The 65394-nt window shown below is 43.0% G+C and overlaps 1 protein-coding gene across 1 annotated transcript; it reads right to left on the reverse strand.

The window, feature by feature from the left end:
* Positions 1-5289: 5289 nt before the first annotated feature.
* On the reverse strand, positions 5290-49377 carry BMP7 (bone morphogenetic protein 7). The gene is made up of 7 exons (XM_017815354.1): positions 48870-49377; positions 24360-24552; positions 13771-13919; positions 9457-9654; positions 7842-7918; positions 7108-7218; positions 5290-5888 (listed from the first exon to the last, which is right to left on the reverse strand). Exons 1-7 carry the CDS (start codon positions 49375-49377, stop codon positions 5739-5741), a joined length of 1386 nt encoding a protein of 461 aa, XP_017670843.1. The 3' UTR covers positions 5290-5738.
* Between the last annotated feature and the right edge of the window lie 16017 nt (positions 49378-65394).

The raw sequence follows: 65394 nt of genomic DNA on the forward strand, positions 1-65394 counted from the left end.
AACATGGGAATAAATCCAGCTGCCTGCGACAGTTCGCCTTCATTAGCCAAGCCAAAGGTCACCTTGCTGGTGTCACCAGCAGTGTCTGGCCACTACCGGGGCCATTGCCCACTCTGGATCTTAGTGAAGAGATCATGTAAAGAAAGGGAAGGTGGGGAGCCAGGCTGAAGGGCTCCCAGGGCCTCTGTGGGGCTTTTTGCACCCCACAGTCACAGTGATATTTTAAACCTGCATGTGCTGCTTTGGAAATTTAGCACAACCCTGAAGCCCTGGGCTTGAGCCCCAGGTGCTGACATGCTAAAGCACAACAGATCCACTGAAGTCCTGGCATCTCCTCCTTTTTCTTAAGAGCTGCTTAAAATAAGCCCATTAGCCCAAAGTTATCAGCAGCACAGAGCTGCTAACTCAGGAGTCACTTCAGCTCCCAGGGAAGGGTAAGAGCATGTTTTTAATTACGGGCAAGCCCATGGACGTTGCAGTGGATAGAGGCACTCGACCCCTCCCAATTCCAGGCACAAATGCTCCATTCCCCAAATTACTGCTGACTGGCCTGGATTGGGTTTTATTGCAGACAAGCAAGCCAATTCTTTGAGGGTGAGGTTAATTCAAGCAGCCCCATGTAGAGCTTTATCCTGCAAATGGTTAAATGCTTAACCATGCCTGCAAAAAGTAGTCAAGTGCAAAGCTGCCTTCCTAAGGGTTTGTGAGCCCCCTTTTCTTCCTAGTTTCTCCAGTATTTTTCCATGGTGGAAAAAAATGTAAAGGTGATGAACCTGACAGTGGCTCGTCCTGTTTTCCTTTTAAATATAAAGCTAAACTCAAGCTGTTTAAGATTGTGCTGTCTTCATTTACAGAATTAATTCATACATCAAGATTCTATTAATTGGAGAAAACAGCAGATTTTTCCTAAAGTGGCAAACTTTACAATAAATAGATTTCAAAATATTAAAATTTAAAAGTGTGCTCCTGTTGCCTGGACAGGAGCAACAAACCCTTGGAAAACCCATGTGCACACTAGGAAAAAAATCAGTGCATTAAACATGTTATCCAAAACTCCTGGGCTTTCTTAGATGCTGGTTAAGGAATACAAATTCCACAGCATTAAGCAGGAAAAAGGAATAGATATTTTATTTAAAACAGAGTAACTAAAAGTGGCCATAATAAACCATTTGTGTTGCTTTTGTACTTGGGTAATGAATGACTGTAGTATAAAGTGCTCCTAGTTTTTGCCTCGAGGTCTTGTCAATCATTACCTGATAAATAAAAACTTCAAACAGGCTCCTTTTAACTTAATTGGGCAAAATTTCTCTCTGAAGGAAAGGCTGAATACAGAGAATAATGTGTTTGTGGCAGCAATGGAAGTCAGCAAGCAGGGTATTTGGATGGAAGCATAGAGAAGATGCAAATTCTAAACTCAAAAGAGGAGTCTTTGGGGGTTTTTATCTGTTCCCATTGCAGGCAGAGCTGCAAGGACTGAATCCAGCAGCAAAGGAAATCCCCCAGCCCTTGGCCTTGCTGCTGAGCTGCGCTTGCCGGAGTTCTGCTCTCCCTCTCTGGTTTTAGGCGTTACAGCTGACACTTCCATAACAATCAGAAATCTTAAAATTACACTAAGGCTTATTTAAATCATCATTTTTTATTATATGAACATTGGCAGCAATGGAGGCAGTTTCCTGCGTTGGGACAAAAGGGTCCTATTGTCAGTACTGGAACAGATCTGAAACAGCTCAATTAAGCAAACATAACATCCTCAAAGTCTGGCCTGAAAGGAAGTTAAAATAACTGATCTATAAAATGTTTTAAATGTGCTTTAAAATGTCATTACTCAGATAAATTTAGCTGTTTTGAAGCTCGTTCACTAGAGTTTTATGGCCCTGCCAGTTTATGGCAGCGCACGTATTGATGTCAAGAATTCCTCTTCCAGAACAGTAGATGAGGAGACAAAGCCACGGGAGTGCTGCAGACCAAGGGGAGGCTGCAACCGGCTTGGGAACAGAGTTTTGGCTCCCAGGCTGGGAAAGCTGCTCCAAAGCACATCCAGCAAGTTGTGTGTATTTGTGGCAGAGCTGGAAACCAACTGATATTTCATGATATAAGGCTGGACGTGTTGAAGTTAGTGGTAAAGCTGCTGTTGGCTGCAAGACTGGCCCTGCAAAGCAGCATGATTGATTTCTTTTATTTTTCCTCCCCTTTCTGGCACTACCCTTGACTTACACTGGATCTAAATGCAGAGAATTGAGACCATAATGAGAAATACCGGAGGATCCTTCTTCTAAAATTAGTCCAGGCCTACAGAAGCCGAGGAGGTATTGGTTTAGCTCAGTAAAGGTCTTTCCACTGATGCTTTGCTGGACTTCCAAGCAGTGCACAAAGCAAATTTATTTATGAATTTGTAATTGCTTGTGGAAGACGGCAAATTAACTCCAAAATGCTGATGATTTAATCTTCTGGCTCAGCAAATACATCTACATGAACTGGCACTACTCTGCTCGCAGCTCAAAGTAAACAAGAACCCCAAAATTGCTGTTATGCCCCGAAGATATAAAGTTTAGTTAATAAGAGGGATTTAGCCCGTTATTTTTTTCAGCTGCCTCCATAGCAATGCAGTGTGGTATCCACAGTAGGAAACCTCATGCCAGCAGCATCTCTGAAATATGCTAAAACAATCTAAATTAGAAAATGTCAGCTTCTTGGCTGATGTTTCTTTGGAGTTTCTTTCTTCCTTTCTTGTGCCTCTATAATTTTATTGGGATGACTAAATCTCTGAACTATGTTAGCAGTAAACAGAACTAATTTACCCCCTGCTTCTTTGAAACAGCTGCTGACAGCTGCACTATAATTCAATCATGGATCTTTGCAGTGCAGACTGCAAAACACATTCATATTTTTTGTATTCTTCCCTCCCTGTTGTATTTGGACCAAAGGAGTTGCACCAAATAGCAACATGTGCTGGGTTTGCCCGTACATAGAGATTGAGCTACATGAAAACAGAGGCTCAAGATGAAATATTGTCCAGCCAAAAAGGTTCTTTGAATATCAGGAGAATAACCACACAGATACACAATGTCGTTGGGATATCTTTTGTAAAGTTGCAATGATTTATTTTACTAGTTTGTACAAAAAGGCTTCTGACAACTGCTCTAAGAAAAGAACCAGAAATGTGTATGCATTTTTGCCAACTGTTAATAAATATCTTCTTAAATAAGGAAACAAATGTGTTTAGAAACTGAGAATCATCTTTCCTGGATGTGATTGAAAAGGAATTCAGAGATGGAAATAAATAATTCTTCTTCCGCCTGTGACAACTATTTACATAAAAATGTACAAACAGTGAAGCTGATGTTGAGCCTAGCAACAGAAATCTTGTTATTATGTGTAAAAACAACAACAAAAAAACCAAAACAGAAACAATCCCCACATAATATTTAATATATGAATCCTATACAGCAAGATACTGTGGTCCAAGTTAAAAATGCAATACACCAACACAGTGACCACCAACACTGAAACACCCAAAAGAAACAACTACTCCTTGACTACTAAATAGTGGAAGTTTAGGCATGATCAGCTTTTAACTTTCTAGGCAGCACCTTCACTTCCTTTAGGAGGTTTACAGAAGCACTGGTGTATATACGTATGCAATGTCAAAAGATGCTTCCCATCAATGTGATTTCAATTCCCCAGCCTAAATAAGTGATGCACTGAGGGCAGTTTTGGTTGTTTATCAGGATATGGTCATGTCTGCAGGCTCCAGGAGAGATGGTCTTTTGGCTTCAGCTGTTGTCCTGCCGTGGGGCTGCCTGTAACTCTTTGGCCAAGGTCTCACCTTGGGTAGTTTACAGGAATCCTGGCAGTGGAATGTGCCTGATGCAGCCAGGCTGGTCCTGCAGAGGTTAGAGTTGCCCGGGTTGGATGCCAGGCACATCTGCCAACTGCTCACCAAGGCCCCGCTCCAAAACCTACCGACGTCGTGGGTGGACTTCCACTTTCCCATCAGCCTAACCCTGCTACTGAGAAAACTGCTGGGAAAACACCAATTGACTTAGATGAGATTAGAATTAGACCATCATAAACAAGTTTCCAATTTATTTCATAGACAGTAGGAGTTTTTTTAGTTCCTTTGCTTATTCTTTTTAAAGTGAGGCATCTGGTCTGGATTTGATCTGTGACTTAAAGGGAGAAGAGCAGTGAGTGATGTCCCGAATGGGGTGGTTGTGCTCATTTATCTTCTTTCTCTAACTCTCCTCTAAGGCAAAATACGGAGCCAAGTTCCCACTGCAGCTACATTGCTGAGCAGAGACCCATCTCCAGGGATTTATTATGTCTTGGACCCATCTGTTGGAGGTTTAGGTTTTTGAAGTTTGGAGATTTAGAGCTGGGTGTGCTGTGGACCTGTTGTTTTATTGGGCATAATTTTCTTTTTATCCTCATGGCGAAATTTATGCCAGTCCTCCTTTGGTAACCAGCACATGCCAAAGTGGGGAATTGGTTTGTGATTGGTTGCTGCAACTTTGTATTCTTCTTTGCAATAACTTTAATAGAGTTTTAATTACTTAAGTGTGATGTTTGTGTAACCTGTGACTTTTAAAGAAGGAAAAACAAGAGCCTTGAGGGGACATTTTCTTGCTTCTGGTTTCAGATTTTTGGGGGCTCTTGAAAGGGATTTTTTTGGTGTTTTTTTTTGAGGAGAAGCCAACAGAGCAGAGGGTTTATCAGAAGCACTGCCTCTGGGAAGGAAGGTTTCCCAGCTTGTTTCTAGTCTGTGTGGTACTGGGTGTATGCCCCAGCTTACAGCACCTCCTGCATTTGAGCCTTCATGTTCTCCAAAAAGTGCTGGAACTTGTTCCCTCAGTGAAGTAAGTGGACATTTTCCAAACAGCAGTGGGATCTTTAGCTGGAGTACACAGCTCCATAACTGCTTAGGATACCCCAGCTAAAAGTTAGGTTTAATCCCTGTTTCTCAGCATTTTGCTGTTTCGTGTTTCAAATTCACAGCAAATTCAAATACTTTCTGGTTGCAAGAGGAAATTTCCTTCCCTGTCGATAATAAAAATACGCCCCAGAAGTCTTGCTCTTTGGAATTATTTCCTTCAGTTCTTTTGCTTGCCAATTAATTATTATTTTCTTAGCCTGGTCTGTGCTTTGAATTTGTGTAAATCCACATCCAGCTTTTGCTACTGTACTTTAAAACTGGAAGTTGCACGTAATTATCTTTGGTTTTGCTCATGAAATTGAAGCAGAGGGATGGAAGGAATAATTCTCTAACAAAATACCTGTTCACTCCAGGTATATTTTGTTTAGTTATTTTATTGCAAACTGTGTTACAGGAACTACACACACTTATTAGTCACAGCACAGTCTCACCTCAGATAGATTATTACTGTTTAACTCACAATCAACACTGGTGAGTTTGCAATCTTCAGAAAGACTCATCTGCAAAAGTATGTATTGTAGGAGCCAATTTTGTAGGCAGATTAGGTTTTAAACAGTTTCTCTGGCTTGTTTCAGTTTACAAGCTCATTGTCTGCAATAAACTAAAACAAAATGTGTTCAAATGCCACTTTAGATCCAGAAACTGTTCCATTGTCTGATCTTTCAGAGGCCTGGTCCTAAAAACTGTTTGGGATTTTTTTTAAACCCATGGCTGGAGCGCTAAAATTTTCCCCTCCCCCACATAGCCATACAAACCCACTCTTTACAAATAACTTTTTTCTTCCTTCTTTTTCTTTCCTACAAGTCTAATGACAGCCACATGCCCGTACCACCATGTTCCTGTATTTTTTTAAGATAACATTGGAGCTGTCATCAAAGTAGAGCACTGAGATGGCATTGAGTTGTGTAGGAGCACAGCAGGGTTTCGGCACAGTCTCTGGGTTTATAAAGTGAACCTGGGGAATGAAAGTAGAGGCATGTTAGGATTTACTTCTCCCCTCTCCTCCCCCAAGTTTTTCTTTCCCAGAAAACCTTCTGTCTGTCCCACCCCCTCACTCGGACATGTTTGGAACACCTGGCTTTGTGTACAAACATCTTGAGATGTCCCCTGCGTGTGCAGAGGCTGACACGCGCGCCCAAGGCTGATTTAGCTGGAAATCTTTCAGTGAGGCAGGTTTTCATTAGAAAACTCCCATTTGTCAGAGCAGTCAGTGTGTTCTGCAGTGGGTACCAGTTACAATAAACTCTGTGGGATGTGTGGGCGAGGTTTTGTTAAAAATCCTTTCAGCCCTGGACAGGGGACCCTGTCCCCGTGCCCAGCAGCACCAAGACCCAGTGGGGGCCAAGGGATCCAGGTCCCCTGTGCTCCAAGCTGTGGGACCTCCAAGGTGAAGGGGGAAAAAGGCAAATAAAGGCAGTCTACCAGGAGAAAAACATGTAGATATTTCATCCCTTGGAAACAGTTGCTTCTAGTTTCCCTAACGTTTTTTGCAATGTTGTCTTTAGATATGCACAGGACATGGGATATCGATGAGAAAGTACGGTGAGCCTCTTTGTGCCCTGCAGATGTGTGCAGGAGTCCTGGAGCCCAGCTGGGTAGGGGAAGGTGTCCAGGCAGGCAAGTCAGCTGGGGGTGCAGTGGCTTTGGTGACACAGCTGGGCTGGGTAGCCCCAGCCAACAGTCCCCTCAAACACAGGTGCTGTGTCACGAGCTAGGGCTCCCATCTGGACAACTTTGCACAACTTCATAAAGTAAATACACAGCCCAGCTGCTCTGTGCATGTAACTTTGGGATTCACTGACTCCTTCCTCAATATGCCCCCAAATCCACATTCAGTGGATCCTTACAGAGCTCTTCCAAGGGATGCCGATAGTGGGTCTCACATCTTGCTCTTTCATTTCCATGCAGTGGGACTAAACCCCCATCATGATGTCTATCATAGGGCCCTTTCAAAGTAGAGAGAGCATGTCAATGCTTGCAGCAAAGACAGGGTAATTTCTAGCCAACTATTAATTCAGGCCACTTGGCCAGACATGTTGAGCAGATTCTGCAGGCATCGTATGAGCTAACGCAGACCTTCCTTCTTAGGTCTCGGAGTCTCTTTTGTGTACAAACTTCTTTCTGAACAGCACCTGTCAGATATAACCCTGTACCAGGAGCTACAGTGCACCTACCAGTGTCTGTACAATGGCATGGTTTGTAGCATTCATGTATGAGTTCAACGGGAAAGCACATTCTCCTTCACAGTAATAGGCAGCGTAGCCCTCCGGAGCGATGATCCAGTCCTTGAGTAAATTGAAGCCATTAGATTGTGGAGAAAGACAGAAATACTGTGCAGTGAAACAAAAAGCCAACCAGCACATAAACCTATCCATTCATACATCTATGTACAGTTGCAGTGGCCTGCAAAATAAATATCTGGCACACTGGCTTTTTTAATGCTGTCTTATAGCCCTCTAAAGCAGCTGCTTTTCCTGGAGGGACACATTCTACTTTTCAGATGTGCCCATATTGCAGCTGAACATCTGGGTTTAGTTGTTTATCCATTCAGCAGTGTCCTCCTGGCTGTCCACAAGGATCACTTCACCCAGCACCACAACACAGATACAAGCTTTCAGAAAGGAATATGTGTTTAACCAGGTCTAAAAGAACAGGTAGCTGACAAAGGAGAGCCTTCAGCAATGCCAGGGCCACAGTTCCTCAAAAAGACCTAAGGCTGTTGAGTTTCCAGCCAACCTCTTGCTAAATATTTGTATACCCAACTTAGCAGAAGCACTTAAGCGTGCTAAAGGCAATATACAATTTTTTCGCCCTGAGAATTATAAAGAAAATCCAGTTATTGGCTCAATCTCACTACTCAGCTGGATAAGTGATGTGCAAAGGCACCCCAGTGACACACAGCCCTTACCTGCCACCCCAGGTCCCTGAAGCTGACGTAGAGCTCGTGCTTCTTGCAGGCCTGTCTCTGGTCACTGCTGCTGTTCTCTGCATGGGGAGAATGGGTGGCCATGAGCTTGGGCTGCCCCAGCACCCACAGCCCCCAGCAGGGAGTGAGGCATTGCTGCTCATCTCTTGCACGTGGGGCGCCTTTTTAACCATTTCAATTTTAGTCAGAAAATAATGGCAGCATTTTAACACACATGAAATGCCCTTCTGGCTTCTTGTGCAAAGCCAGAAAAGGTCTGGGAAAATAGCTATTTTCTTTTTCCTTTTTATTTTTTTCCCCTGACCTCCTAGTAGCAACACACAGATCTCTCTGATTATAGTCTACGACATAGAAGGACAACCTATGAAAAGAGTGATAGGGAAAGGCACCCTTTACCTATTTTCTAAATTCCTGTCTTTGAATCACTGCTGATAGTTGCACCTTCAGGTCTAAAAAAGCAACATGGGACGTTAAAGTAGTGTAGAATCTGCTTTTCTGTCAGTGCAGCTGGATCCAGACTACAGACTCCTTCCAATGGCAGATAATGATGAACCAATGAATAAGATCTGAATCATGGAACTGAACAACCATAACTCTTCATGCAGTTTTGAAACCGTATGCCCATCCCGGACATGTAGCCTGAGCTGGAGATCCAAGCAGAAGTACCACAAAGAATGGCTTGAGCAGAGTTTTTCCATGGAAAGGCTTGTCAGGCGTTGGAACAGGATGCCCAGGAATGTGGTGGAGTCACCATCCCTGGAGGAATTTGGCACTTAGTGCCATGGTCTAGTTGTGAGGTGGTGATTCCTCAAAGGTTGGACTCGATGATCTTGGAGGTCTTTTCCAGCCTTAATGATTCTGTGATTCTATAAAAATATGACTTCAACTCTTGTTGTTGGAAGCTGTGTTTTCCTTTTTCTCCTGCCTCCCACAAGCTCTCCTTCCATTCAGTGAGGCTCTCACAGAAACAGAGCTGGAATTTGCTGCTGCCTCTGCAGAGTGAGCCCTGTGCTGTGGCTCCTGCTGGGACCGTCACCAAGGGCCTGTTACTCTGAGGTATCACATAATGAAGCCACATTTCTATTTCAAATGCCTGATGGAGTTTTCTTCCATATTAGGAAGCAGAGCTCCCCCCAGAATAGCTGTGGTTATCCTAAGAAAGAATAGGTTTTCCTCTTCCATGCAAGACTTTTGGGACTACTACACTCTTTGGGGGCTAAACTTAAAATCATAAACTCTGAATATGGACAGCCTTTGGATTCAGACCCTCTGAAATATTGTTTTCATGACTTACTCATTTCTTTAACGTAATTATCTTCTATTTCAAAATGAGAATTTATTTCATGTGGGAGCAACAGAGTTCTTCTGGTTAGGTGGGGTTTTTTTCATTTGGATTAAGAAATCCCACAATTTAACGTTGCACCAACGAAACATTCTTTTTCTGACTTTTTTGAAATAATCCCTAATCCCACGTAGTTTCAAACCAACAACTGAACACTAGCAGTGGACCAAAGGGACAACAAGCAGATGTCATGGGAGAAACTGTTCCCACGTTATCCCACACCCAGAAACACAGACCCAGCAACCCACAGCGTACCTGCAATGTTTGACACCCGGAAGGCTTCCTGGTTCTTTGGCGTTTTGGATCGATTCTGGCTCCTCTGCTTCCCTCCCGTGGAGCGAATACTGCGGAGATGGACCTCGGTGGCTTTGAAGAAGGCGACAGTGAAGGGCTGCTTGTTCTGAGGGCCGTGCCTTCCGATGAGACCCGCCAGCTTGGGGTTGATGCTTTGCCCTTGAAGCAGAACAGACTGATAAGAGGGGCTGCAGCAGCTTTTCCAGCACGGTCAGGATAACAAGGTGGAGAGCTGCTGGCTGCTAAGGGTGATTCCTGTAGGCATTGATTCACCAAGGACCTGGACTTAAACGGCAAAGCTGCTTCTGACAAGAGCAGCTCAGCACAGCTAAACTTCATTTTATATCTGTGTGTAAAAGTTACATAAAATAGCCCTATATATAATTATTTTACCCTAAATCCGCTTAGCATTAACTTTTCCTGCATTCTTTAGAGGGGTTTCTTTAAGTTCACCAACCTATAATTTGAAGTGATCCTATAAAAGGAACCATAAAACTCAGCCCATAGGAACACTAAATTCCCACTGGAAGGTTATTAACTTAAAATAAAAATGCCTTGTATGGAATGCTGACAGAGTTCCAGATATACCTTAGTTGAAAAAAATCAAATGTTTAGAGACATTTTGCTTATTGCTGCATCTTGGCACTACCATATCTGATTGCTTTGTTGCAAAACTGCTGTTTACCATCCACGTGTCCTTCATCTTGGGCTTTAAAATAATTTGATTTTTGGTAAAAGACAATTAGGTGGTTTCTCTGTAGAATTAATTATTTACAAAAAAGGCAAGGAGAGGGTGGCAGTGGGAAATTTAATATTTCCCCCTGTTGCCTCCAAAGGATGTCTGGGTGCTGCTGTGAAATGCAGGAATGATATCTAGGATTATTCTGTTCCAAGCTACTGAGTGCTGCTGCTAAATCCAAGTTATGTTAATGGCTTTTGTGATCCTTTGCTAAGGACAGAGCTGGGCCTTGTCAGCCACAAATCAAATGTGCCAAAGGACAGCTGACACTTTCCTGGAGAAGCCCTGCAAGGCAGCCTGGCTGGGGAGAGCAGGAAATGGGCTCTCAGTCCACTGACAGAAATATCCTTACTCTACTAGTTTCTGACTAATGTGTGAAAAGAAGCTGGTAACCTAAAATATTTCTTGGTGATATTCTATAGCTGCTCTTTTTAAGATGAGTAAAGTAAATGTCAAGGCTTATAAATTATTGTCTTTATGGCACTGTTTTTGTTTTTCCTCTTGGATCTGCCCAAAAGATTGGTAAATATGACAGACCCAGAAAAGGGGGCTCTAGTCAAAGCTCAAGGCCAAGAATGGACCAACCTTGACTGCACCCTATTTTATGTTTTTCTAAAACCATGAGGAAGTTCCAAGATCAGTAGATGGGATTTGTGAAGAGGGCTGGATCAAGAGGTGTTTAACAGGACCCTGGCAGCAGGAAAACTGCCTGGCATGGCCAGGCCTCACAAGCAAGATACGGCAAAACTAATCTGAGGATAGGGCAGCAGGAGAGCTTGGGTGAAAGGAGCAAATACAGAAACTCATGGCCGTAGAATTATATGTGGACGCTCATCAGCAACTCCTTCACCTTCTGCTTAAGCTTCTTTCTGGAAACTTGTCCAAATAGTTTTCATTTTAAACATTTGTGGCTGAGCCCACAAAGTGCTTAAGCAAGCAGCCAATGTTAAATATATAAGTAGTTCCACTTGTGCTCAGGCTTTGCCAGATCTGAGCCTTATTTCCTGAAAACAAGCTCACCTGCAGGCATTAGAGCTCACTGAATGCTGCCCCTTCAAATGAGCCTTTCTGCTTTCCCAAAGCTGTTTAAACTAGCCCACAGCTGTGGCTTTTCCAGTGTAAATTATTTTACCTTTCCCATGTCTCTGAATAGAGCAGCAGTATGCATGAGGGGACCCAGCTTCATCCTGATGTTTAATGGATTTGCACTAGAGCAGCAATAAGTGTCATTTGACCAGTAAAATACCAGTGCAACACCAACACATCACATTCAAGGCCAGTATGGTGGCAGTGTTGCCTTAGGGGGGAAAAAAGGTAATGCTCTGTTTGTGAAGTAGTATATTTCTTTTTAATTGAGTTGGGGAAAATGCTCTTTCTACCTTTCCTACCCACCCAGAAAGCAACGTTAAACACAAGGACATGTGTGTAATCACCATTAGACAATGAAAAACTTGTCCCACAAAAGCAGTAGCTGTGCTCATGAACCAGAGGGCACAGCTTCATCTGCTCTTCTGAAGGTGATTTTTTAATACTGTCAAAAATGGGATCCTAAGTACCAAACCAAGTAAACCCAATCCATGTGCTGCTGCTGAGAGGGGCCCTGTGGGTGCTGGGATGAGGGCTACTGAGTCACTCAAGCATTTCTTCTGCTGTAGCTGTTCCCTGGTCTCAGGAATAAACAAAACCTCTTTGATTCTACCCTTATTATACATGTTGATAGACTTATTTGGCAAGATTATAAAGAAATACAAAGATCAGTTAAATTTGCTTGTTTTGTATCAGTTCATCTGGACAGTGCTTGTGATGTCAGATTTTTTTTAAAATAACTGTATTTGCTTCATGATTACAGAACTCTATCTGTAACAACAGATACAAAGAAAAGTTGGGTTTGGTTGTGGTTTGTTTTTCTAATTCACTTAAAGCCTTGGGGATTGCCCAAGCATATAGTGTTGCATCAAAATCCTGCTGTGTTTGCAGCACATGATTTTCGTATGAAGTCCAGGTGTTAAAAGCAGCTTTTTTGTTAGTGCACACAATTGGTCTAAATCCAAAATGAAACTTGGGGAGCAAGGAAGGACATGTCCTTGCCATTCAAAATAGAAAGAAAAATTCATGTGTATGGAGGAGAAATGTGAGTGCAAAGGTGCGCTGCCAAGGAAATTAGTTACAGAAGACAAGCAGACAATTGGGTCCTGTATCTCTGTATTTACTTACTAAACACTGCAGTTGGATTTTCTAATTTTTAATGACAGACTGATTAAAGTATTTTGTTAATCTGTTTGGAGAAAGCAGCAAGTTACTTTGCAAAGTGTTTGAAAAGGGGTTAAACTTGGCTGTCATTTTGCTTTACTGTTCTAACTTTAAGAGTTAAGATTAACTCGTATATCAGGTTGAATTTGACTCTTTATACAAAGATGTCTTTAGGGTGGGGACCACTAACTTCCACGGTGAGGCTCCTTCTTTGTGTTTGGGTTTCTGCGTTCACCGATCACTCAGAAAGGGCAGGTTAAAACAAACCCTGTGCACTTCTCTGTGCTGGTCTCACATGAGTTAAATCACCCTGTCATGTAAATGACTCTCTGTAGGTTGCCTGTTTCAAAACTACTTTGCACAGTCTTTATGCAAAATGCTACTTACTGGAAACATGCAGAGTGTTGCATAAAAGCCAAGAGCAAGTGATATCACAGACACAGTTAGCAGAGAATGAAATTATGTCCTTAGATAACTACATCCGGAGTATTTATAATTTTGAGCTGGTTTTTGCTCAACCATTCCTGTGGGGCAGCCAGGCAGTTCCAGGTGGTCTCAGGTCCTGGGAACCTCAAAGAAGATCCAGGATACTTTGGTTTCCTTGCACAAGTCTCCAAGTGAGCATGAGGGATCTTAATGTTAAGACAAAGTAGCGTGACTTTTTAGTTAAGACCTGATTAGGAAAACTCCCCAGCTGATTCTAAACACATCCTTTCTGGAGATGTTTCAGAGCCAGGTCTTCCCACTCGTTCCCAAACCTCACAGATTTGTACCATACACTGCAGACCTTGGAATCCAGACCATGCATGACTTTACCAGTAAGTTCTGCTGCCACAAAGGAAATTAAAATGGTTCCTAGCTGTCTTCTGAATTTGAAAGACCTTCTGTGCCAACTGAAAGCAGCTTTCTACATCACTCAGTTGTGTCTTCTTGCACATAGCAAAATTTATTCCTCTCTCCTTGACTGGATTGCACTATCTGCAAATTAGCCAAGCAGCATATTCTTACCTTGATGGGGATGTGTACACAGCTAATACTGGAATTACTGCAGGCAGGTCACCAATCTGTTACAGCATCAGAGTACATCCTTAACCTCAAATATGTCTAGGGGCTATTTTTTTAATACTACTATTATTTCCACCTTAGGCAAATTCAGGAAAAACATGCTTAAGAAATCCTGTTCAGAGGAAAGAGTGATGAATGCTTAGGGCTTCCCCTGGCTGGGACTCAGGTCTCTGAGACAGAGGCTCACTGATTGCAGTTGGTGTCTGATGTCTGACACTCACCATCAGTGCCTTCCACGGAGAGCTGTAGGCCAAGGTTGTGTTGGGGATTCACCACCCAGTGATTGCTGGTTGCAGTAATGTCAAACACCAGCCACCCTTCCTCTGCAGCCCAGATCGTTCGAGAGTCGAGCAGGAACAAATCTGAATCCCTGAAAAAAAAGAAGCATAATTCCCATTTGCCCAGGCTTTCCACTGGAGTCTCTTTAGGCAGTGTCCTGGGTCAGCCTTTCAGTGATATCCTCCCCTCAGATGAAGCTTCTCTTCTCTTCAAAAAAGGGAGAATGGCTTGAAGCAGATTTGAGGTGGTTTTGCGTTACTTTGGTGTTACAGTTACCCTTAGAGCTCCTGATGCAGCATCAGAAAAAAGGTTTGCCAGGCACAGATCTGCAAAATTACTGTTTGCATATGTAAACCTGGTAATTGGGCAGACAATGCTGCTCATTAGCCTTTCCACACATAATTTCCTGACTTTTATGCATAATTGTAGCACTGGTGCAAGCCAGCTGGAACACTGGTGTGCATATATTAACGTAGGTAATGGTTTTTTAAATTTGTTTGTCTGAGGTTACAGATAACTGATTGAGACTCTGCTGCACTGCTGTGGGTCACAACTTTCTTCACGGCTTGTTTTTTTTAAAGATCACTGTTCAGTTACTCCAGGTAAAGAATTAATACCAGAAAATAAGAAAGATCTGCAATAGAGAGGATTCTGTGCATTTGAAGGGTGAAATCAATCTGGATTTACAAAATGTTTCCTGGCAAATTTTTGAAAAATGAAAACTAGAAAAAGACAGGTTCTGTAAGGGAAAGAATGTGTTACCAGAAATCAAGAAAGAGATAAAACTTGGATGAAAAAAATGGATAGTGGTGCAGTTCCTTCATAAAAAAGACTTTACAAGAAGAACAAAGGCACACGGTGGAAGTGTCTAGACAAGCCCTGTAAGAGCTGCTTTTGTACCTACAGTGCACAAACATGGTAACTTGTTAAAGTGTAATTATATCCTTTTGAATGAAGAACTATCTTTGGAAAACTCTTTAATCATGTCCTCAAAGCTTAAAGAAAGCCTTATGAATTTTGTCACTATGGATTTGTCAGTGCAAATATATATATTTAGCTTAGTTTACACAGTACCTCTTCTTTACATGGAATATCAAGTGATCAGAAATGAATCTGAGAAGTATTTGAGGCATAGGTTTTAGTGATTCTTTTCCCTGTGAGATACCAAGAAATTAGAGGCTTTTGTCCCACACAAAACAGAAATGGAGGGATTTTTGTAATGCTTTTACTGTCTAGCTTTGCTTTCAACCTTTGTGAGCCAGAGAATATAAGAGATGATGCATTTCATCCGTGAGCTAATGGGTGTCACTGCCTCTGACTCCGTGATGGCTTAAATGAAGTTAAATTTCTGAAATTGGTTCCTGCAGAGCACCTGAGCATATGGCCTGGGGTGTGTAAAAGGAGGACTCTGAGTTTCCTCCCTAAAGCAGGATCCCTTTGGATACCACACGGCTGAATGTGCAGATCCAGCCAGTGCTGCTCAGGGTGCAATTGCAATTCTTTTGCAATTAGGTGCAAAAGAACTTTGCTTTCTTTTAAGCAAAGTTTTGGGTTGTGGGAGAAGCCCTTCATCAGAATTGAACTTGCTACCGAAAGGGGATCCTGTGGGGAGTGTTCGGGCAGCCCAGGTGGATGGCTCAGGAAGGGACTGTGGTGCAGTGATGGAGAGGCTCAATGCAGGTGGTGGGAGCTGCTCTTCAGAGCTCAATCAGCTTTGCTGGGTGCCCTTAGGAAAACTGAAGTTAAATAATACGGATAACCCCCTCTCTCCATAGACACATTAGTTACAGGAGTGCAAGATGCTTGAACTCCAACGGGGTGACAAACTTCCTGGGGTTTCATCCCCACCCAGGAGCAATGGCCCTGTTCCCACAGCGCATGACACAGCAGTGTGGACATCTCCCACCCTTCCCTGTTTACAACACACTGAACAACACACATCCCAGAGGAGCCAGGGATGAGGGAGTAGTATGGATTGGCCCGTTCCAATGGCTGAGGCCAAGTTTCCAGAAGTAAAGAGTTTTTATATTCACGTACTGCACTATTTAAGCATGGCCCCCAACTGGAAGTCATGATTCACACAAGGTTTGGTTCACAGGGACTTGGCTTGCTTGGTTTTCCCCCTTGTAGTCTGCAGGTTGATGATACTAGCAATAATGATAGTTTTTTTGTTTTTAGCTACTGCTCAACTGCAGTATTATTACTCAGAAAACCCAGCCTTTAAGCTTCCCATGCTGACATGATGCAATCAGGGTAACCAGACAACATGAGGCATCAAGTACCAGGGTGAGTCAGTCTGGGAAATTGTATAATGCATTTGTTTTCCTGTAGTTACAGCAATGTGCAAACAATAGGCCTGGAGGGGAAGCCTGAAGTGAGAGAGATCAAAGGGACCCACTAAAGGGAAATGTCCTTCCCACACACACACTTGGAACATTTGGACCCCAAAAAAGCCCCAGGTCAGATGCTCTTTGGAGAAGTTCAAGCACTCCTGGATTAGCACTTTCCACTCTGGCCCACCAGCAATGGCCAGGGATGGGATGCAAAACCTAACTGGTGTTGCAAGCAGAGGCTCCTGAGATTGACTCCTGTTTCAATGAAAAGAAACCTCTTGTTCTTTTAAAAAGAACAGCCTCCCTTTAAGTGGAAAGCCCTGCTCTCCAAAGACAGGGCAAACAGTGTTAAATCACCAGCTCATAGACAGCAAGCCCTTGAGATATCATTGTTGGACAAGACATGGTAAACAAAGCAAAGAAATGTTATTCTGCTTAGACTTAAACAATATGTGCTCTGAGGGCTCACATCTAATGACTTGTCATAGGAGATAGTGCTAGTTAAGTCTAACTGATGTGGCTGGTTTGGGTTTTAGCTTTGAGATAAAGATCTAAGCACAAAGAGAAAAAGTTTCTGGTGCACTCTGGTACCCTACCTACCAACTGTACCCATAGAGTGTTCTTGGAGCAATGTGAATAATGGCTCTGCAACAAGGAGGCAGAAAAGCCCCTTGGCCCTGCATTCAGTCCTTTCGTTTAAGAACTTCAGTGCACGTAAGAAACTGTACCGAGCCTTTTACCAGAGCGAGGGATAGGAAAGGTACGAGATACTCCTTTTACAGAAAATTAAGCTGGGACATGGAAATGTTAATGCCTAGATTAGAGTTACACAAATTATGAAGTCTGGATCCAGACCACAAGTATGTTTTGTTGAGACCACATCAAAATGGCTCAGCGTTCAAAGTAGTGACATCAGCGGGAGTGTCAGAACTTTTAGCAATGATAAAACACGGGGCTTTCAGCTCAGTTTTCTCAAGCATCAGGCTGCCAGTGGAGTCTGAGATGAGGACAGGAGGTTGGCACTTGTCTACTGATGGTTTTGGTAGTGTCTGGCAGCAGATGCCAGAAAAGAGAGTCATCTCCCGTTGGAAAGCACCCCCAAAAATTTGTCTACAGGTCATATAACTGCTGTGTGGTCTGTGAAACTTCCTTAGTGAACTTGTTTTCTGGACTCAAGGGTGAGTAACAAGCATTGCAAAGTGAGGGTGGCTGGGCAGGATGCATGTGAGATCGTGTCTGGAAAGCAGCTGGAGTTATAGAGGTGGAAGGGCTGGAGCTGCCAAAGGGCTGTAGAGGGCTGGTGGCAGGAATGCAGTTAAGAAAAGAGATCACAGGTGTTTAGTGGAAGGGAAAAGGACTGGAAGAAGTGGGGATGAGGGGAGAAATAAGGGAAGACAAAATACAGAAAAGATGAGTAGAGTATCCTGGAAGGAAATAGTAAGGAAGAGTTACCATGTTGCAACATGGTAAAATAAGAGATTAACAACCATGAAGCTTCATGAAAATAGTATGTATGGGCTCTTTGCCTTTTTGTTGGGGTACTTTTTCAGTCTCTAGGATGCTGTTTGGTTTGAAGCCATAATCACTAGAAACATATCCAGAGAGGAGAAGTGCAGTATCTCCCTTAATCACCTGCCTTGATGATTTGAGGCACGAGGAGAACACGGGCTAGGAAGAGAGATTCAGTGAAAACATGAGAGTTGGCAATTATGCAATAGCAAGAGAACAGGAGATGAAACTGTATTTACAGGCTATAGTGCTGTGAAGTCTACACTGCTTTAGGACAGTTCCCTTGCCAAACAGTCCCTGCTTTAGCGTCTGTTTTCTTCACTCGCTTTCCCCATCCCCCTCATCAGCCCTGTTATTTTAAGCTGCTGGTTGACAAGTGGTAGTAAATACTAATGAGCACTTCCAAGTGGGATAAAAATAAATGAGAAGGAGGACAGGCAGCAGCAGCAAAGGCGACTCAGCAATTTTCATTGCACTGCAAGACAAGGTGATTTCTGTGACATGCCAGCACTCTGGGTTGGGAGGAGCTTTGGAGTCCTGGCTCACCTGGCCATGTCCTGGCAGCAGCCAGGCCAGGGCCACTGCCAGCAGGTCCTGCAGTCCCCTGCCTGTGTCAGGTAATCCACCAGCCCAAAGAGCACACTGAGCCTATCCAGTAGCTGTGCTGCTTGAACCCCTACCCAATAGTTTGAGGAATTATAGATATAACAGTTTTTTAAACAATAACCACACAGTGACACCTTGCAATAGATTTTGAACAGCTTTACAAATAGACAGTCAACCCTCCTGCTTCTGTTTTAAAGTGGGAAACACTTGAGGCATGGATATGTTGAATGTCTTATTGATTCAGCATGCAAACCACAGCCTCTAAGCCAGGAGCATAATCCTGTCCTCTTGCTGGGTATTCTAACCATAGAGAGGCTGTTTAGGTCACAGGCATGGTGCAAGTTTTCCAACAGGCAGCCCAAGGACAGAGTTAGGCATGGGGAGTTAGGCAATTCATGACCAGGTTTGAGCAGGTGGAGGGAGGAGAAGGCAGAGAGGGCATCCTGGGAGGGTTAGAAGACATCTGTTTGGATTAAAAACCTGCAGTGTCCAGATTTCAGTTTGCTCGGTGTCATTGCTTAAAGTCAGCTGCAGCTGTACAAAGACAAGCTTAGGAAAATATTTTTCAGACTTTCCTACTTTGAGAGGGCCCCAGGATCTCCCTGGGCCTCTCCCTGGCACGTTTGCAACACCCTCTGTACACAGACCTGATGCAAGCCCTCCTCCCACACCTTCCCTTCCCCATGCCTGGGATCCCCTGCTTATCCTTCCTGCTCCTTCCCCACAGATAAAAGCCCTCTCCGTGCCCACAGGGGCTCTGTGGGGTGAAGGGATGTCCACAGCAGGAATAGTTTGCTGGAGGTGGTTTCCAAGGACTGGTCTGAAAGCTGACTGTACTGGCAGTGAAACAGATCTGTATAAATTCTGTTGAATCTAAGGAAAAAATAAATTCACTTTAAAATTTCAGCAGATTCTGGTAGCTGTATTGCCTTTCCTACGCAGTGTTTGAGAAGGGTAGGATCTATGTCTCAAAGGCTGATTAAAAGTGGCAAAGGGAGTTTGTTACTGAGAAGCAACATGTTTCCTAAACATGAAGCCTCTTGTAAAAACAGTGCTGAGAGAACTGAGGTTACACACATATCTCTGACGCTTCATATAAAGCTGTTTCTGTTCAGCATTGAGTCACTGTTCATTAGTGCATCACTTAGCTGAGCAAGAACCCACTGGGGTATGCAAAATGCCTCCTGCAGCTACTCAAGTGCCTGTGAAGAGCTGTGCCTTGCTTAGCAAGTTCAAGATTTGTCAGAAGTTTTGCAGGCTGCAGTGGCTTTTAGGAGTGGTCTGAAGGAGATAACTAGATCCAGCTCTGCTCTTGGAGAGCTACGGGGTTTCCATGCTGAAGTTCCCTTGCTACTTGCTGATAAATGAATACAGTTATCAACTGACTTATCTATAAGTTACCAAAAAAAATACTCAAAGCTATTGTCAGTACCTTCCTAGATGCTGTTGCAGGTACTGTCATGCTGCTGGGGCACATCATTAAAACAAACTCTTCCCTTCTGTACTGCACCATCCCTAGAACAATCATGCTGGTACTTGTAAAAGCTCCAAAAAAGAGGCACATCTGCTTCACGGGTTGGGTGGGCCTAAGCCTTTCTTAGTTACTAGAATTACACATTTCAACCCACAACATGCAAACAGACTCCAATGAATGGGAAAAGGGGTCTGGAGAGGGGCTTAGGTTTGATCTGGGTGCAGCAGTGGTGTAGTTTGAAGCACAAGCTAAAGCATTCCAGCTGCAAGTCAAACCCAGGAATGCATCATGGGAGATCTGATTTTTCTGCAGGGCTGGTAACATGAGCATTCAAATCATTCACTGCCTTTGAAGCCTGTGAAATCCATAATGGCCACAAAGTGAACATGTAGCAACTACATTTCAATTACTAAAGGCTGGTCAAGTACCTGGTTTTATTCTCTCCAGTAACAAAACTCCCATCGACTTCAAAGGGGTTGGGATTCACTCTGCAGTGCGAGTGCTGGGTCCAATGAAATAGGAGATGCAACTCTGGGATGAGGTATTTCAGCTTCTGAAGGTGCAGACAGAAGGGCAGAATCGAGCTCTGATGCTGAGGGCAGCTATACAGTCTTCATGTTTTCTGAAGCTTCAGGTTAATAAATTGAGGGTGATGCCTTGATTAACAATCTGCCCCAGAACTACATGGGTACTTTTGGAAAATATACAGGTTCCTACCAACTACAGTAGGAGTTACATATCCAGCCTGCTTAGCTGCTGTTAGAAATCCCACTGCATACCTGTGTGTCTCTTCTGCACTTAAATCCCTTTGAAATTCTTGCTTTGGCCATTGCTTACAGAGGTGGAGGCTCTGAGAGTAATGGATATTTCTTTTGCAAAGTGCTTCACAAACTATTTCATGATTCCAGTGTAAAAGTACCAAAGTTCATTTCTCTCAGGCTCACATCCATAAGCTTTATTTTGCCATGTTCCCTGCATAGATGTTCAAGATAAATGACCTTCAATACCTTGTAGCAAGCCTTGTGCCCTGTGGTGTGTGCTTCCTAGCACTGGGATCTGTTTGCTTGCCCTCCTTTTCCAGGAGGGAGGAGACGGAGGCTTGAGCAGCACCCGGCTGCCCGATGGCCACCTTCAGCTCCCCCTTAAAAGGGTTTGTGACCACAACAGGGACTTGATGTCCTGCTGCTCAACACCCTTCTAAAGACAGTCCTGGCTTTGTAAAGCACTTTCCCAGGCTTTTGGGTGAGTGAGCCATAAATACCAAACAGAAGTTGGACCTGAGTCACTGGATTTTGAGCTATGCACACGAAAGCTTTGAGACACGTTATATTAGTCAAAACGTCAACTGTTTTTACAGTGTTTGTGATATTGTGAACATTTTTGTTCATGAATGTACTTGTTTGCCTAAAGTGAATAACTGATGCTGTGGGCCTAAAGAATGCTGTACATGCCTTTTTATGAAGGAAATGTTGCCAGTTTGAAGAGCTTGCCTTGCAATGAATTCATAGATTTGGAAAGGCCAAAAAGAATATTTGATCATTTAGCCTGGTTTCCTACAAACACCTGTCATAATATCTTCAGTCTGACAGAGATACAATTTCTATTAGTCTGAGTGGCATCTCATCTGCTACAAAGGGCAGGGCTGGGCTCTCATTTTTCCTGCCAGGATTGTTATGTGTCTGTCTGCCCACAACTGAGGTGGATGAGGGAGAGCTTCTGCCCTCTGTCCAAATGTTGGTACTGTTGAGGGGAAGGATTTCAGAAACAGTCAGCTGGGAGCGCAGCTGTTAGTCTGGAAAGACCTATGCCTGTATTTTACCCTGACAACAAAGTGCAGGCAAGAGATGTTGATGGTCAGATACCAACCTGTCTGAACTCGTAAAGTCATTAACTATTGAACTGCTCATACTAATGGTTTATTTGAACCAAGGGCACCATCACACCTCAAACTAGAGGCTCATCTGTGGTTTAACTGAAAATCCAGCCTTCAGCATGTCCCTTGGTCTCTTCACACTCAAAGGAAACTATCCCTAGTCAGCCTCAGCCTGGGCTTTCCACCTGCACCCTGTGCTGTTCTGTGGCTCTAGAAGGTGTCCTGCTCTCAGCTGTGTGTGACACGATGCTGAGCTGCCCCTGGGGAGCCTGGCAGGAGCTGCTGTGCCTTGGGCCACTGCAACAGGAGCAGCACAGGCTTGGAGAATCCCACATGTTTCAAATCTCAAAGGGCATTTCCAGCAGTCTCCTGGGGGAATCCCACTGCTCTTGTGTCATCATAAGCGCGCAGAGAGAGGGGAACCTTTTTGGTTTCCTGCTGGCCATTGTACCTGTGGAGCTCCAGGGAGAGGGATCCACAAAGCCAAAGGCGAGCAAACGTTTCCCTGCCTGCGTGGGGGAGAGGGTTTGGCTTTGTTTTGCTCTTGTTGCTAACAACGTCAGATGGGTCTGACTTTCCAGCCGGCTCGGGATGAGACAAACAGCCAAGGAAGCATCAAAGTGAATGGGTGTTTTTTGATCAACATTGGAGAGAGTTTGTTTTCTTTCTCCACTTGCCCAATGACACACTGACTTGGATGACTGGTCTGTGACAGAGCCGGGTGGGAAATGTCAGTGGAAAAATGCAGAAAAAGAGCAAATATTTTTACAAATGTTAGTGACAATATTTTTACCTTTGGTCAATCCAAACCAACAGGAATATTTTTTCAGGACATACTGTTCAAAACTCGCCATAGCCTGTGCCAAAATGTATGCAAAAAGGGAATATGCACGAACGCTCATTAAAAATAGTGTTCCTGTGGTGAATATGATGCAGTAAAATTGCATCTCATCTTGTGGCTGGAACATCTGTATAATTAGCAAGATTCCTCACCTCTTCCACCAGTGGCTCATGTATATGCCTGCACTTTGCACACATTTTTTTTGTCCTTTAGGAATAAGAATTTGTGGAGGAGACGGTTTGCAGAAATACTTTTTGCTCCACACAACTATCCTCAGTGGTACCTTGCCACTCTCTCTAAACAGAGTTGTAACCAACCTGTGGATGTACCATTGTAAAATGAAGGCACTAAATATCATTCTGACTCTGTCAGTAAGATTCCTAGTGGGCACCTACCTCACTCATCAGGATCTGAGGGAGAACTTCCTGGGCATCTGATGAGGAAGGTCATTTACTCCAACAACAGGTTTCTGGCATTCCCTAATACCCTGACACACTGGTTAGTGCCTCCTCCTCTGCCAACACATGTATTGTTTCTGCTGTTCCCAAGAACAAAAAGTTATTCCTGCAGGCTTGTACCTAAATAACCTATTTAAGAAATACAGCATAGGGAGGCTTCTACTTCTGGAAGGGCTTAAAAGAAAAAGAGAATAAACTGAAATGCTTATGGTAAGCAGGACATCTAATGGGTCCTGTGCACAGTTGTGGCTTGTTGCCTTCTCCTTTAAGGAAAACCTGGTTAAAATGTATAGTTCGAATTATGGCTGTTTGATAAAAACAGAATCATTTTAGCACAGACCCCAAACCCTGAGAATAATTGTGTCGTTAGAAATGCCAGGAGAACCGTGAGTTTTAAGCTATAAAACTAGAATTTCAGATGTGGAAGAAAACACACCAGTGGTTAAATATTTTTACCATGCAGCAAAGCCAGCAGAAATCCTCACCATTTAAAAAAACATTGATAAAGTTTCCTGTCATACTTCATTTTTTTTCCGCATTTTTATTAGTGCTTATAAAACCATAAAGCCAGAGTCCTGATTCCACTTTTTTCTTACCCTTTTGGGCTTTCCCCTTTTCATAAACCTAAATTAGGACTGTAGTATTATTAGCCCATATTTAGTAGTCCTAAAGAATAACTTTTGACTAGAATGTGACTGTAAATACTTTTCATGTAAATAAATGCAATCTCAGTTTTGGTAGGACTTGTATGTAAAAGAAATATGTGCAAATGAAACTAAGTGCCTTGGATAGATGGTTTGGGATTGCTGATTAATTGGAACTAAAAACAGATGAGAAAATTGAACATATGTTCTTATTCAAGTTCCCGGGAGGATTTGTCAGGGAGCTTGGCATACATTAATAATTGCTTGGAATGGATTTAATAGCTCATCTTGTAGTTTTGCACATGCAAAACAATCAGTCAGTATAAAAAGCATGGTGTCATCTGTCTTTGTTAATTAGGGATCTCGAATGCCTTTGATAATAAAGGCTAGCAATTAAGCTACAATTCCAGAGGAAGCATTTGGTTTTGTCACTTCAGGATCCATAAGCAGCAGGAGGAAGCGGGGAGGACTTCCAGGAATCTTGAAATACTTTTGAGTTTATGATGTTTTCCTGCACTAGCACATGGCCAGGCTTGTTGGCTCCTCAGCTACTGAGTACTCACAGGGGTGAGAGTGCTGGGGATGCTCCCTGGGGCACGTGGAGGCTCACAGAGACCTCTCCCCATGTCACCCCATGTGGCAGCTGCGTGCTGAGATTTCACTGTACGAACCTGATGCCAAACCCAGGTGCTTTTGCTGATGGCACCAGTATTTCTAACAATATTAGACATAACTCCCCGAAGGAACACACTGTGCTTGTGCTCTCATCAGGTTTTCCCTGTGGGTCACTCACCTTCCCGGGTGCTCCTGGAGGACCTGGTAGACGCTAATCTGGAAGGTTTCGTTGTCGAAGCGTTCGCGGATGTAATCCTTGTATATCCGGAACTCGGCAGCCGTCACCGCTTCCCCCTCTGGGATTCTGGAGAGATCAAACCTGAACTCTCGGTAGTGGCAGCGCTGATGGTGAAACTCTCTGTCATGCTCCACTGAAACAGAAAACAGCCCATTAGCCACCTGCTTTGTTCCCTTTCCCCTCGCCATCAAACACGCTTGAGAGTTGCCACAACAGCAAAGGGCAAGAATATCTGATTGCAGCATCTCACGCTGTCACTCGGTTCATTAAAGCACGTAGGAAATACATGACTTTATCTGGGCTATTATAAGCATATATGTGTTTATCAGAATCCCTTTGAAACAGTTTTACAGCTGGCTGGTACAGGGTGTGGGGGACTGTTGTGTTTTAATGATTTTTGGCAGCTTTGTGCTTGACAAGTGACTCTGGACATTTGCCACCAATAACAACCAAGCTGCTGTGGGAAGGAGCTGAAAGAAACAGATGGGGCTTTTCAGGAGTGCAGGTTCTTGGCCTGGCTCTGCTTCTGAAAATTACACAGGCATACACACATACCCACACACATACATACACAGATTCCAGTCCTTGAGGCTTTTCATGCCTGCGACCCACATTTGGTGCCAGCTGAATTCATCACAAGCTCACGGCTCCGCTCCGAAGGGTCAAAGCTTTCATGTTAAAGGATCTTTAGTGCTTAGGGTTGTGAGGCAAATGTTCAAAGTAAGGACCTTCTTTCACCTCCCAACCCTGACTGTGAAATAACAAGGAGTGCCAGAATCCGCCCAGGACAGTGTGGGGATGGTGTGTTATCCCTCCGAGTGACAGGCCTGCCTGTCCCCTGACGGACAGCTGATGGTCTCGTGCTTGTGGATACGGAAGCGGGGGGTCAGTGCTGGGAGGAAACAAAGACTTCAAGACAGTCCTCCAGCAAGGGGGAGGCGAGGTGTCAGTGCCCCAGCCCGACACATGACGCAAATCACCCTTCTTGGGACAAATTCCAAATTAAATAGACAAGTCGGACAAAGGAAAAGGGGGAAACGGAGGTATAAGGGAATGAACTGACTCGCCCAAGGTCACACTGCATGACATTTTAAGAGCTGAGGTTTGAACCAGAGACTTCCTATATGTCCCAGTCCTGTCGTCTGTCCACTTGACCTCTCTGCAGCTTGACTGCACAATTCAAGTAGTTAGCTCTGAGATTTCCTTGGCAAAGAATGCTCGTCTTTCTACAGGCCTGATTCTCTTCTGGCAGCAGTAAATCCATTGTGTAAATCCATTGACTTAAAGGGAATTACTCCTGAAAAAAAGGAGTTTCAAGCAAGAGTCTGGAAAGTGTTATTTAAATTTACAGCGCTGCACGGTACAAATGTACATCAGCACCTCGTGGGGATCTCCCCTGTGTCAGGGACAGAGTGTGGGGAGGCTCTGGGAACCAGGCTGTGTCCAAGCATGGAGCAGGTTCAGCACTGCTTTGCTAGCCAAGATTCAGCTGCTGGCCATGGACTCTTCCTCCTCTCTCCCATCCCTTCTGTGAGGAGTCCAGGGCTCACAGTTTGCCACTGTGTGATTGCTGTTCAGGGAAATACTTCAGAGCTCTTACTCATAGCTGGGATTCATCTTAGAGAGTTTTTTAGGTATGAAACCTCTACACTTTCCAAGACAAAGGTGATTAAGTTCAGCAAATGGTTTTGTAGGTTGGGCAGTTACACCTCTAGCTAAAACATCTCGTAAGCCTCACGGAGATCGTTCAATGTCTCATACTCTGACATGGGAGAATATTGTGAATATTCACCAGTGTCTGTAAAACATTTGGCAGGCTAAAAACCGCCCTGGAAGTGCTAGCAAAACTATTAAATTTGCCTCAATCCCTTTCCTCCAAACTACTCCTAGTAGAATAAGATACTAAGAGTGTGATTTCAGTCAAAGGAATTTGTCTGCACCTAAATTATAGGGGGGAGGGAAAAACACTCTAATATAAAATAGCTCCTTTAACCACAACTACAGAAGAATGACTATAATGCTGTGTGGTTTTAGTTGTATTACAGATAACACCACAGGCAGGGTGTTAGCAGTAGGATGTACCAATGTGATTTGCTTCCAAAGACGTGGGAAGGCTAAATTTCCAAAAGCAGGTGGGTGCACCTTTTCAGTGTATATGTGTGATGACAACTACATCAGCCAACACTGGTCTTTAGCTGCACTTTCTACACAAGGTCTGACAATAAGCACATGAAGATGAAACTTTTTGGGGTGCTGCTAGAGTTCACAGAGGTTTCCTCTGCAGAGCCTTAGAAAAAATGTGTCATATTAGTATGAAAAATTAACAGCCAGGGTCATAAAATAAAGAGCCCCGAAGTTTGAACTTTCCCATGCTTTGCAGATGTTGGGATATAGGGTTTTGGCCTGAGCCATCTTTAGTGTTAAAGCAAACATTCCTGTGGCTATAGTCATTAAGATCATGAAAATATGTGGATATGTAACTGAAGAAAGAATCCCAAGAAACCCTTCAACTCAGTGTTTATTGTTTTTCCCCTTTTTCTTTGCACTCTGGACCTATCTGCTGACCCAGAAGTAACAAATCCTTTCAGAACTAATTTATGAGAAACACTGACCCTGAATCAACATCTGTTAGATGACTGCAGTAAATCTTATTACATAATTAAACACCAAAATCTATGTTAAAATAACGTTAAGGGTCTGACTCGAACTCATAAAAGCAAGACTCTTCATTATGAAGGCTGAAATCCTATCCCTAAGTCATACTGCTGTGTGTTGGTATTTGGGAACATATGGTACAGTATATAGGATCGAGCACTTTTTGTAGACCCCAGTAATACCTTCAGCACAACAGCACGGGGTAAGCAGAGGAGCGCTCAAGGAGCCTGAGTTTCCTGGGTTTGATGGGTGTTAGACCTTTGACAATACTGCAACTGGGTCATTTCCAGTTAATTACCTGAGGAGTTTGAAGGGGGAGAGTGAAGGGTAGTGTTAAGGGAAAAAAAAAGGGATGGGGGAAGTGGTATTTTAAGTGTTCAGTGAAACAGTTGAGAGAATTGCAGCGGCTCTTTGAATGTGACTGTAGTTTCTCCAGTAGATCTATAAAATCCATGATCCCCATTGACACAACATACATAAGAATGTTTTGATCATTCTTGAAGGACTTAGACCCAGCTGTTTGTCAGCCATTACATGTTATATGCTCCCTTAAAAGTCACCAAGCATTATGAATATTTGCTGGATTCGATTCAGAGCCCTTTTGCCCACAGAACCTGAACTCATGTTTGTTCCAGGTCCACAGTTCTTACAACTCACTACTACCCAAAGGCTTTGGTGAATGGTTTTAGCCCAGATCCTAATTGCAAACATTGGAAATTCCAGCTCACAATTCAAATGCCTTGGCAAGGCAGCTGCTTGGAGAGGAAGCCAAAGCTCTGGATGTGCAATCAAAGGTTGTAAAATAGGAAAAGGAAGAACACCCTTGAAAAATAATTTTGCTGTCAGGCTGTGTGCCTTAGCTGTGGGAAAACAGCGGACTTCCTCTCCTTAAAAAACAATCCAAAGTCACTCACAGGTGGTGCATGTGTAAATGTGTGCCTCTCCTCATTCTTGGAAGTAGTATCACATTTTGGAGGCACAAACACTGTTAAAAAATTCCGACCTAACTTAACACATGGCTCAAAATTTGCAGAATAACTCTGGGCATGGTGAGTGTGGCAGTTAATTGGAGCTACAGTGGATGAGGATCATCAGACACTCCCTCTGGCATAGTCCTTTGGGAAAGGAAAGGTTGGAATGGAGTTGTGAGCTGTGGGATGGAGACAGACAACAGATTCGCAAGAAATTAAGCAGGACACCAAAATGTACAGGACAATTAAGGTGATCCAGCCAAAACAAGCAATATCTCAAGTTAGTGGTTATCAGGAGCTTCACCACACCTGTCTCAAATATGCAAGTAAGATCAGCATCTTTGAAAGTTTGGCCTTGCCTATCTGTGCAGGATCTGAATGCTGCACTATCTGATAGAGATAGGGCTCTGAGCTCTCTGAAGTCTTTTGTCTCTCCAAACTGACTCTGTTGTGGCCTGATGGTGACGCAAGAGGAGACAGGACTGGCATAGTTTTGTAACGACAGGGATGGTCAAAAGAAAACAGGATGGATACATGTGCTCAGGTGTGAAGTAGCCGGGTATCAGATCAAAAAATATGGGAAAGATGGAGATAAAATGTCAACAAATACTGGGTACTTGTTTTGACGTGTCCTGAAGTGTACTTTTCAGATATAGAACTTGGAAACATCAAGATGCAGGGATGAAAAGGTGTAGCTGTTGATGTCAAGAACTCGGAGCAATATGGTTGAAACAAGTACTAAAAAAGTAATGTTGGACAGAAAAGCTTGTGGTCCTGATTGAACACCCCAGGGTACCCAAACTTCTAAAGCAAATGACACACCAGCATAAAACTTAAACTTAGGCTGATCCCATGTTTGGCTATTTTCACAGCAAAATATGTTGAGACTAGAAATAAGCACCCCAACTGTTTTCAGGCTTCTTTGTAAATCGCTGCTGGTAAGTGAAAAGCTGACCTGAGCTAATTCTGTAAACACTGGTTGGGCCTCTGGGTTTGTAAGATGGACTGATGGCAGGCAAGGCATGACATGTGACAGCAGAGATTATGCTGAGACATAGCTTGCAGTATTATTATTTCTCTCGGTACGTTCTGGTTCAGCCCTTGTACCCAGCACAGTAGCACCAGCTCCGTGTGTCCAGCAAAGAACCAGTGAATCACAGCAGTATTTTTCCAAGAATTAACTGTGTTAAAAAACAATTATTATGGAAGCATTTAAGAGCTAATCCAAACTCCAGGGGAGTCAAAAAAAAAAATTTCTACTAATTTCAGTGGATTACATGGGAGACCAATTACCTACCCAGGTATTTTTACGCTCTTGTTTTCTGAAGATGCAAAACTTCTTTTTCACAAAGAAAGTCAACACCAGATGAATAGATTCTGTGCTCAGGCTGCCAAACTGGGAAAGCTTTGGTAATTCCATACTTCCTCCTCCCTGGTACATTTGAGTGATGCACTTGGAATATATTTTGAATATATAAACAAGTAAAAACATACATTTTCTTGTTAACGCTTTTGCCTGATAATATGTTAATTGTTTTTATAAGGCCCTTTAAGAGTAGTTGTCTCATTTATTGTAGTGCTTACAATCTGAGCTACTTGTTTCTCATTTACAATGAAAAAAAGCACTGGGAGGAATGTGCAGTAGGGTGTCTGCAACTTCTTTACTCCCAAAAAAGGCCAGAAGGGATTTGTAAAGGACTTTAATCTCAAATAGATTAAAGGTCCTGAATTCCTGAGACTAAAAGATAAGTCAAAGGAAAATGGATTCCAAAAGACAACACCCCCTTGCCTCAGCCTCTCAGCCAGGCGGCTGCTGAGCCATCAGCAGTTGCCTAAGCAACCCCTCAGAGATTTGGATGGCAAAAAAAATCTGCCACATCCTGGCATCAAGGTCTAACAGGTTTTTGAAGTCTACCTGTATCTGCCTTACCCCAAGGACGAAGTCATGTAGATGAGTTTAGCAGGTAGGAAGGTCTTTATCTGCCTTCCCTCTGATAGCTGCAGAGCTACAGAAAATGGACACTGTTTGTTCAGAGGTGGCTGGGGGCTGCCTGGCTTGTCCTGAGAGCCAGTGGATTGATCCTACCCTTAGCATTTCCATGAAAGGGCAAACTACACTCTGTGTTACACTGTTTGCATCCACCACTGCAAAATCTTGTTTGAATTTTCTGGGAAAATCTACCTTTCTTTCCGTCCATCACCGCCCCTTGTGATTGAAGCCAAAACTTCAGAAACTCTGTTGCATTGTTTCAGTGCAGAGCAGGAGATTCTCAGAGACCAGCTGCCCTGGGACCAGCTCCACCTGGGGTCCACGAGTCCTTTCAGCCCCTGCTTTCAGAGGGAAGGTCTGCTCCTATCTGCTGCCTCACCCTCCTGTTTCCCTTGGGAAGTGTATTCAACTGGAAAATAATTTTCCCTTCCCCAGATGAGATTTCGGGTGGATCCTGTCCTCTTCCAGCTCACCACAGCACCCAGGAGTGGTGGCAAGAGGACTGGGGACCTCCCAACATGGTGGGAGGGAGGCCAGGGCCACCCCTTGGACTCTGGGCCTGTGGTGGTTGTGAAACTGGGCTGTAAATTTTCAGGATGCCAAATTCGAGACCTCTTGATGGGATTCTAATTAACAGGCATTAAATGTTCCCGCTATAAATTGCACTTCTTTGTCTCTAAATTGGTGGATAAAACCATGGCATTTATGAAATATAGGCCTTTTCTCCTTATGTTACTGAGGTTGAAGAAGGAGGAAACCAATTAAGGGAAGGATCCAGTGGTCTCTGCAGCTGAAAGAACCTACTGGGCTCAGCAGGATGCCTGACTGAGCAAGAAGTGCGAGGTCAGTCCTTATATTTTTCTGAGTAAAAGGAGGACTGTAAAAAAGATTGCAATAATGTCACGCCAGGCCACAGTCTGCGAAGGCACATGTTTCCCTCCTCATTGTGCTTGACAGCAAGAGTTACAGGGGCAGTGGCAGGAAATTTATAATGGCAAGAATTTGGGAATGTGAAGTTCTGTGATTGGTTTTCATTTGTTTCATTCTCTCGGCTACAAGATTTACATGCTGACATTAGGCAGCTAAAGCAGCAGTTAAAGAAATATTTGAAGAAATAGTTGGAGATTATAAATTGGAAGTTCTATAAATGGAGTAGAACAAATGTCCTGGGTTGCGTGATGAGATTTTTTTTTTTTTAAAAGAGTGATAAAAACAGTATTTGGAGGGCTTTTTACATTGAATAGTTGCAGCTCTCCAAGTCATCTAAAAGCTACCGCAGGTTTTTGGAGAAGCCTAAGGCAAAACAAATACTGCCTTGATTTTGGTCTGTGAGATAAGCTTACTAGAAAAATAGCCTGTGGGTTTTTTCTATAACTCATTAATGCATCCCATCGCCAGGGATTGCTGCCATCCTGACACTTCTAAAAACACAGTCTGTCCTTCAGACACAGGCCCAGCACCCCCAGGCACTTGGGGACTCTGGGCTCATCTGCCAAAGCCCTGTCCTGATGGGCTTGTTCCCATCTGCCCTGTGCAGAAGGGACTGATCTGAGTCAAGGCAATGCTCAGCAGAAGAGAACCTGCACCCAGGTGCTCATGGACCCATTTTATAGCCAGGTAGAGGGAGGTGAAGGTGATAAACTATTTCTTGCATGGTAAATTCAGTGTGTGGCAGGGCAAGTCCTGCCCCATCCATGGGTGGAAAGCAGGACTAACGTACTAATTTCAAACAAGATGAAAACCAGGCTCTATAAATCCTGATCCCCAAACCCAGAGGTTAGAAATTCTTTAGTGCTCATTCTGCAAAGTGATCTGGGGTAAGCATTTTTGCCTCAAAAAGGGGGGAAAAAAACCCCTCTGGAGTTAATATTCTTCCTTTAGCCATCACTTCATTTTTTCAGCTTTCAGCATGAAGGTGGTGTTGCCAGCAAGACCACCTAGCCACAAACCCAGCAGGGAGCTTCCAAAATTCTTCTAAACACTGACTCCTTGTTATAAATTGAAAAGTGGTAATAGCAACAGTGCATATCACATCTGTGCCAGGCCGGGCCTGGGAAGCAGCAGCCTCCCTGCTGCCGAACACAACTTGGAAAGATCCTTTCAGTCCACACATGTATCAGCATTAGCCATTTCTTTGTCAACAAATCCCTTAATACGTACCCTTTCTATCATGTACAGATGTCCAAAAAATAATGGAATACTGTACTACAAGATTAAACACTTTAATGTCAGCATATGTGTTGCATGACTCTGAACAATGGTATCATTGTGCGTGTACAAACAGCAGGGCGAGGGAAGATGGGTTTAATTATCTCCGAAGCAGCAGCAAGTTCTTCCTGACTAAGTCAAACTTCAGCTAGCAAGGACTGCTCAGGGCAGAAATTGGTGTTTCTCCCTTCCTGATGTTCTCCCAGTGTTGGGGTTAGTGTCGTACCCACATCAGGCAGGGCTTTGGAGCACGATGTGGAGCCACCTGCTTCCCTGGGAGCCATGAACACGGTGTGGGGATGAAAGGATGCTGTGAGTCACCACATCCTCTCGCCCCATGTGTCACCCAGGAGCCTTTTAAGTTAAAATTCCTTAGTATGGTCGACGGTAAAGGGGAAATATACTCACTGAGAGGAAAAGGGACAGAGAGAAGCATGCATGCTGCCTTCTGCATTCGGAGACATTCCCTGCTGGGATTTCTCTGCAGACACTTTAGGGCAATGCTGGATGGTAAAACTATTTCTTCTTAAAGAACGGATGTTCTTTAAAAAATATCTGGGCAGGTTATGCACAGGTAATCTATTTTCTTTTCTGAGTGTGCCCTGATTGGTACCCGTTTACTCTGTGGTTTCTCTGCTGAAAGCAGAGCCAGACTAGATGAAAGGTATTGTGAAAAATTTACACGTGGGACTGCTCTGTGAACACGAAAGTCTCCTAATAGTAAACAGACTGATCGTGGTGCGAATCCTGATGCTGTTTGCTGTGTCTGTATGTGTATCTGGGGAAAGCAAAGTTAAATAAGCAGGGAAGAGTTGTGTTTCTTCAGAATACCTTATTCACAGACTCATCACTTGAAACACAGCAGCATATGGAGCTGCAATCCATCTTCAGCTGTTGTAATGCACTGAGGATTGCTGTGGGATTTGGGGGGTGTGAGGGGATGGAGAATATGGGCGGGTGACAGGGGAAAGAAATAAATGGGAGTTCATGAAGTTGTTCCTTTCGACAGACTCCCTGTATTTCTACCTTCATCTTCCAGGAATCCACTGTAAGAAAATGTCCTGCAGGGCCTCCCACACCAGCATCTCAAATCTTGTTTCTCTTCCTCCTTTCATGGGGAAGGACAGTGCTGACTTGGGGATTTGCCCCAGCAGCTCTCCCATTCCCAGCACCTTGGGGGTGGCATTTTTCCAGAGGGACCTAGAGGCAAGCTGGGGGGCTGTGGTGATGCTGCAAAATGTGTCTCCTACTGTGTCCTCCCAACTGGCCAGCATTGTGGCCACCACAAACGTCTCAAGCTCTCGTGCTGGCACTGTGAGAGTGCTGGCATTTACCCTCGACAGACTGCATGGACAGATCAGGACTGTTGTGTGTCTCCTGCCCATCAAGGGCAACCTCAGCTCTTCTCTACACCCCCTCTAGTAATGTCCCTGTAGCCAAACTGTGCAGTGAGCAAAATGACAGGCAAAAGCTCATCATTGCTCCTGCTTTCTTTTCTCTGTCTGTACTGTATTGCACAGTATGGAATAACACAGCCTGAGAGCAGAGACATGCTGCTGTCTAATACATCCCCTCAACACTGAATCCTCTGGATGCAGCAGTGGGAGGCATGTAAAGATGCAGGAATACATTTTTCTTTTTCTCATTTGAACAGAGATGACTCCTACATTACACTGCTTGCTCTCTTTTTGTAATGCAGGGAGCAGCAAGGCTGCTTCCCTGGTGCTATGAAATCAGGCAGTTGTGTCTGGTGAGCCCAGTTTCCCAGGGAAGCTGTGCCAGCATTAGGTGTGAACTCCAAGTCACACATTTAGCCAGTGCATCCAAGGGTCAGGGAGATAGTGGCAGCCTGGGGAGGAGGAGGAGGAATCACAATGAGGATCAGGACAGTGGAGACTGAGATGGCATCCACTGCACAGAGAAGGGCAGTACTGGTTTAGAGGAGAAAGCAGGGTGGTAGGTGTCTCAAGGGTGAGGAGGCTGGAGAGCACAAAGAGGGAGAAAAGTTAGTGACAATATGGTTCACTGAGAAAAATAATCCCCCAGTCCAACCAGCAGACAAATGGGGCCCAAGGTGCTTCCTGCAACCTGCTCTGAGGCTGGAGGCCTCTCAAAAAATCACTGATGCAAAAAACAGCAGCCTGCCTGTCTGCTTGTACACACAGTGTTCAGCAAATGGAAACACATTCCCAGGCCCAAGCAAGGAGACACAAGCAGCTGAACAAATCTGGTCAGAAGCAAAGTGTATTCAGCCAGGGGAGATAAGAGGCAGAGTGAGAGACTGCTACAAGGCAAACCTAAAATGGGCTATTTGGCATGAAATGCAAATTTTTGAATAAGAAGATTCGGGTCATTCTTGAAAGCTTCCAAGTGTGAAACAGTTCTTCACCTTGGACCAAATTTCAGAGCAGGGAGAAGGCAAGAAAGTTTCCCTGAAGTGTTTTTAGCCAGCTCTAAGCTCAGGTAAAGGAAGACAGCCCACAGTGAGTGGCAGTCTGGAAGGGAGCTCATCCCTGGAGGGCTTCCCTGCCCTGTGTCTGCCCAAGGGAAGGACTAAACATCCCTGCAGGAAGCTGGGAGCCTGCAGCACAGGCACCTTGATCTGCAAGAGGCCTGTGCAGAGAACATGCAAATTAAAAACAAATCATCACACAGTAACTCTTCCATGCAGAGATGCAACAGCATCAAATTATTCTCTTGCATTCCTGTAGCTGCACTGGGGCAAAGTAAGAAGTCTTCAAATGTATTTGATAAATTAGATACTATTCATAACAAACAGCCTGAGTCAGTAATCTTGGGGAGGTCACTGCCCAGAGTGTCTCTGATGTGTTTATACAAAACAGACAGAAATGGGTAAATGTACCAGTGGTGCCTGGAGAGTGAGTTCACCCACATGGCCGGGCTCCTCTGCCTCACACTGCCCAGTCACAGAGGATATTGCCTACCAACCTACTTTCAGCTTTTCCAAATCTTGTTTCCAGGGCAAAAAGAACTTTATGAAAGTTGTTCTCATAATCTGATGCTTTCCAAGCTTATAAGATGCTAATTATCTTCCACTACATGATTTTTTTCAAGCTGCCCTCTGTTTCTTATTACTAATGCTGTATCATTATATAGCATAAAGTTACTTAGTACAGCAAAAGATTCAACAACACTTGCAAAACTGATAGAGAAAGAAGGACTGAATTCTGGACTGGTACAGCTGGTTTAAGGTATTTTAGAAGTAAATGAAATCAAATGAGAATTTATAATCCTTCCTGAGGTCTGGATTCCATCAGACTAAACTCATTAGGCATTAAGGTGCAGGTGCAGCTAAATAAAGGATTGTTCTGCTTTCCTTAATACCATAGATTCACATCTTGAGTTCAAAATAAAAGTCTTTTAAAAGCACATGTATATATTGTGCATCTACTGGCAACACTTGAAAGAGAAAGTTCAGCTGATGGAATCTTCAAATGCCTCATTTTTGCCAAAGGAATGTGCCCATTTCTGCACTGACTGTACTAAGGGACACGAGTGAGAAGTGACTGGACATTGGCCTCTTAAGGTTTATTCATTTCAATTGCATCACGCTTCCTTTCATCTGCTGAACAGCTGCCCAAATAAATAGCCTAAATCTAATTAATCCTCCTTTAATATTGTATTGCCACAACAATACCAGCATCCCCCCAAATACTGCAGAGTGTGGGTCTACACCTGCACAGGCTCCCTGGGAGGAACACGGCAGGAGTCGCAGGGAATCCAGCCTTTCTTGTGGCTTACTGTGATAAAAGGAAAATAATTCAAGAACCAGTTTCCCAGGTTTGAACCCATACGACTTGCTGGATTTCTCAGCTGAAATCCCAGATTCTGGATTTGTTGAGAAAGCAGCTTGTGGGATATTACAAAATAACCAGTCGATATCAGGCACGAAGCCATCAGATAAGAATCTCAGCCTTTGATTGTAATCAGCACTATTTCAACTTGGAATGTATACACTGAGCTGTGCCCTAAGACCATGATCAGCCAGGCTTTTCGAGCTTCCTATGCACTAACAAACATCTGCAGCTCTCGGCCAGGCAAGTGCTGGGAGATTAGGGGGCAACAAACTATTCAGGGGAAAGGTCTGGCTGCCCCAGAGGGGAAATCCCTGCTGGAGCAGTGCTTGCCCTGCACCCGGGGCTGTTACAGCTATTGCACATTTCTCAGGTGTTCTCTGTGTGGGAGGTCCAGTGATATTAACACCGTTTATAAACCAGGATTATTCAACAGAAACACAATATTTGGAGGGATGGGAGGAAACATTTTGGAGAATAATCATTAGATACTTCAGTTACTGCTTAAAAAGATACTGCAGAGTGCCCTCGCTTGTGCAAGTGTGACTTCATGACCTAGTTCACATTTTTCTCTGAGATCATCATGTTTCCTCTGTGCTGCCAAGACAGCCGAGCTCAGGTGGGGCACTGAGTTTGGGACACAGGAGAGGAGGTCACTGCCTGGAATGATCCTCCCTGCTGGCCACTGCACATCTCCCACTGTCCTTTTGCCCGCGATGGGACTCGTAGCTTATGTGTGAGATGGTTTTGCTTTCTAGGAATGTTTGCTGTGCTACACATTTAGTTTTACTGAGAAACAGGCAGGAGGCTGTTTATTCTTTTAAAAACTCTATACAGGCCTGAGAACTATGAATATTAAAGATCTGGGAGTTGATGACATCCACATATATTTCCGTTGGCAGATGTAAAACACCAGTGTCTTACAGTGATGGCAGGTTTAAACTATTATTTCAGAGATGTCCTCAGGAAGGCAAACATATACGTGTACAGAATGTGTGCACATGTCTGTCCCCTTTGCACTGTAAACGTTGGTGGCCAATGCCTGAGGCAAAACGGCATCTGATGGTGAGGCAAAGATTTATTTTCGGTTTAATTGCCACCCACGATCCCTATTATACAAGAGGAATTTTTTTTTTTTTGGTACGAGATAAGCCCATCAGTGACATCAGCAGCACCTAGCCCTGCATACCACACTGTGGATCAGGGCTGGATTCCTGACACTGAGCCTCTCACTAGGGCTGGGCCATCCCAGCCTCCTGAGTCAGCCCCTAACAACAGCATTTTCTGTTTTGTTTTGGGTTTTTGTGTATCTTCAAAAGCAATTTTGCAACTGCAGTTCTGGGGTAAAAGATCAGCTGTTGTAATACGCCCTCGTGTCCTCGCATGGGTTTGGTATGAATGAAGGGAACACAGTTCACGTCCTGTTGCGTGCAACTGGTAAAAATAGCACAGAAATGAGTGTATGGGGTTTATGAAAGCGTCTCTGAAGGAGCAGGAGCACAGATCATCCTTCTCCAGCTCGGTCCCTTGCCTACCAGTCACTACTCGTTTGTTGGACTACAACTGCCAACACAGGCAGGAAAGACTTCCAGTGTATTAGACACACTGACTTAGATTTTCCCCCTACTCTGTATATTTTCAGTGAAACAGCTCCCATCTCACAGTTGTGGACTAATGAGCAAAATGACAGTTACTGTTTTCTAAAAAAATATTTGGGATTTGCTCGAATGCGTTTCTGCATCTTTCTGGATTCTTTTGTGTATTTCTGTATTCCCTGTGTTAGGTTTTAATGTAGTGTAACAGTCAGAGATTTCCGTGGATATGGACTCTAATATTCTGGTAATTTGATTATAATGCATGCCATGGATTGCAGGAACTCTTGTATTCAGAGGTCAAAGTTGTGTCCACACCAGTGAGAGAAGTTTTACACCGCATGTCTGATTTGCTTCTCCTTTTCACCTGTCTCGGGAGACAAATGATTCATCACATAGTGCTGAAATATCTTCATCTTCTGATTTGGGCCAGGATTTTAGAGTGGTTACCCAAGAGCTTCTCTTTGACCTGAGGAGAAAGATCTGTGCTGAATGATTCTTTTTCAGTTCTTCTTTTCTGCAGTTTATTACAAGTATATTTGTGTAATTAGGGGGCCCAGTAGTAATGCTGTTAAAATACAAGTGGGCACATTTATTGTTTCCTCCAAAAGGAAACAACCAGTCTCTAGCAGTTCTGGTTTTTCCCTGCCTCAGCTGAACATTTACTGCTTTATGTAGCTAGCAGATTGTGAGGCTAAAGTTACTTCTTTTTTTTTCTCCCTTTTATTTCTTTTTGTTAAAAAGAAAGGAAAAAAATCCCCTCTTTTCTCTTAACAAATGCTGGATTTTTTTAAGGATATGGTCAGAAAGGGGAACTTAAACTCAGCATGATGTTTATAGTGCCACACAAGCTCCAGGAAAAGTGATGTGCAGTACTCTTTATTAACATCTAAAAAGTCCCTGTGGGATTATAACGACTGCAGAGTAATAAACAAATAAAAGTAGCAAGATTAAATTGTTCAGAATATTTTTAGTGATGGAAGCAATAAGTTTTAACCTTGAGAACCAGGGGAGGAGCAGCTAGCATCAAGCATGTGAGCAGAACAAATACAATTGGGAAATGATTCCTGTTTGTGATAACTGCTTATCACTGATGGCATTATAGATATTTGGCTGATGAAAATAAACTGTTGAAATATTGATACACAACAATTTGAACACTACTCAACTGTAAGCACTAGAATTTGGAATTGCTAAATTACAGTAATTTTTAATCTTCCCTTTCAATGGTAGACCTGAACTTGCTTTCCCTTGGGGTGCCAAAAGACTCATTAAAGTCAACGGGTGTTCCAGGTAGACAGGGAGGGAAATATGACCAGCTCTATTCCCAATCCTCAGGAAGAAACTTGTCTCTCCATCGGAATTATAACTCCCAACTACTGACGCTGTATTATTTTATGAGCATTTTTTAGCAGTTCTCCCAGAGTTCTTTCTGATCTCTTTTAAAAAGTTTTACTGCCACTGTGCTGTGGGAAGAACAATTGGTAAAAACGAGACGGCCCTGACAACGCCAGGGAAACGTGGTGGCTGAAGGCAGAATTTGGCCCAGTGGCTCCAGTAAGAGAGTCAGATCTCACCCTGATTTACAGCCCCCCAGACTGGGCACAGGACACTGTGCCAGCTCCTCGGATGGTGTCAGGGGTGGTGACTTCACTGCCGGGGTGGCCCAGGGCCAGGCTGCTCCAGCTGAGGATATTGCCTGGTGACATCAGTGGGGTCCGTGGAGGTGTGATTCAGCCCAGCACCACGCTGGGAGGCTGCAGCCTGACGAGAGGAAACTTTGTGCTCATTCCAAAGGCAGTTGTGTACAACAGGGAAAACCTTAAAAAACGATGCGCCGGGAGATCATCGGAGCGATGGGGCTCCCTCAGCACACAGAGCCTGAGGGGCACTTGGTCGTTTTAATTATTGCTTAGAGGGAAGCAGCGCCTTCCCTCTCCCCTCCTTTTCCTTGGTTTTTTTTTATTTTTAAAGGAAGGCAGCTTTTAAGAGCGTGCCATGAAGATCTAAGTTAAAGGATTTTCTCTGCTACAAAGCCTGCATAGTTTCCCAGGCCAGGTGGACCCGATAGCACTGACTGCATGCTGAAAAATCTCATCCCCACCCTTCAGGCACTTTAATTGTAAGCCTTTCCAGATACACTGGATAAACACTGTCAAAATGAACCTGAAAGGGTTGTTGTTGTTGGTTTAGCCCTTAAATAATTATGAGTTTGTCTGTCTAATTACAACATAATCTTGTTTAAACTTGGATGGCTATTTGCAGGATCCCTCAAATGAGGTGGAAGCAGAAACTCTGAAAAAATGAAAATTCGTGCTTCTTCCACTTTAGGAAAAGGAAAAAAAAGAGTTTTTACTCCTGTAAAATTTAATTCAACCTGATAACAAAAGACTCTAACTTGGAAGCTACTGCAGTAGGATAAAGATGATAAAGAATAGTGTGGGACCTCCAAGATGCAACAGAAACTTAATCCTCGACGGATAAAATTTTTCAAACAGTTTAGAAATAGCTTAAGGTAATTTACGGGAAGACTTGAGTGACAAAGCACATTACTTGAAGTGCCTTTCCCTCACTAGGCACTTTCTAAATTCTTTCTCTTTCATTTCTTTACTCTCAGGAGACTTTTAAATCCAGTGAACCAAAACAACACTTTGTTTGTTGGTATAGCACAGGGCTGGCACAGATGGCAGACACTGCACCTGTTCCAATAAACCAGGGAAATGGAGAGATAAACCATAGCACTCATTAAGAGGAATCTACTGAAACATGAACAATTTGTATTTTGAACATCTTCCAGGAATAAAAGGAGAAATACATAAACAGACCTTGTTTTTACCAACATCAGTCTAAAATAAACTTGTTTAAAGGGAACTTCACGTTTGTTTCATGTACAAAGGCAGACATACCACTAAAGAAACTATTATGCTTGATTTTTTTAAGAAAGCAAATGATTTTATCTAGCTACTCCTTTCTTCTAAAGAAAAATTATCTGTTGGCAGTTTAATCAAAATCAGTTAATTCCCCTGTTCCTTAGTTGTGGCAGCTTTTTTTGCTCTTACATTTTCTCATGCTGAGTAATATCACATTCTTACAGTCTAGTTCAGAATGATCAGAGGAACAACACAAACTAAAGTCCATCTGCTCATCTATTAATAAATAACTAAAATTATTAGGTGGGGGGAATTGTTTGGATAGTTAGTAACAAAGTTCCCTGCAAAACAGCTTTTTTCTAGGCATAGAGAATATGCTATGTAATACCTGATAGATTATTAAAAAAATGTTAAATGAGAAGAAACATTAAGTAATAGTTACTCAAAGGATACACTTCTTCAAACATTTGTCTTGATCATCAGTGCCTGTGCTGTTCAACATCCCATACATCTCCCTCTATTTCTCTCTCTCACACACACACACAGGCATTAAATACAAAATGTCATGAAAATTCCTAAGTATCGTTTAATGTTGGCAGCCCTGCACTGTAAAGCCATTTACATAAAACTGTGGTTGGCAGCTCTCACTCTTCCATGGGAACAAATTAACATTGGCATTCCAAACACAGGAAAGTAAGGAAATTAGAAACACAGTTTATATTTGGCCAGTGCTTTGAAATACTGTACCATGCTACTGATGTCAATTAATGAAAAGCAGAATTTTGCGGAGAGGGTCTGGTTTTGAAACACATTAACACACGTTAAACATGTTTGCACAGGAACTGGATTGTAAGCATCTTGGTTCCAAGACAATAAAGCAATTACACTAAAACTTGTAGTCTCAAAGTTGCCATTAATTCAATCCACTCAGCCTGGATCACTAAAGGATTTTCACTGACTCTGAGAGGTAGATGATACAAATGCTTAAAAAAAATGGGTAAAGCACAGTGTTGTAGGGATTACACCCAAGATGGCTTTTATTTTACCTGCTGTAAATCAGGTGTATTTATGTATAAATAATGGAATTGTAGAACACATACCTAAATAAAGGGGGGGCTCAGGAATCTTTGTAGCTTTTATCAGCAAAATAAGGATTTCCAGAAGGACTGTTTGAATTAGAGTCAGTTCAAACTTTGCCACCTGCAACCCTTTTTGTAGCAAAGATTTGTACTGACAAAATCTTCAACACCGAAAAAATCTAGATGGCAGTTTATCTGCTGGCACAATTCCACTGACTTCAGTGGACTTACTCCAGCACGGAATTCGGCCCTGCAGTCTTTACAAGGCGCTGTTTATTTGTACTATGATTCAGATATTTTGATACCAGGAATCTTTCAGCACTGAAGTTTCTCCATATGAAATATGTCTTGTATTAAGAAATATCAGTTTCACATTTTTGTCAAACATTATTTGTTAAATTCTGTTTGTTGCAAAGATGGGAATTCAGCTGTAGTTCAACAACATGGATCGGGCTAATAATGATAAGCAGTGACTAATAGGAGCTAGTTCATGTTTTGATTATTTGCAGCAAAGGAAACTTCCCTCAGAAACAATTTCAAGATTAGGAGAGAAAACTGTGTGAAGCTCTAGCAGAAACTACTGCATGCTCATTATTTCAACACAGGGGCATTTCTTTGGCCCAATTCTGCTCTCAGTGGTGCTAGTGTAAATCAAGAGGGAGTTTATGGGAATTACTTTGGACGTAGAGTTGTATAAATGAGACCACAGGGCCAGCTCCAGTAGAAATTTGACAATTTACACCAATGAAGACCTAGCCAAGAATTTTCTCTTGGGTTTCCATTTTTCCAAACATAAGCGTGTGCAGAACTTTATCCATGATTAGTCCTCGTGAGCAGTCCCATTTACTTCAAAGAGTTGCAGAAGGAAAATATTCATCCTGAAACTAATTTAAACAGCTCTCTCATTTCTTTTTAAGTTCCTTCCATTTAGAGAAGAAATATATATAATAGCATAGTTTATTTATATACAATAATATATGCATTTTTACATATGGGTGGTTAATTCACATAAGTACTTTGATGCAGGCCCCAGAGAGGAAAACTGGAAAGGGCTTAAAATATCATGGTCTCTTAATGCTATATATCAACAGGTAGTCTGTTTATCTGGCATATTATCAAAATTTGCTTACTTGTGTTCTTGCTCAGATGACTTCATCCACCATTGCAACTTCTCACTGGTATTCATCCATTTAGAACAATTTAAAAGCATAAAACTAAATGTGTTATCATTTTAACCACAAATTAACAGTTTCCATATAAATATTAGCATTTCCTCACTTGATTCAAGGGATAGCAGCCATAATGGCACTAACAGTATATTTGATTTAAACTAATTAAAAACAGGGGCTCTTGCAATTTAATATATTGATTTTACCAGTGGGACTTAAATCTTTTATAATAAGTGTACACAGCTGCACCACTCACCCACCGCCACTTTTAAACCTAATCCCTGCATTCCTCCTGACAATAACATGACAGAATCCACACATCCCAGTATTAGCCTTAACCCCGGTGACACTGCCAGAATGTATTAAACTAAAACATCGCAGTGTCCTCTTTAAAAGGAGCCTGTCAACAGCTCTGACCGGGCTTTAATAGTTATAATCTTTTTTTTAATTAATGTTTCCAACCACTTGTGTAACCTTCTCTCACACATCTCTCCCCCCACGACCCAAAAATGTGTGTCGGGCTTATTTCCAGAAGAGAACGTAGAGCCTGGTTTCGTGCTGCCTGCCCAGAGGCCATTAAACCCCCTTTGCAGGGACACACACACACACACACACAACACATATACACACGCCACACACACACACCCCTCACACACAACACACATACACACCACACACCCACACCCTACACACACACAACACATATACACACACCACACACACAACACACATACACACACACAACACATACACCCCCTACACACACACAACACAAATACACACACCACACACACACCCCCCTCACACACAACACATATACACACACCACACACACCTACAACACACATACACACATACAACACGCATACACACACACTCATAACACACCCACACACACCCACACACACCAAACACCCCTCCACATACACATAACACACATACACACACACACTCAACACCCCCACCACACACACATCCCACACAACACAACACACACAGCACACACAGCACACCACAACGCACACACACCCCCCAAACACCCCCCACATACACATAACACACACACACACCCCACAACACACACCCACGCACAGCACACACGCACACCCCACAACCCCCCCCCACAACACACAGACACAAACCCCACAACACACACCACAAACACCCACAACACACACACAGCACACACACACAGCACACACACACAGCACACACACAGCACAACTGGGGGCACGAGCGCGCGGGTGGGAGCAGGTCCCGCACGCTCCACTGGTGCCCAGCTCCCGTTACCAGCATCACAAGACCTGGCCATCAAGGCTTGTCTCCTTCAAAAGCACTTTACCAGCCGCTGTGTTTTGGCTTTTAAACTACAGCTCACAGAGGGGGCTTCACCCACCCCCTCCAGGACAGCCTGGGTGGGAAAGGAGGAAAGATCCCGCTCTGGGACAAATCCACTGTGTGCGAGCGGGGTGGGGGGCGGTGACAACTTCCACGTCCTTTTTTCTTGCATAAGGACATCTGTCCTCAGCTGCTCCTTTCTCTACTACCAGTGCACCAGCACAGCAGAGGTAAATAGTTCCTGTTCTGTTCTGCCACTAGAAATTAATTGAATTCTCTCTAGAACATGCCTGTACATTCAAAGAATACCTGCTGCACATCAGTGTCCTTCATACCTTCACTTTGCTGTAAGCTTTCTGCCTTCCTTAGCTAATGTTCTACCACCAAGTGTTGCACATATCCACACTGCCCAAAACAATTATGGGATGTACCTGTTCAGGCTTCAGAGCTTCTAGCAGCGTTAGGTGGAGGAGGAAAAAAAACAAAACACCAAGGGCTTGGGAGTAATGTATGGACAAGCCATGTGATCGGGACCAGGCATCCAGGGCTAACTTTTAATCTGCCTTGTTTCAAGTGGGAAATATGTGAAGATCAAATAAGTTCAAATCCAGGTCAAATATCCTTGAAAATCTTTGATTTATATAAGCAGGAAAATGAGGTTTAAAAGAAGTGATTATGAAAGGGTTACTAAAAACACAGCTGTACGCATACTCTTATATCTGAGGCTCTCCAAAGAAAAACTGTGTGACATCTATATTAACCTTTGGCTGTACACCAATGAAGGCCTGTAGTGAGCTGGAATGCAAGGCAGCCCCTTCCAAATTTTAACACAAGCCAGGTTACAGCTGCAAATGCCTGCAGCCCGTGCTCACTTTATAAAGTATTCCCCGAAGGAAATTTTTTAACTGTTATAGAATCTTTTTCTAATACCCTACAGTGTTAAAGCCTGTTATTAAAGGGCAAAGAGATGGTTCTCTATGCCAAACACTTGTCAACAAAAAGGATAGCCAGATGGTATGAAATAAAAGGAAACTTGGGGGCTCTTCAGCTTCTTGATTTATATTAACAAAAGCCACTTTCAAGTGCTCCTTCCAAGAATGACTAATTCCCCCCCCACTTCTTTTTTGCCAGGATTAAACAATGTTGTTCATTTTATAATCAACCACGAGACAAATTAACAAATTGCATATCACTTGTGCTGACTCTTTTAAAAATATTCTAAGCAACTCTGTTTACCAAGGCAAGATTACCGGCATAAGGACAACTCAATTATTTTTAGAAGAGAAGGTCTAAGTCATCTAGAGGATGTTTACTCCTTAGTTGCTGTTTATAAACTTGAAATTAAACTTGTGCAAAAAATGCTTTGCATTTTTTCAGTTCCTAAAATGGTTCAGTTTGTAAACTGTACTTGGACAGAAACGAAATTCTAAATACTGAAATTATAGTAATAAATTTTACAAAATTAGCCAGTAATTAACTAACTTAGTCAGACCACTGTGGCTAAATTCTCTTTTAATTTACATGTAACTTCATTCTTGACAAAAATCCATTCCCCATCCATCTTAGCACAGGTGTAAGCTAAGACAAAATGTAGCCTGTGAATTAACTGGTTATAAATCTAAATCTAATTAATTGTCAAGATTTTACAGTAACATTACATGCTTAGTAAAAAGCTCCCTGAAACGGAGCACCTGTATTTTGGTTCCTCCCTACCAATACCCAGTATAAATTCTCTAGAATAAACATACACAGTATCTCCATAGAAATCAATGTGTGGGGGGGTTGTCGTTGGCTTTTTTACTATATATCCCAGTAAATCTTGCAATGTAATTTTTTTTTAATATTTTTCCTTCTGAAATTGTAAAACTGGATAAATGAAGAATATGAATAAGGCAAAAAAGTGCTTTTATAAATTGGCATTTGGAAGCCTGGAATTAACATGTTTTACTGAATGAAATTTAAAAGTATTATTTCTTTACTCACTTTTACTTCCTCCATTCTGAAATGAAACTTTATTATACTGTGACACTTCCTCATTGTGATGGCTCTAGTATAGTAATAAAAGCCTACCTGTGAAATGCAATGCTCACAGAGTCTCTCTTACAAAAGTAGGACACAGTTTACTACAGTCTGCATTTAGGAATTCAGCTCTGCTTTAAAAGGGATCATTGTAGAAAGTCTCCAAAAAAATTCAGTCCTACAATAGATGTTCTAATTTTCCCTGAAAGTCATAGAAAACTGTATGTCTCAAAGCAGGTGTTGTGTTTGACTACATACGGGAGCGAGTGGCTGGTCTAATTCATTAAAACGTCCATAAACAGGCCTGTCTTTGTCCTATAAAGATGAAAGAGCGATGACTATAATGGGATGAAAGGTGTGCACAGGGATGAAGAAAGCTATTATAGATCTATGTCCTTTTTAAACTCGTCCTGGCATGCACTGTTGACAAGGGAACAAAACAGCACAGATAAACCTCCGAAATGTGCCTTGCTGGTAGTAATTCCACCTGTCCTTAAAACTATTGGATTTTGCCAGCGCTCTTACTACTCACTGACCACGCTGACAGCATCTAAATAAAATGATCGTTTAGTATTTTGCATCAAGAACACCCTTGGGTTTCTAAGCTGACCATAAAACCTGGCAGGTAGAAACCAATTAAATATCTTCTGTAGCCATCCCATCACATCGCGATGTTGACTATTGGTTTCTTACGGCTTATACAGGTGAAACCTGCTCTGTAAAGAGTTCTCACGTAGACACAGACATATTCAAAATGTAAGTTTTATTTCACAGTTTATGGATCGATTCCACTCCTTTGAACTCAAAATAATTAGTGACCTGAACACTAAGAGTGCACCTCTTCCATGGGCTGACAGGGAGACTTTTCCTTACATTGGAAGCATGGGACGGGAGCGCTGCAGTTTCACTGATGAAAGTTATGCAGCAGATAACTACACCTGAGGAGCAGAGCTGCTTCCCCAGGGCTAAACTCCCTCCCATTAGGTACTTACATGTTTCATAAATGTTCTCTCCTCTCTACCAAAATGGAAAGAGAAGCGTGAATTTTGCTATTGTTATTTCAACATCCTTTGTCTTCTGTTTGAGACTCTCCTTGCACTCGGCCGTACATGGTGTAGGACCCAAGAATCACAGAGAATAGTGTTAGCAAGATCTCTCTTATCTCTAAAGTCAAATATTTGACTGTCATTGGTACTTTTGACTGCTCAAATATTTGATTTTAAATGTATCATTGCTCATCGGCTTAAGGATCCAGCACTGATTAGACAAACATTGTAATTCCAAATGGAAAGCACCAGCTCTCATAGAGCACAGCCCCCGGGCCAGATGTAATTCCAAGCTTCCCACTGTGAAGCTTATGGCAGTTAATAAGGAGGTGCAGCTCATGCAAACTAGAGATCTCCCACAGCGTCCTGTGTCTCCTTATCATGCACGAATTGTGCCGGGATGGCTACCGTGTCTAATAATTATTAACGTGTGTCACAGAGCCTTTACAGCTGCTGATCTTTTCAAGTTGGTTAAAGTGCTGGGATTAGGGAGGTGGTGATTTAGGTGGTGATTTAATCTTTGTTACCTCTGAAGTTCCAGACAGTGGAAGTGTCCAGAACAGTGACATCCATAAAGGTGTTAATGGATTTATGGGAGATGGGGGTCTGTAATCCCTAGCAGGTTACATGCCAGAGGTGGTCTCCTTTTGTGTTTTGTGTCTCCCTTTGTTTGGGACAAAGTTTGAGTGGATCTTGTTTTGGAAATACAATTCAGGTTCTGCCTTGAACTTGCAGGCACCCAGTCTGTACATGTGTGGTTTAAGAGCCGCACATGATGAGGTCTAAAAATGGATAGAGCGAACCAGGTCTATAATTACATATTTAAAATAGAACGCGCACTCTGACAATGTTTTACTCAAATCCGGCCAAGTCAGTCCACACGGGTGTGCAATCTGCAGCGAGCAAATGGAAATCAGATTGGGCCGTGGCATCCAATTAGAGAGGCCTAGCGAGGCGCATACAAAGCGTGCCAACTCTCTATCGTTTGCATAAACCCATCCACATGTGCTTGTGAAAAGAGGCGAGTTAGCGGCATAAACTGGGGTCAACAGGAAAAGCTGCAGGAGTAAATAAGGATTTACTGTGGAATCCCTCCCAAGCCATTAGGAAAACATGTGCGAGCGGCTCAGCCCCTCCGGCCGCGGGAGCGCGGCGCTGGGATGCCGCAGGGAACTATCCGCCCAGGCAGCCCTGGTGGCTCTGCATCCAGCTCGAGAGCCAGCCCGGCACCGGGAGCTGTGCCGGGACCCGTGGTCCTGTCTGGGTTTCGTGTATTCCTTGGCAGTGTGGGGTGTGGAACAGACCTGCTAATCGTCCTGTGTAACTCCTACCTGTAAATCCAATTTCTGAAGTGCAGCAACTATCAAAGGGACACCTTAGTGTGTCGGCGCGCAGGGTGGAGCGTGGAGAAAGCTTGTGGCTGTCCAAATGCTGTGATGGGGAGTCAGTGCCCTCTCCACGCTGGTGCCATTTAACCACTATCTGGCAAAGGAGGCGCTTTTCCGAGGGCCGCTACCTGTCCTTTGCCCAGGTGGGCTGCCACCCACCTGACCCGCTGGGAAACAGCTCCCAAGCGCGGCCACCTGCACCACCAGCCCTGGTCCTCCCGCTGGTGGCCAGGGCGCCGCTCCAGCCTCCCCCCGGCGCGGTTCCCTGCCCGGTTGCCCCGGACCCAGCTCCGCCGAGCCCGGCACTCACCCAAGTTGACGAAGCTCATGACCATGTCAGCCTCGGTGAGGAAGTTGCTGTCCTGCAGGCTGGCCAGGGGCGGCCCCTGGGTGCTGAAGATGGGCTTGTAGGGGTAGGAGAAGCCCTCGCCGTCCTCGGCGGCGGCCCCCGCCGCCCCCTCCTCCACGGACATGGCATTGTAGAGGTCCAGCATGAACATGGGGGCCGAGTTGTGCTTGCCGTGGAGGTGGGGCCGCGGGCGGTGCGGCAGGCCGAGGATGGAGAGGATCTCCCGCTGCATCTCGCGGCGCTCGGGGCCGCGCAGCCGCCGGTGGATGAAGCTGGAGTGCACCTCGTTGTCCACCGTGAAGTCGGCGAGGACGCAGCGCAGCCAGAGCGCGGGGGCGGCGGCGCCCAGCACCAGCAGCCAGGGGCTGGGCTGCCCGCGCCCCGCCGCCGGCATCGCGGCTCGGCGGGGGCTGCGGGGCGGCGCGGGGGGCGCGGGGCTGCCCCGCCGCGGGACGCGCCCCGCCGGCATGCACGGCACGGCCCGGCACGGCACGGCCCCCGCTCAGCCCCCGCGGAGGCGCCGCTGCCCGCTCATGGCCCGAGGCGGCGGCGGGGGGCTCCTATCGGCCCCGGCCCATGGACCCTTCCCCGGGAGCTCTTCTCTGGCGGCGGGAGCGGCCGCGCTGTGCCCGCGTCCCGCACGGCGCGGCGGAGCCGTGTGAGCGGCGCGGCCCGGCGGGGAGCGGCGGGAGGGTGTCTCTGGTGGGAGGAGCAGGCGCTGGAAAACCCGAGCGCTCGCGCTCGCTCGCTCGCCAGCTCCTAAACCGCCCGGGAGAGAAAAATCCCTGGATCTGCCTCGAGGAGGGACGTCTGCTCAGGTTGCTTTTCAGGATGTTTGTGGAGGCTGCGGGCTCCGGGAGAGGCTGAGCCGGTCCCGAGCGTCTAAATTAGCGTGAACGTCATTAAGGAGAAGACTCCCCAGGAGGGAGGGCGGTTTATGCATAAGGAAGGGGCCCAAACTCCCACAGAGTTTATAGATGCAAGTACATCGTCTGTCTGCACAAACACGCATACACACTCTTTTTCCTCTTCTACTCTTTTTTTTTTTTTTTTAAGAAGTACAGATGAGGAGAGACTGTCCCGGACAAAACCAAGAGCACTAAATTATTTAAAACGTGGTGATTATACATTCACGCACGTAGACACGTATGTATGTCTGTGTGCACAGAGCCCCGGGTCACTTTTTCCAGCTGGCAGCGGGGAGAGTTAATGGAGAAGCGTTAGAAATCCGAGGGGTGAGATGAATTGGAACCATCAACCTGTGCGTGTGGGTAGTTTATGACACTAGAGTACCCTCCACTCTTGCCTTCCTTTTTAACTCCTGCTCCCTGGTACACACCTTTGTGGGATACCGTCCTGAGGTGAATTGTCACCTTCTTAAAGCAGTGGCTTTTTTAACTCAGTGGGTGCCACATCTACATTAATGCAGCCCTAGTCCTTATTAGTCCAGTCTGCTACAACAGTAAATAATAATAATAATAACAACAACAACAATATCAGATAACAAATGTAGACTATTGCTTCCCAAATCTTACTTGGAAAACAAGGGGAAGGCAGGAGAGTTTATTTGGGTCACTGAATCCCCCCCGAGGTAATTTCAGAAACCATATATATATATATATATGTATATGTATATATACATACACACTAAGTTTATGCTGACATTAAGATTCATTCCTAAGACAAAGAAGAGGGGCAAGGAATAAAAGAGTTCAGCAGTTTTTTGGCTTTCTTTTTATAGATTATTTGTCGGATATTTTCAGAAGAGCAATATTCAGTAGTATCCAGCACCAGATCCTGCAACTGTTCTGGAGACTAGTGTTCAGCACTTCTTTTAGCTCTTTATGTTTAAAATCCTTGCGTGAACAGCAGATAACTAGTCAAAAAGATGCATGGGAAACATGATGAATGATTTAATGTGTTTGTATACATGCATGTGCACCTCATAATAACAGGGAAACTGAGACATCACATCAAAATGACTCATGGCACTATTGAAATAGTGGTGGAACCGGCATTGAAGTCCTGGCTCAATCCTAACACATGTTTAGGAATGGCTTAAGCTCTGGGAGAATGGTGGGGGGAGAGAGGTTGTGAAGCCATATCCACCTTAGGTAACATGGGAGCACTTGCTCAACTTACTGGTGCCAGTGGGGCTGCTCAAAATATCACCCCTATAGCTGCTGTCCCAGTGCTCCCCACTGATGAAAACACCAGTACCTGAGCAGCTGCATCTTGGCTGCCCAGTTAAGATCAAACTCTCCAGCATCTTTTGTACTTCCTGAGGAGCAGCACTAACCTGCTCTTAACCAGGCAAATATTTGCCTAAATTTCTTTCTTGCCGAGGGTGTGGTTTCTAGATCAATTTAAGCTGATTTAAAGCCAGGCTCCCCCTGAGAAAAACTTATTTTTCTCATCCCACCCTAGCCTGGACCTTCAGCTGTGCAACCCCACCTCTCTCCAATGCTGGTACCAATACTTACACACAAGTCAGGAAACTTATTTTGTTTTTAAAGTATTTTTTTAACCATTTATGTATTTGTTTTTGCTGAATTAATTTTCTGCTGGATCAGCTCCTTATTCTGACTGACTACATATTTTGTTGGAACTAAGGAGGCCACAGGAATGCACAGCTGGGGGCAAGGAGAGGGTGTGTGGGTCAGGCTGCAGTAGGATGGGCTGACAGATGATTTGGTGTCACTCTGCTCTCCCTTTCAGCTGCAGACAACTTGATTTCTCTTCCTTTTTTGTTCCTTGTAGACTGTTTTTCCAGAACTGTGAGTGTTGGCCTTTCATCAAGCAGCAGTAGGACAAGGAGCCTTGCCTTTGGCATGGACCTTGAGATGAAAAGATCTGTGAGGCTGGAACAGTGGAGTGGAGAGCAGGTGTCTCTGCTGCCTAAATTACTTGCACCTGAATTACTTGTAGCTCCCTTTCAAAAACTGGCTAAACTTCAGGTCAGTGTTATGCTTTGGAATGGCAACATGCTTGGAGAGAAAGAAAAGAAAAAGACAGTATGGGAGTTTTGGCTCCTGACTTGCTAACACTTTAGGTAGCTGCTGTTGGAGCTGTAGGTGTCATTAAAGAAACAGCAGAGGATAAAAAGTAAACCTTGAAACCTCTTGATTTGACAAATTTCTTGAAAAAGTGATGTTTGAATCTGTTTCTTTCTTGTTCCGTCTGTTTAAGTGGTCTGGGTTTGGCCACATTTAGCTATATCCTGATTTAATGCAGGATGTGCTCTTTAAAGAGGGGCAGTGCTGCAACTGTATCCTGTGCTTTCATAGGAATAACTGGGAAAGTTTTCTCTTTTATACAGTATTTTTGCTGATTGTATTGCACTGGTATTGCAATAAATAAATCCTTGAAAGTTTGATAGTTTGAAATGGGGTTACTGCTTGCATGTATTCTTAAAACAGCAGAACAAAATCACTCTAGCAGTGTGTGATGAGAAACTGAATTTGTTAAAGAATAAGTTTTTGATGTGAAGTCCTCAGCTCTTGGCTTCAGCTTGATTTGGGATACAACAAAGGGCAGCATTTATTCTGCTGCATACAACAAAGGATGATGCAGCTCAAACTGCAGAGGTTCAGCCCTCAGATCTGAGCTTGAATTTCAAATACCTTTCAAACAGAAAGGCAATCCAGTTTGTACCTTTTCTCATGGACAACGTCTCTCTCTTCCCTCCTTTCTTGCCTGCTGTGTAAACCCCATCCTGCTTCCTGTAGGATCAGTTCCACACAGGGTGCTGAAATATTGGCACCTTCATGTCACTGTCTTTTTCCTCCTCCTTCCTGGATCAATTAAGAAACCAGTTTTTCCTCTTACTCTTCTCTGTTTCTTTTGTCTATCCTCCTCTTCTCAAGAAGGAAAACGAAATGGTGGTGATGAAGTAATCCCTGTTTGTTGGCACTTGCTGCTCCAGATAATTTCTATAAAAACAAACTCCCAATGTTTCTGAGGTTCTGCACAAGCCACATTACCAATTGAGTAGCTTTTTGATCTCTTTGAGCTTTGTGTGTACGGTCTTATCTGATTTTTGTACCAACTACTGCCATTTGTGTGGAAGTCGGTGTATTTGCGGGCACGTATTTAGGAGATAAATAAAGGGTCTGATTTAAAACCATGAAATGGACAAAACTGTGCAGGTCTGTGTCAGGTGAATTTGTATATGCTGCTGTCATCATCCTGTGCCCATACAAGGCGTGTGCCAGTGGCAGAATTTGGCCATTTGCATTCAGTTTTACCAAATGGGTGGTAAAAAGTGTGGGTTCTGCTCACAGACTCATTTAATGACTTTTCAAAAATCAGACACAAAGCATTTTTTCCTCTTTTCTGCGGAATCAGTGTCGGGTTCCTTGTCTTCCTACTTTGATGTCCTCTTTTTAACTTTAACCATGTTTCTTTTCCATTCTGTTTTGCATCTTCTCTCATTTGTCTTGAACAAAGTGCAAGTCCTAAATTATAGCAAACTTTTTTTCTCCTTCCAAATAGTCCCACTAAAATAGCATGTGTTTGGGAAATTTTGAACTGTTTCACTGTGCCCTGAGCATGAAAAACACTTACATAGCAAAAATAATACCATTATTATTTGTATAAGAATGGATAATTAGCTTGTATGTTTAATTATGCTATATTGGATCCTTCTTATCAAAAGTTTCTATTCATCCCTTCAGCATTATTACTGAGAACGTATTCACCAACAAGAAATTAATCTCATTATGGGTAAGCCATTGTATTAGCTCTAATCCAGGAATCTGAACAGATCTGGGTTGAACAGTGCCGGGTTGGACAATACTGACTATGTTATAAAAATTAAGTATTGATTCTCATTGCTGTTGATCAGAGGAGAGTCAGAAATTAAATCTGTGGTTTAGGGTTTGAAAAAGGCATTATTTCTTCTGGAGATGCTAGCAATAGCTAAAATAGAAAATGATCTTTGGATTTATGAAATGGGACTGTAGCACTGAATTTAATGGTTGTCAACTGAGTAAGGTGGACAAAGTTCAGTCCTTCACAGTTCAGCATTTCAAAGGACTTCATAAAACTGGATCTCCACAAAACTGGATCTCCACAGGGATTCTTTTATTACTGTTTACTCCAGAGAACATTAGAAATGAGTTTGTGTCATTGAAACATTTGTAGTATTACATTTATCGTACATCTGTTTACAACTTGAATATAGGCCTATGCTGTATTTTGTATTTTTATTTTTATGTTGGTATGAGCATTTGTAAATGTGCATACACCAGCATACTTCAGTAATGTCTTCAAACTTTATGTAAGCAATATATTCCTACAGCACAGATACAGCCATATGAGTACTGTTTAACGTGGAATCGAATATTGCCAAAGCAGCCCAAACAAAACTGAATTTAATTTTGTACTATTAAATTATTGCGTGCACACTCGATTTGGTTGACGTTTTTTGGCACAAACCCAAGCATTTCCTTCACTGGTAACACTGTAATCTGAACATCTGAAATCTCAGGCTTATATTTGTGAAAAACTATGCTGGGCACGCGCTCGAACGTCACTGCTCAGAGCGGACTTAAGCCGTGCTGCAGCACCTTGGAAATGTGCCTCTGAAATTCTGCTTAGTTGTTACATTTGCTTACAATAAACGGTGATCTTTGCTTCTGCAGTTCACCATCAGACATTCAGGATTCTTCTTCTTAACATATGCTTTACGACTTTTTTAGTTTTCTGCTGTTTGCATTCACTAAAGGTGGAGAAGTTTGATATTTTTATGCTGTACAAAAAGCATATAAAACCTGTTCATTTTTGTCAAAGGGAACAACGATAACTGATTCTGACCTGTAAAGTGCAATGGGATGAATTTGGATGGCTTTACTTTTTCTCTCCAGGCAGGTGCAGAGTAATACCTCAAAAGAATCATTATTTTGTGCCTTTATTCCAATGTGTACATAAATGCTTGCATAACCCTTGCACAGCTGCTGTACAAACTACTCATGCCACAAGTATTAGTAATCCTAACAGGGGAGGTTGCATGGAAAATTGGGGTGTGTATGCTAAACCATATGTACCATGCCCCTGAATCATAAAACTTGTGTTGCTGGAGCAGAGAGATCTTTGGAGACTGCTGGTTTTACAGGTCTGTAGGAAGCAGGATTATATACAACAGCTGCACCCTGCAGTCTCTCTCCTGTTGAGGCTTATCTTGTGCATTTAAATAAGCAGGAAACAGAATTTGGTCCAACATTATCTTATACGGTCTCAGCTTCTATTTTTATTTATATTTCATTTCCATAGGAACAATTATTTTCACAGTTTATTTTGAATACATATTAGAGCCACTCAAATTGGAAGTTCTGTGCTGCCAATTCCGAGCTGCATGGGGCTGCAGAGACACAATGTGCATTTTTTGGTCTCTGGTTCTGCCTCTAAAATAACTTTATATCTGCCATGATTTATAGCTGTGTTTCTGAACCGGTCTGAAACAAGATGGAAGTTGGAGATTCCTTTGATTCTCTAAAGCCCTGGCCACAAAAATCCCTTCCCAAGTCTCTCAGAGTAGCACAGTTTGGCCCCAGTTCTCCACGGATTGAGGGACGTTCCAGCTCCGGGTCCGACCGAGGGAGGAGGTTTGCCACATTACAAGTGGCTGCATGAAGCAATCTCCCAGAGCTTTAGCAGCAGAAAATCATTAATCAGACGTTCATGCTGGAGGATTTTAAAATAATATTGGAGGGATTCTTTCCTGTGCTGGCGTGGGTTGGTGGAGCACCGTGTGAGCGGGTGGAGGTGTGTGTATTTACACCTGCCCAGAAGCCAACCCGGGCTGCCCGGGATGTGTGTGGAGTGGTTGGTGTCACTGCCGATCCTTTTGTGGAGGCTGCTTTAGTTGTAAGTGCAATGCTATAAGAGTTTATCTTCCCGAGACTGGGACTTCTAAGTTTTCAGTCAGAAAAAAACGTGCTTCCTAAATCGTGCTCAGCGTGCACTGAGTTTGCTTTGTAAAGTGCATCTTTTCAGCATTCATCCAAAGCCTTTTCTGCAGTTGTCTGAGCCCCATAGGCGAATATATACTGTTAGACTATTAAGATAATTTTTCAGTTAAGACATCGTCAAACTGCAAGCGGGACAATAGAAACAAAACCCCTTTTGTTCTGACTAAACTGTTCCTAATGACCCCCTCTATAAACAGTGGCACCAGCGGAGGTCTCAACAAGGCTCTTCATTGAGCCCCCTTTCAAAAGGACAAGCAGAGCAGAACATGGGGCAGAAACTCTCAGAGTTACTGCACTTTACTCCGCTTTGGTGGTCTGACCGCAAGAGAGAATCTGTTGTTTTTGTTGTTCAAGGCACCCAAAAAGCATAATTTAAAAGCATGGAATTCCACAGTTAGCATCCTATAAAGAGTACTAAATATTTGGATGGTCGGGAAAAGAGCAGAAGGAAGCAGTTTGTATGTTTGTTTGTTTGTTTATTTGAATCAAGGAGCTGTAAAACAGACTCTTACGAGTTCCATATAAGAGCTTAAATTTTTTTTCTCGATATTGTTATCTGTTAAGCTCATGAAAACAAAAATATGAAATCCAGAGAAGTTAAGGTTTTTACATTCCGGAAAGATCCTGACATTTGTTTTGGGGGTAAATATCATGATTGTGAATAATGTGTTTAACACGAGCAGGGGAAAGGTTTCAGTTGTTCAGCGTTTAGAGAAGTTGAAGGCACAGTGACAGACTGAAACCATTAAGGACCAAACCCCTGTTCTTCCAGCTCAGTAACTGCAGGATACGTGCAGCATAGACTGTCTCTTCAAGCAGTTGAGGGCTATGGAGATTTTGAATCACTTCCTGATTATTCCTGTCGCTATTTCCATGTCCTGAATGCACCAGGAAAATAGCACAGGAGACCTTCCACTTCAACAGAAACCTGTTTACGGAGCATCTCACTGTCTGTAATTGGGAAGTGATGACAAGTTGGGCAGCAGAAGTCCATCATTTGGATGATTTGGGAATTACACTGGCTACATTTGCAGATGGAAATGCCAGTTTCTTTTGAAAGAAGTTGGAGTTTGTGTCCTATTATTGGATTTATAGGGGTATTTCTAACTTAAAGCATGGGCTGCTGCTTTATTTGGACTCAGATAGGAAGAGATTGTGGAAGGGGAAGAGAGAACATCCATTAAGACAAGAATTCTGAGTAAAAGGATAAAGCACGGAGAGAAAATAACAAGATTCAGAACACCTTCAAGTCTCCATGATGTGATGGAGTCTGAGGGCAGTCTCATATTTCTGGGAAGTGCTCAGCAGTTCACAGCTTTAAGCTTTTGTGGTTTGATTGTGAACAGTGTCCACACTCATCTTTTGTAGGAGAGTAGGATGGAAGGTTTCAGTGCAGTCTTGGAAAAAGGAAGGATTTGGGCAAGTCCAGGATGAAGGTCCAGCGCCCTGTGGCAGGATACTGAGAGAAAGAGAAACAGAGAAACGTCAAAGAAACCTTTCCAGTGGAAACAAAAGAATCTTTGTGAGAGATACTGTTAGCAAGCCTCATGGAAGGAATGGGGAGGCAAAGTGAATTGAGAGGATTTGCAAGTTGCTTCTAAGCCTTGAGGCAAGAACAAAAAGCTGAGCGTTTACTGTTTGCTATATTTGGTGTGTATGGAAGAGCAGTTCGGACATCAAGGGAAATAAACTGTAGGGCCTAATTCCTCTCTACTGTAAACTGTGTTGGGCTTGGGATAGCGAAAATGCTCCTGTTAAAGGACAGTTCTGAGGAAGAGCAGCTGAGACTTGACCAAACCTTTTGTGAAAATATGTTTTCACAGCAGTGTAGCCAAGGTCCATGAGCACGTGCCCATGGTTTTCAATGAATGTAATTCTATTTTTCTACTTTATATGCATGTAGGCATCATACAGACTGCTGTAGCTGTAATTTTCAGAATTAGATGTGGTACAGTGTTGAAGGTACAGTGTTCATTTTCTCAAATCTTTCCTCAAAAATACACATTTGGAGATTGTTTTTCCTGCAAATTTCTAGAAAAAAAAAAAATTAACTGTATCTGACTAAAATTGGCTGCCTCAGAGACTTTCTGGTTGAGAAGTCCAGGTGGATAGGCTGTTTTCTGAATCTATCTAGGTGACTTTATGGGAATTAATTAAACAGAAAAAAATTAATAAATGGATTTCTGTGTTTAATGCCACGTAAAGCAGATTTTATTTAATGTTTTGACTAGAAAATCTCATGTTTAGAGGTCATATTGGAAATGTGATAACAGTTAATCGTGAAAAAGGAGTGTGTCAAATGATATTTTTCTCTGGTTTTCATATGATTATATTAGGATAAAGATGAGAAAAAAGTAACAACATGAACTTCATATTAACTTTGACTGGTGTAAAATTGCTTTCTCTTGGACTTGATAGATCTGGCTATACATGCATCTCCTGGCCAGAGTATTCTTCTTACTCTCTTCCAAACAATACTGTGATCCTCTTAGTTTTTAATAATGTTGGTAGATATTTATTCCAGTGCAACTAAATCTTATTGCAAGTTTTCAACCTATACTAACGGCAGTAGGACACAGTATATTGGTATTAAATCAGTGATCTTTAACATTTTCTGATTTGCAGACTTTGGCAGCCGCCAATTCTTTATGTCATGCCAAAGCAATGTGTCTTATTTATCTTTTTGGATCCCTATAGAAGTAGCTCATAGACCCCAAATGCTTGTGAAACAATTTTAAAGTCAGTGATGTAGGACAATACAGAATGCACAAATCAAATTAATTTTCCCTATGCAAGAGCTAAATGTCTCTCACTCTTCTAAAGGCCAGCAACTTGGACCAACTTATAAGAGAAGAAATGAATTGAAGAGTTAAGGGTGGTGCACTGAGAATTAGTGTTGTCCAGAAACAGAAAAAATCTAGTGTGTAAAAAAATTAACGGTTTTGACATTTGTTTTAGATTTGTCACAGAATGATTTAAAAAACAAAACATGAATAGAAAGAATGAGACATCCCAGAATAGCCAACATCCAGTGGCTAGGGTATTTACTTGGGCCCTATCCAAGGAGTGCTTTATGGGATTTGGAGCAGACATTTGACATAATGTTTTCAACATTATTTTTGTCAGACTGAAATTTGGGCTCTGTAGTGGGTTGAAAAAGAGCTTGCTTGGAGTCCTGTGCTTCGTAGGTGAGACTTAGTCACCAGCTGTTTCATCACTCAGACTCTCTTTGGCCTGGGGAATTTTATTTTTATTTTTTAGAACAAAATTAAGTAGCTGTATGGAGAATAGACAGTTACTCTGTTGTGTTTGGTAGGGTGCTAGCATACATTTGGGTATTTTTCTGACTTTGGGAGTCAATAAAGTACCATCCACATTTGTACTCCATTCTCATTCAGAACAGATTTTTCTCATGGAAATATCTGAACCTGCCTAACTGTATTTCCATGGAAATCAGCGTATTACTTTTTAAAAAATTATTTTTGGCAAGTTAACATTTTCTGATGGAAAAAAGCACTTTGTCCAAAGATTCTCAACCAGCTTTTCTGAGCTGAGACCTACCTCTGGATTGTACAAATGTAAGGCATTTACCTTCAGTATTTTTGTAGGTTTAAGAAGAGATCATGAGTGAAGTGTGGTCTGGGATGAGGAAATCTGGTGGGTAGATTTGTGGGAAGTTCATAAGGGATATCTAGAGTAAAATATAAAAAGATATTATGACTGTCTCTTAGCTAATACTGAAATTAGGTTAAATTCAGTATGTAGAGGGAAAAAAATGAGGAAACTTTTTGAGTTGAAATTTCAACCTTTCTCCTTTGCTTTGCAAACATGGATCTTTCAAGCCAGTCCTTTCATCCTTGTTCCCACTCTGAATCTCATCACGTCCCAGTGGACACACATGTTCAGCTTCTCTTTCTGGTTTAGCCTGTGCTCCTGCCAACCTCCCACTATTTTGTATTCCTTCCTTCCTCTGTCTGCCTTACACCAGGCCTTATCCTGCCACAAAGGCACTTCCCTGGTGCTGGGCACCCTTGGGCATTATTGACTAAGAACTGAGACTTGCAAGTGCCCCAGGGGAATCTAAAGGTGTTTTGTAGAGGTGCAGAGCATGTGTTTCAACAGCACACATCTCCACCACGCCTAAGCACTCTCAATTCATTAATCAGCATAGTGAATTTTAAAGATGTTTACCGTGTCTGAGACTGGTTATTGGAAAGATGATTATGGGGTTAATGGCCTTGTTTGGAAACAGTTATGCCATTTCTGCAGATGGAGTCAGTCCAGTCCAGCATGCCTTGTAATAAAGCTCACAGATCATGTATGCAGTCAGTACCTTGTTTTCCTAGAAGAATAAAATGGAAATATACTTTGCATTGCACATTAAATCTTGCTTGCCCAATCCCTCGAGTAGTTGGGAAGTATTGAACAGTACTGGGGGGAGTTACATTTGGGGTAGTTGTGTTCGATGTCACATGTGTTCCTCAGCTCCATTCCCTTCTACAGATTCAGTATCTGTAATGTTTCACTTCCAGCATTAATTTCTGAACAACCAAGGTATCTAGAAGTGAAAACGAAAGCCATGAAAGTCATCTCCAGCCCAGGATTTGGTGTAGCTGTGCTAATTCACCAACTGGGAAATAAACCAGTGCAATAACCTACTGAGAAGCAGAATGTGTTAGCTCTGGTACAAGTGTCTTGCTGTGCTCCTAGAACCTGGTCCAGCTTGTTTTGAGACCAGATAGTCTGGACAGGTGCTGTACACACTATAAACAAGATTCTACTGACTTCTGGTCAGTGGAGATCCTATCACACCTCTTAGTCTGGTTCCCTAGGGAAACCACCTACACGATCTTATTATTTGTCTGACCCAGTTTCCAATATGCTGACACATTGTCACAGGTTATGCAGATGTTTCAGAGACTCTGTCCAGTTGTCCTTACCAGTTTGCAAGAATTAGCTCCTAAGTAGAGAAAGGAATCCTTAGTAATGCTCCCATTGAGGAAGAAGGGAGAATTCAGCAATTGTTCATTGTGTTTGACAGCAGCAAGACACTCGAGTGATTTGCACATTGCTCTGATATTCCTTGGTGAAAACACTGCTTCCTTCGGCTGCCAAACCAAAAGAAGCCAAGGAATGGCTAGGAGAAAGATGCCAAGGCATGCTGTGGTACTCCTCAGGGAATAAGGGAGACTGCCTGTTCTTGCAGGGGGGAGGTGAGAGCCTGGAGGGATGAGGGGGGCTGGAGGCATTGCAGTGGGATATGGTGGAGGACAACGGGGGTTTTTCCAAGAGGGAAGTGTGAGAGCTGCAGCGTAAGCCCATAAAGAATCAAGCTTCGTTAATTTCGCTTTTCAGGGAATAATTTGTTAGGAAAATACTGAGAACTTAATTTTACTATTTTGGATACATCTACACGCTGATTTAACCCTCCCACAATTCCTGTAGCAGTTGTAGCTGGTACACTGCCTTGCTGTTACACAGCAGGAATCTGCTGTTATTTGACCTGAAAAGATCATTATGGGAGCTTTATTTGGTGTGCATTTAATAAAGCTGTAGCTGTTGTGACTATAACTCATGACTCCCATGTCATTCCGCAGTGGTGTAACCAGCGATTCAGCATTCCAGGCCCATCAGTTCAAAGGGAAGTGTGAGGAACGCGAATGTATTCCAGAGCATTGGGACTTTTATTGCTCCTCTCCTCCCGCACTGCGCTGTTAGGAAGATACATTCTCTAGGAACCGAGAAGTACAAAGCATCCTTAGACCTTGTAGTGCAAAATGTAAAAAGTGATGTTATCTGCAGAAAGTGGACTTTAGATTCTATCAGCGAGCATTTAGCATGAAGCATTTCCTATGGTAATGCCTCTCACTTTCCCAGACTTTTAAAGGCTCCAAGTGGCACACAGGCTGCAGACCTCTTTGTAATGTTAATGAATCATCTTAATGGACTGTTTTAGCAGAAACATTCATCACCTTTTGTCCCACAATGATTTTTTTTTGTTATACTTAAATGGTTAAGTAGGCAGTAAATGCCTATCAGACCAACCACTATGCTCTAGTAATCCACCTCACTATAAATCACCAGTGGATTATTATTGTCCTGTTTAATTAACACTCTTAAGGGATTCTATCGTTGGATAGACTTTCACCTTGCACTAAGCAGGCATTAACATTCGAAATAAGAAGTGTGTTTATGTGAAAAGCGTTAATCAGCATGACCTGGAACTGGTAGTGGTGGGTTGGATGAAATATGTGCCTGTGTCCACGGCTGCAGGTTCCTTACATCAGTTTTCAATGGAAGCTAAAGTCAGACCTATGGAATACTTACCTAAGTCATAGCAAATGCTGGTTCCATAATAATTTTTTTATTGGGTCTAAGAGATATTTAGCTATATTTGGTTGAAAACAGCAGGTTTAAAAATTTTAATTCCAGGAGTTTGGAAGGTGATGGTTTTGTGAGCATAACATGAGTTTGTTTGTGGTCCAGTTCAGTTTTTAGAGGACTGGATCAAACCCTTTTCTTTTTCTGCAACAAAAGGTGAGAAGGAATTCTGATCCTGTTGCTCCTCTGTGAACTCTTTTCAGACTTCACAGTCAGAAGCAGTAAGCCAAGCAGCAAGAGTTCCTGGGAAAGGCAGGGGGGTCCAGAGGGTTGGATGCTCTTTGCAGAACAATCCTGGCAACTCTTTTGCAAACAAAATTCCCACACTGGGACACAAGCTCGATATAGGATCACTCTCAGTATACAAACATTTTTGTACCTACAGCTTAATGCTGATTTTCTTCTCTTGGCAGAATATAAAGATGGCAGCTCTCTTCCCCCCCCCTTCCTGTAATACAATTTAATGCATTTACGAGTAATTTCCTCATCTTTTGTCAGCAGAGAAAGACATTTGAAAAAGGCTCTTGTTAAGGCACTGTTTCCCATCCATGAAATCTTATCCTGCTTTCTTTGATTTTGTTACATTCGTAATACCAGGAGTGCACTTACCAACTGCTCCTTCTATGCATTCCAGCACTCACAGCCACGTGAGACAACCCACCGCTGAATTTCATTTTACAGACACAGCAACTACCATGTCCAGAGATTTTCAGAGGTCTTTAGGAGTCAAAACTAGTAGCATAGCTCAAGAGAGCCTGTTTCTTGTCTGCACACAAACCTGGTATGCACATCCCTTTCCTCCTGGCGTTTTTGTTAAATTATTTCCCAGTATGGACTCCTGCAAATTAAAGAACAAATAAAACTGCTAAGTGGAACACAAACACACTAAATCTTTTTAATTAAGAGATTGAATCTCTTAGTATAAATTCATTTCCTGAAACAAAAGTGCAATTATGTAAGATTAATTCTTTCCTCTGAGATTGCATGGATTTATTGACTAACAAAACCTTCTCTTGCATAAATGGAAATGTGCTATTTAATGCAGCCTGCTGATCAGAGGCAAAACCATAGCATTAGCATTTTCACTGGGCACTTTTATTTCAGTTGCACACTAATCTGCCAGGTTTGATTCTATTTGTAACTGAAAAGGTGTGAAATGGTTCACAACTGACCACGTGGCAAATAGCACAAAACACTAAAGGAGTTTGAACAGGATGAGAAATTAAACTAAGCTCATAAGGAGTGTGTTGTTATTGCACGAGGAACTGCAATGACAGAAATAAGACTATCTTGAGTACAGGGCAGTGTTGTGAGGAGGTGTGTGTCTTTGATCATACAATAGTTTTTTCAAATCATTTAACAGAGATGCACAAACCCCACACAGTTTCAAGTGCGGGCATGTCCCGAGAAGAATCTCCTCCATTCCCTCTGGACACACCCAGCTCATTAAATCCATCATTGCCTCCCAGTAAGCCCCAGGGTTCAATCTTTTCTAGAGCACTGTAACTATCCAACCTTTTAGCTCATACAGTGGGCAGCCAAGAATTCATGTCTATGCATATAGTAGGACTCATAGCCCATATTTCCCAGTTTCCTCCTCTCCATCCCAATCTGGGTATATAATGGTTTGGGTTTGTTCCTGAGAGGTTTTTTGAGGGTGTTTTGGGGGATTGGTTTTGGTTTTGGTTTGATTTGGTTTGGTTTTTTTGATAGGCAAAACTTCAATGTTCCTTTCAGATTACTTTCTTACATCCTAAAGCAAAAACCTGTATGAGGGTGGCAAGTTAATAAATCAGGAATCTGTGCTTCATGTAGGTAGCTGGCCATGAGAAACTGCAGCACAGATGGATATTGAATGACTTCAATAGTCCAGCCAGGTTTTATCAGAACAGGTCATCAACCTGTAGGCTGCCCAAACCTGTTCCGCTGCTTCCCCATTGATTAAATATCTGGAGACATTTACACATATATCAAATTCTCCATAATCTATTTTATCTTAATGACACCCAAGTTCTTTTTCAAGCTAGGGCAAAAATGTTCCCTCCAGTGGTGAGAAAAGATGGTATATCTGTACTTTAGTACATTCAATTTCCTTGAAGCCAAACTATGATCTCAAATTCTCATGGGCTGAAATATCAGTGGGACTGCAGGGAGTATAAAGGAGGTAAAATCTGCCTGTGTACGCCCAGATGTTAAGGAATTTAAAACTGGATTTTTTCATTTGATTGCAGACCTGACATGTAGGGGAGAAAGGAAGGAATAGAGTGAGTGTGTAGCTTCCAGCTAAGTTCTGGTGGCTAAAATTCCTTCTGAATCTCAATACCTGTATCATCCAAAACAAGACAGAAGGCCTTGCCTGGAACTGTCAACTATTCCTGTAATGTGGGGATTTCCTTCCTCTCTGTTTGGTCCCAGCCTATGTTCCTGCTCTTACTCTCTGCCCCAGGTGTCATCCTGCAAACGACCCGAGCACTGTGTTCCCTCCATCTTTGTTCAGGCTCCTAAGTGCTTCTGTCTTTTTTCCCATTTTCCTCCTTTTCTTTTTTTTTTTTTTCTTTTTCCTCTTTCCCTTACAATAGGAGTCAGAGGAAGCAGTGTGAGGATATGTTAAAAAGTGGAAAAGAAAAAAACAAAACTAAAATCTCAGGCAAGTGACATGGGAAAGGTGGAAAAATGCTGATTGTTCACAGTCTTGTTCAACAGAGTAATGAGCATCATAACTAATTAGGAGATGGCAGATTCAGGGAGATGTGTCTTTCAGAATGAGTAATTAATCTGTGGAACTCCCTTTCACAGGACATGTTGTATGTTAAAAGCATGCACTGAAGGTCCATTGAAGAAAAATTTGATGAATTCAAAGACTCCACCAGAATCCTTGAATACAAAGTCCCACCACTCATCCCAGAAGTCTTTAAGCCATAAAGATGCTGGAAAAGCATCACAACACACATTTTAATACTCTTCTCATGATGTCCTATATTGCTCGCTGTCAGAAGCAGAATATTAGTCTAGGTGGACTTTGGATTAACAAGTATAATTCATCTTATGCTTTTTATTAAGAATGGAAGGCAGGATGCAATTTATCCCTTAGTTGTCAAACAGGACTACAAAGTGTTGTGGTGTTTGCTCTCCTT

This window comes from Lepidothrix coronata, unplaced genomic scaffold, assembly GCF_001604755.1.
Source record: "Lepidothrix coronata isolate B3197 unplaced genomic scaffold, Lepidothrix_coronata-1.0 Scaffold49, whole genome shotgun sequence".
NCBI lineage: Eukaryota > Metazoa > Chordata > Aves > Passeriformes > Pipridae > Lepidothrix > Lepidothrix coronata.

What these genes read in the sequence shown, in the direction of transcription:
- BMP7 (XM_017815354.1), bottom strand. Translation starts at nt 49,377, where the DNA reads ATGCCGGCGGGGCGCGTCCCGCGGCGGGGCAGCCCCGCGCCCCCCGCG. An exon ending in CCGGGTGTCAAACATTGCAG is followed by an intron (nt 7,919 to 9,456) that starts GTACGCTGTGGG and finishes CTCCCCATGCAG; the next exon opens with AGAACAGCAGCAGTGACCAG. An exon ending in TCAGGGACCTGGGGTGGCAG is followed by an intron (nt 7,219 to 7,841) that starts GTAAGGGCTGTG and finishes AATTTACTCAAG; the next exon opens with GACTGGATCATCGCTCCGGA.